Genomic DNA, 72,089 nt, shown 5'->3' with positions numbered 1-72,089 from the left:
AGCCAATTTTCAAATCAAACTTCTGAATTGGTCTAGAAAATTTGAGTTGCGACTCAAATTTTCTTTCAAATCCAATTCGTCTAGTTTTCCTCTAAAGATTTGAGTTTTGACTCAAATTTTCTTTCCTTCAAACTCAAGAATTGGTCTAGAAGATCCTAGTTTTGACTTGAATCTTCTTTCCTTTAAAACCTAATCGATTTAATTTTCCTTTAGGATTCGAGTCCTGATTCAAATTTTCTTTCTTTTAAAACCTAATTCGTTTAATTTTCCTTTGGGATTCGAGTTCTGACTTGAATTTTCTTTTCTTTAAATCCTAATTGGTCTAATTTTCCTTTAAAGATTAGAGTTCTGACTCAAATTTTCTTTCCTTCAAATTTCAGAATTGGTCTAGAAATTTTGAGTTCCGACTCAAGTCTTCTTCCAAATCCAATTCATCTAATTTTCTTTCCTTCAAATTTAAAAATTGGTCTAGAAATCCGAGTTCCAACTCGAACTTTCTTTCAAATCCAATTCGTCTAGTTTTCCTTTGAAAATTCGAGTTTTTACTTTAACCTTCTTTCAAACTCAAGAATTGGTCTAGAAGATTCGAGTTCCGACTCAAATTTTCTTTCAAATCCAATTTGTCTAGTTTTCCTTTGGCAATTTAAGTTCTAACTCAAATTTCCATCCTTCCAAAATCCAGCTTCACGTTGGTCCTTTTACCAAATTCAGCCTACGAGTCGAATCCTTTGCAAAACCAGTCTTTCTCAAATCCAATATGTGGATCAAGCACATTTTATTGAAAACTATTTTATCTTGTGTTAAAACTTAGTCCTAGTACTGGGCCATTTTAAAAAATTGTCGATCTTAGATCGAACCCATTTTTAAAACCCAGTCATCATACTGATTTCTTTTCTCAAAATTGTTGTTCTTAGTTGAACCAATATTGTTCTTAATTGAATCGATGTTGTTCTTAGTTGAACCGATGTTGTTCCAAGCGAACCTATGTTGTTCTTAATTGAACCGATGTTGTTCTTAGTTGAGTCAATGTTGTTCCAAGCAAACCTATATTGTTCTTAATTGAACTGATGTTGTTCTTAATTGAACCAATGTTGTTTCATGCAAACCTATGTTGTTCTAAGTTGAACCGATGTTGTTCCAAGCGAACCTATGTTGTTCTTAAGTGAACCCATATTGTTCTTAGTTGAACCTATATTGTTCTTAGTTGAACCTATGTTGTTCTTAAGTGAACTGATGTTGTTCTTAATTGAACCAATGTTGTTTTTAGTTGAACCGATGTTGTTCCAAGCGAATTGATGTTGTTCTTAAGTTGAACCGATATAGTTCTTAAGTGAACCAATGTTGTTCCTATGAAACCAATGTGAATCCTCTTTTAAACCATCCTTTATGATCCGATGTTTCGTTAAGATCCTAGCTCAAACAATCAATCGACCTTCTGGTCATCAATTTTTATCAAGCAAACCTTTCGGTTACCAATTCTACCAAAGTCAATCAATATTTTCTAACCTTTGGGCTACATCCGCCAATCATGGTCATCCAAGATTCGACCTTTGTGTCAAACTCGTCTGCCAATTGGCTCAAAATCAATTATCAATCATTTCTCTTGCGAGAGACCTCTTCTTATAGGGAGAGTTTGAGGGAGCTTGTTCTTCTCACATGCAATTTTTGTTGGTTTGTTTAACCCCTTTTAGGGAGAGTTTGAAGGGACTTGTATTTCGCGAACAGTTTGCAAGACAATTTTTTGTTATCACACAAGAAACCCCTTTTCCAGGAAGAGTTTCGATGAAAGCTCGTTCTTCTTGTGACCCCCCAATATTTTTTGTTAGGCCATCTCGTCATCGAGAACCCTTTTCCAGGGAGAGTGTGATGGACTCGCTCCTCTATGATATTTTTCTCAACCTTTATTATCGGCCACCTTTTCATAAGAGAAGCCTAGAGATAGGGAGTTTTGACGAAAATTTTATTTCTCTTCAAAAGTTTATTTTGCAAACACCTCCTCTTCAGGGAAGAGAGGAGTATTTTTTTTATTACCTGTTCAGGTAAGGGTCAAGACTGAGTCTCTCCTTTGGGGAAAGGAGAAGAGAAATTAGCCATAGATGTGTCAATTAGACCTCAAGCGATTTCTTTCACCAAGGATTCCAAGAACATTTTTCTAATTTATCATAAAAAATAGTTGTTGATCTCAAAATCTTTATTGCATAAATTTGACCTCATATTACCTTCAGTATTTCTTTCAAAAGGACAAGACTTTTGTGAAGAAAGAAGAAAATTCAAGCTTTGTTTGTTGGTCAACCAAAAGAATGAAGAAAAATCCTCGATATGACCGGTAAAAGAAAATTCAATGATGTTAAAAAGCCATAAATAAACTATATTGATCATAGCTATGACACATTTCTAAAGATTATTCTTCTGGTAATAAGGTAGTGGAAATATCCTAAGCAAAAAAGAATTCACTCAATTTCAATATCTCTCCAATCAATACATCTGCAAAAGAGATCTCTCAATCATCGTCAAGATGAAGACTGATGGATGAGTTAGATCTTCGGGGACAAAGGAGACTCAGATTATCTCCAAGTTGAAGGAGTATGTGACGTGTCCTTTCAAGGAAAGTTTAAATCATTGTCAAGTTGAAGGCTGATGCGATGAACCTTACACCAATCCCTAAAAGATATTTGACCATTGTTGTCATAAAGAGATTTTCAATCCAATGAGACAATTCTATCAATATAATTTTTGAGACTAAAGAAGACTCGAATCATCTCTGAGTTGAAGGTGTATGTGATGTGCCCTTCCAGAGAAAATCAGAACATCGCCAAGATGAAGGCTGATGTGATGAAATTCTCGTCAAATCCCAAGAGAACTAACTTTTCATGTCTCAAAAGAGTTTAAAAAAAGATCATCAAGAGATTTCAATTAAAGAGACAACATCATTAATATAATTCCTGGGACCAAAGAAGACTCGAATCATCTCCGAATTGAAGGAGTATGTGACGTCCTTGTAGGAAAAATCAGAACATCGTTGAGTTGAAGGATGATATAATGAAATTCTCGCCAAACCCCAAGAAAGTTCAACCTCTATGTCTCAAAAGAGTGCAAAAAGATCATCATGAGTAAACTCCAGATATCAAACTGCCAAATCTGTCAAGAATTATCTTTATTTATGTGAAATTCTTTTATTAAAATACTTTCATTAATTGCTCTTATGAAACTAAGAATGTCATTCCTTTCTTTTCATATCAAGGAAATTGATAGCTTACTTGAAGAAACTCAACAACAATAAATTTGATTTTGATTCAGGATTCTATGGGGTTAGCCCGAGGTAATACTCTAGGTAGAAGAGGGAATATCTTTCAAACAAATGTGCTTACATTTTAATTATCTTGAATCAACTACAAATTTTATCTTATTGGCAATATTTTCAAGTTATCTCGACATGAAGTGAGAACTCGATGTCTATTTTGATATATCCTGGCGTTGTTTTTATCTCTCTATAGGACTTGATAACAAAAATTTTCAAGATCCTTCCTTTCTTATTTTAATTTGAATGTCTGGGCTCTTAGATTTGCACACTTTTCTGTGTTCCCCACTGTCCCACCATAGACAGTTTCCGTTCAGGGTAAGGGTTAAACCTGAATTGTTTTTGCAAAAGGTCATCCATTTTTAAAGCCATTCAGTCTCAGCAATGAGATGCCTAAGATCAATCCCTTTTCAAGCTTTAGGGACCCCATTTTCTTTCTTTTGTAAACCCCTCTCGAATTTATTGTGCAAAATTTGAAGGTTTCATTATGGTTTTTTCATTTGAAGATTCCATTTTTTTGTCCCCTTCAGGTTAAGGGTCAAACCTGAACCTCGTTCTTCCATGGGGTATTTTTTGCCTCCTTCAGGTTAAGGGTCAAACCTGAACCTCGTTCTCCTACGAGGTATTTTTTGTCCCATCTGGGTTAAGGGCTAAGCCTGAGCCTCATTTCGATGAGGTGAATTTTCTTCTTTATTCTCCATTTCATACCTACCATAATCTCCAAAGTCAATTCTTTCACACCCAATCAGATTCTTCTAACTGGGGCATTTTTATAGTCCAAATTTGGTGTATTTTTCTTTGCCACTAAGATCGGCTTTCAACCGGCTTAGTAGCAAAGAAGGGCATATGTAAACACCTTAATTTTTTTACCTTCACTCACAAACCCTTTCCTCTTGCCACTGGAACCCACTCTCTAAATCCTTTAGGGAATCCGTTGGTCGATATCTGAGCCAGGGCCATTCAAAGTCTGAATTTTGCCCCAAATTCAAATATTTCAGAAGATAATCTCCATTATGACTCAATTTCAATCATTAATCTTTACCTCCCAACAAAAATGTTCAACTTTTTGTTTCAATCAGGGGTCCGGGACTTCAAATCCCTCATCCAGGGTTTGCCTTTTGCATCTCATTTTATATCATCTCGTATCATCGTATGTCATTGCATGTCATTTCATTGCATTGCATCTCATTTTTGAGATCTAGCATTCTAGTTCTTCAAAATCTTCAATCCAGATTCGAGTTTTAAAAACTTTTCTTTCGAAAGCAATTTCAAAAACTTGGGGTTTTTTTTAGATCGATATTTGTCATTTATCAACCCCCAAGATCTTATATTTTAAAATATCTTCCGCATAAAGTGACCTGGATTCATTTTTTAACTCAATTTTAACTGATCTCAATTCTCAGATGAGACCCATCTAGGTGGTGTTGCTTCCAGATTACATCTTTCATCTGAATTTCTCAAAATTTTGGAGTCCTAGTTTGATCGAAACTCTGCCTTTTCACCTTTTTAAGCCTTTTCTAAAATCTCATTTCTGTTTTAAACTAGAAGTAATCCTACCCCTTATCCATTCCTTTCATTTTGGCCATAATCTAAGAGTCCCATTCGGATTAAGACTATTTTTCAGAGTTCTCGTCGGATCATCACTCTGCCTTTTACTTCTATTTTTTATCTATTTTTGAGAAAACCTTTCAAAATATTTTATTTTGGCTAAAATTTTAGGGTTTCAATCAGACTAGGACTCTGTCCCAGAGTTTCAATCAGACTAGGACTCTATCCCGATTTCATCCGTTATTCCTGTTTTTCATTTGTTTTTGAAAACCTTCTCATCTGACTTTCAAAAGTGCTAAAATCTTAGAGTTTCAGTTGAACTAGAACTCTATCACAGAGTTTTAGTCAGACTAGGACTCTGTCTTCCATCTCTATTTTTACTTGTTTTCAGCAAAAAATATCAAAATTTTCTATTTTGGTCAAAATTCTAGAGTTTTAGTTGAACTGGGACTCTATTTTAGAGTTTCAGTCAGATCATGACTCTATCTTTCGTTGTTTTTTTCACCTATTTTCAAGAAGATCTTCCAAAATCTCTCTGTTTGTCTTTCAAAAATAAAAAAATAAAGAGTTTCAAAATTTAAGGACTCTATCCTAGAGTACTAATCGGGTTAGGACTCTATTCTGAATCTTATTTCCACTTTCAATTCTACTTGTTTTGAAAATCTTTTTATTTGTCTTTAAAAAATTAGTCCATTTGCAGAAGTCTCAGTTGATTCAGGACTCTATTTCAGAGTTTTGTTTGAATTAAGACTCTAACCCTGACTAGATTTTCTGACTTATTTTTACTAGTTTTGAGAAAATCTTTCAAAAACTTCTTCGTTTGGCTTTCAAAAACCTAAATGTCAGAGTCTTAGTTGGTTTATGACTCTAGTATAGAGTTTCAGTTCGTTTAGGACTCTATTTTTAAAACCTCAAATTGTCATCTGATGATTTAAACTTTGTTTTAAGACCCTTTTCAGTGTTTATTTCAATTTTCAAAACCCTGATATGGGGCCCACACAGTTGGCGCCACATCTGAAAGAGTTTCAATTTTTTAGAAATCTGGTTTATTTAGAACTCCAATGTTATTTTCAAACTTTCTTTTAAAAAATTTTTCTTCTTAAAACCCTTTATTTTTAAAAACTTGATTTTCAAATCAATTTCAACTTTCTTCAAGCGGAGCTCAACCTGCAGGGATGCAAAACCCTAATTTTCAATTTCATTTCATTTTATATCTTTCATATTTTAAAAATACAAAAATATATTAGTTAGTTTAGGTATCCTTTTTGAAGTTTTTAAGAAAAAATGTTTTAACCCCTTTGTTTTTAAAGTTTTAAAATCATTTTTGAAAAATCAAGTGGGGCCCACTAAGGGTGGTGCCACATTTGAAAGAGTTAGGGTTAGCCTAGGGTTAGTTAGTGTTCCAACTAGGTTAGGAAATAGTCAAAATTGGTTTTTAAAAGTCTATTTTGACCTTAACATTTTTAACCTCTATTTAAAAGTTTTGAAAACCAAATGTAGGCCCACCTAGGTGGTGCCACATTTGAAACTTTTTTAGTTGAATTAGGTCAATTAGGCTAATTAACTAGAGTTAGATTAGGTTAGGAGTTCTCATAAAAATCGCCCCCCATGTAGTTTATCCAAACTCATTTTAGGAAAGTTTTAAACTAACCTAGATTCTTTCTAAATTAGTGTTTTGAAAAATTAAAAAAAGGGCCCAAAAGGAGGGGTTCGACCCATGCTCTTTCTCCCCTATTATTTCCTTGCTTATTTTCTCTCCTCCAGCAGCCTTCCTTCCTCCATTGGTGCAGCAACCTCCAAGGTAAGATTTATTTATCTTATTTCATGCTTTTTATTACTTTCATTACTTGTTTTTTTTATATTTTCACCCTTGCCACCCCTTGCATATGGATTTCAAGCTTAGTTTTTGTTCAAAAATCATGGAATTGATTTAAGAAAGCGATCTAATTCTGTGTGAGGGTGTTTTTTATTATTTTAAACCGTTAAATTTTTTTGAACTATCATGTTTTATGTTTAAGCCAAATAAAAGATGAGATTCGCCCATTCAATGGGTCAAATCCATCTTTTCAAAGGCTAAATCAAATTCTAACCCTATATTCCCTAATTTTATTTATTTATTTATTATATTCATGTTTGTTCTATTCATTAAAATATCAAATCCAAATTCATGATGTTATTTGTAAGTTTTTTTATTATTTTCTATGCTTAGATTAGGATTTTTAATGCTTTATCGATAATCCATGGATTTTAATCCCGGGCATGAGAGAACGACGTTATTTCATGCTCGATTTCTTGTCAAAAAAATATGATTTTTTATGGTTAAATCGTGAATATGTCAGTGATTTCTTATAAAAAATCAGATTATTTTGGATTCTGGAACCTTGTCAAAAAATAGAAAACTGAACTCTGCTTTTTTACTCATGAAAAAGCTATGTGGAGTCAGAAACGACTTGTCGAGGCGATATCTTCCTTGTCGAAGATCCGATCGATGATCCATAAGTTGCAGTATTTTCATAGTTATGTCTAGTATTTCCAGTAAGTTGTTTAAATTTTTATATATCTATTAGCTATTTTTCCTCTAACAGAAATCAGAATCAGTCTTACAGAACCCGTTATACCTTGTTTAAACCCTAGATCTACTTGGGCAGATCGTATCTCCCTAATCGGAGATCCAATCGATGTTCATAAAAAGGAGTGTTTTCATCTGTGTATATACTATCATCTGCTAAAATTTTATAATTTTTTAACACAGTCTGATATATTTCTCTGCACCCGAAACCAGATGTATTAATTTCAACTCATTATTTATTCACCAGAATCAAGCGTATATTCACTGGAATTCAAGCGTATATTGTCGGAATCAGGCGTATTTTCTGTCAAAAAAATTAAAAATTTTTAGAGTTAAATCGTGAATATGTTAGTGAGTTTCTATAAAAAAATTGGATTATTTTGGGTTTTGGAACCTTATCGAAAAAATTGAAAACCGAACCCTACTTTTTGACATATGAAAACACTATGTGGATTCGAGAACAACTTGCCGACGTGATATCTCCCTCGTCAAAGATTCGATTGATGATCCATAAGTTGCAGTATCTTTATAATTCTGTCTAGTATTTTCTATAAAATTTTAAGATTTTTATATATCTATTTGCTATTTTTACTTTGATATAAATCAGAATCGGTTTCACAGAGCCCGTTATACCTTGTTTAAACCCTATATCAACTTGGGCAGATCGTATCTCCCTAACCAGAGATCTAATCGATGATCCGTAAATAAGAGTGTTTTCATATATGTATATACGGTCATCTGCTAAGATTTTATAGTTTTTTAACATAGTCTGATATATTTCTCTGCACCTGAAAATGAATGTGTTTATTTTAACTCTATTTATTCACCAGAATCAAGCGTATATTGCCGGAATGATATCTCCCTAATTAAAGATGATTTTTTCAATCTGTAAAAAAGAAAAGTTCTATTTATTTATCTAATATCTCTTTGTAAAAGGTTATGAATTTCTATGGTGATTTGATACCCGATTCGAGTCTGACACTGTGACAGGTATGTGCCCGCGGGCAAAATTGCGTATTTTAGGGTTTTATTTAATTTTTATTTTAAAATTATATAAAAAATATATTTTTTTGAATGTAATTTAATTTTACAGTTATCAAAACTATCTAGGTAAATTTTTACAAATTTTTGAATTCATTTGATATATTATTTGATCAAATCACAAAAACAGGATGTTCGTAGAGTCCCGATTCGAGTAAAACACTGGCGAAAATCATTGTTTTTGTGATATTTCGGTTTTTTTACAAAATGTGTTATATCTTTAATATTTCATTATGTTTATAATCATGCTAAGGAGCTTCACACCCGATTTGGGGTTTATTTGAATACATTTGAGTCCTAAATCCAAAGCTTTACCAAAATCTTTTCTGAAAACCCTGATTTCAAGGCTATAGTCTTGTTTTCAGGGTATTTTTGCCATTTTTCTCTAAATTCCGAATTTAAAAATTATTTATCTTTATTATTTATTCAATTTTATATCATATTTTATTATGTTTATCTCAGGAAAACATGGAAAAGGCTTATATCCGAATAAATCCAGTAATTTCTAGATATTATTAGATAAATCCAGAAAAGTCGACATATTTTCACTAATAAGTTTTCTAGTTTTGCAGAGACATTCAAAAGTGTATTTTATTTTATTTTATTTTCCCTTTTTATATAAATTATAATTGTAAACATTTGGAATAAGAATTTAATTTCCTGCTTAGAATAAGGATGCATTGCATATAGTTTATTTCTTTATATAAATGTTAATCTGTGATGGATGATGATTCATGCATATTCGAATTCACCATGGCCAACACGAATGACATGTGCACTAGCTTCTAAGGAGTTGATAAAGTCGGTGGGTTTCGTATTCATGGCCATAGTCAGAATACGAACGAAACTCATATTTATCATCTTTTTCTAAGCCACAAACAACCTACACTCTTAGGCTATCTTCAAAAGCCATTGCATATTTCAATCTTTTCTAAAATACCTTTCTCCTTTTAGAATCAAATGGATTAGATTCAATCCATATCCGTGGCCATAGTCAGGGGTATGAGGCGAATTTATTTTATTAAAATTCTATAAGGCACATAAACTTTCTTTTTCAAATAATTTTCTCAAAAGTTCTTCAGAAAATGTTTTTTTTTCTAAAATAACATTCATGTATTACTTAGGTTTATATTGCATCATGAAAATATTTCATAGGGCCACACACCTTTTCTTCTGATTTACTTCACAAATTCATCTCAAAAAAATCAATTTTCTCAAAGTTGCTAGATTTTCCTCAAAAATCGATTTTCACAACACGTCAAGATTTATTCAAAAATCGATTTTCTTTTCTTCAGAAATGTTCTCTCAACATGGTTTATGATTTTCAAGGTGTCCCCTTTTCTAAATATTTCAAAGTATTTCAAGCATACATCATGTTTTCAAGTAAAAGTCTTTCTAAGTCATAGCACATGCCTGATTCTTTGTGCATTTAGGAATAGAACATCAATTTAGACATGTCAAGCAAAGCAAAGCACCAGATTGATCCTTGGTTCAATTACCCCTAGTTATGGTTCCAAGAACGGTTGAACCTCGTACCGACAAACGAGTCTCATTCTTTGGAATTAAACTGCATTTTAAAATGGAGGCAAGTTATTTTCAAAAACTTTTTCAAAGGTCAGTTTGACTTGCAAAAGTAAAATTTTGCAATGATAACAGAATGCCTTGTGCATAATGGGATGCAGGTGTCTGACTCTGTTACTGAGATGGTGGTGTCTCCATGGAGGGAAAGAATTGGGTGGGAGTTGAGAGAAGACGATGGCCATGAGAGAGAGAGAATGGGGTCAGCTAGGAGTAAAAAAAAAAGACATGAAATGGGGGTTTAAGAGGAGAGGGAAAGAGAAACGGATTTGCATTGATGAGAAAAGGTTTTCGGTTATGGGGAGTGAGAATGAAAGACAAGAGGGATGATGAAGATGGGTTTCAACTAGGGTGAGAAATAGGAAAGGAAAATGGGGTGCCAACTAAATGGGAAAGAAAAGAAGGGAATAAGGGAGGTTGGGTGCCCTAATGGGCCCCACCTAGTCCCTTAGGTGCATTTCGTATTCGGTTCACATTGGATCCATTTCGGATCCAATGCCCAAAACCCTAAAAACCGATTCTAAGACATCTAAAAAAAGAAAAAGTAAACAAATTAAAGTTATATTTATCAAAAATATTATCTAAAGCTAAATCTATAATCAAATAAAAAAATTTATTTACTATATAAAGCCCATAACTTCAAGTTTGGTTTGATCCATTTGGGTCTTAACTTGTATGGGCTTCGGGTCCATTCTGAAATCCATATTCTTTTCTAAAATTCATTTTTCTTATCTTATTAACACCAAAATGGCTATACTAATTATAAATAGTTCATGGTTTTGGTACTCTATAAAATACTAATTTATTTGATTAAAATATTTTTTGTAAATTATTAAAGACCGAAATACTCTTTTGATAGAATTTCTTCTAAAACTACCAAAATACATCTAGTTAGGTTGAAAATACTTTGATAACACCTTAATGAGTCATAGTTCACTAAAATAAATAGTTCTATTGATAGATTAAATATTTTAAATAGTACTTTTGATTAAAATGACCAAAATGCTCTTTATTAACAATTAACATTTTTAATCGACTAAATTCGTCTAGTAAAAATAATATGATTGCTTGTTAAATATCTGAAATAGTTTTAAAGATATCAATTTTACCCTTGTTAGCCAGAAATAAGTAATTGAGGATGTAAAACACAAATAAATAAAATTTAAAAGATAGAAACACATTTCTAACTCAAAGATAAAGCTGAATTCTTTATTTATTACTAATCCATAAAAATTACTAGTTTTACACTTTAAAAAAAACTCATTAGAAATTTGCATCACCTAGAATTTCTTAGAAAAATATCAACCTCAAATGGGTTAGGAAAATCATCTTGCTTGGGATATTGCTTGCTATGTGGTTTCTCTTTCCAATTTATCCTCTCTATTAGGACTTTGATTGTAAAGTCACTGTTTTACTGTCTGGATTTTCAAAACCCTCTAACTTGTCCTATATTTTTGATCTACAGATACCCACTAGTACCAGAAGTCATAAGCGTAGGTGTATCGGTGGTGCACCAAAGAGGTCGTGAACCTGCTTATAGTATCAGGAACCTTAGTTCGGGTATATCGCGTAAGGTCCGGTACGAAGAAAGTCCATCCTATTAAATCCTATTTGAAGTAACCTCATAGATTCTTGGAGCTTTCAAGGAGATCCAGAAAACCTGTTATTTTTTTTAATCTTGATTTGTGTGTTGCTTGATTGATTTTCACTCTTGTTTGTTCATAAATCCTAAGCCAAGGTTATGCAAAAGGATTATATAAATTCAGCCATGAACACGAACACAAAAATAAGCCAAGGTACCTGTAATCTTGACCAACCTGAGTCTACGACCATAATTCTACCTAAGAACGCTTGAAAATAGTCCAGTGGCACTCAATAGTTGTGATACTTGTTGGGAGGAGGTTCATTACTGAGGGGTCCTTTAAGCTCAAATCCTCTGGTCGTCTCATGAATGCAAAAGTATATCAGTTGGAAGGAATAGAAAGGACTCCTAAAGAAACATGTCTTGAGGAAGCAGATCAAGAAGAAGAAGAGGAAGACAAAGTTTAGTATGTGAAAACAGATAAGGGCAAGGGAGTATCTCGTGAACTCCTAAGCAAATATGCTATCATTGCTATCACTTTGGAAGATATAGGGACTCGAGATAGAAATAGTGATAGAGTGAGAGATTCAAGTTCAAACTGATTTCTCATTTCTTTTCTATTGGAAATAAGGCCCTTATATATAGGCCAGTGAGGGCTCATAATGCTTTACACCAATAACAAAACAAGAAATAAATAAAAACCTAAAACTAGATAAAACCTAATTCTAGTTAAACCCAAGTAAGATAGGCTATTCTTGGTTAAGCTTACTTTGAAAAAGCTAGAAATAAGGGTCTTCATCTTCATTTTTAGACATTGACTTCAATTTCCCTTTCACAAAGAGGCTATTAAAATCCTTGCACTATTACCTTGGAACCTTATTTGAAGGTGGGGGTGCCACTTGAGTGGGTGGGGCCCACTAAGTCTTCAAGATCTAGAAATAGGAGGGGCATCCCATGGGTGGGACCCACAAGGTCTTCAATGCCATATTTAAGAGCTGGGGGTAAGCCCTGCAAGTTCAAGCAATTGGAGAATTCGATATGGATTTGTGCTTTCAAAATTTGGATCTAAGTCTTCAAGGTCCTCCACAATTGGGCCAGCATCATGGTGCAGCTGCTGAATCAACCTCGCACATGCATTGGTACTGCCCTTTCTTTCAAGCTCTGATCTTGGCCTCATGGTGGCAGCTATGCATTTAAGTTAGCTAAGAGTCATTAACTAGAGACCTCCTTCTCCATCCGCTTCTACCATCCTAGGGCAGTAGATGGTATTTCGTGTGGCAATGTTGGAAGTTCACATCTTGGTGGGTAGTTTGGCATGAGAGAAATGCTAGAACTTTTGAGGGTCGAGGAGTCGGCTTGTTTCTTCAATGCTATCCATGTTGAATATGATGTATTTCATATGGCAGGTGACGGATCTACATTGGATTCACCCCCTTTTTGCCGGTTGCCTTGCTCTTCTTGAAAGTCATCAAACCCATAACAAAAACTTTTATTGTTTGTGTCGTGATATTATGCGACCCGTCTTAAGGATGGGCTGTTTTCTAGTAGTAATATATAGGGATGACAGTGGACCGGGGCAGGGACAAGGTCTTCACCCTCACCCCGTCTCAAAATTCTGCCCTTCATCCATCCCTGCAAGGGTTTCGATTTTAACCTTCATCCCTGTTTCATGTCCTCGGTCTAAACAGGTTGAGAGCCCATTTCTCATCGGTCTAAAAAAAGGAGAAAGGTTCGGGTGGGGTGGGGTGGGGTGGGGTGAGAAAGCCTAAGTTTATCCCTGCCTTCAACCTAGCACGGGTTTTGATTTTAACCTCCATCCCCATTTCCATACCTGTTTTATGTCCTCCGTCCAAACGGGGCTAAGCGAGGAGAGCCCTGTTTTATGTCCTCCAACTGTAATTGAACAACCGATACGAACCAACACTAAGATCCGAACCAAGACGACCCGATAAACCTAAGAGCAGCCTCCCGAAGCTAGCCGGTTATCATAAGCAGCTAAAAAAGTTAAAACGATAAAAGAGAAAAAAAGGAAAAAAAAAAGAGTCGTCGTTTTCCAGGCCTCCTAGAAACCCATCCCATCGTTTTCCCAAAGATCAAGATCTGATTCAACGGGTAGTCTCTCTCTCTCTCTCTCTCTCTCTCTCTCTCTCTCTCTCTCTTTTACCTTTCACTCGTTACAGGAATTGAATTTCTAATTTCTAGAAAGTCCAGAGGTTTCTCGTTTTCTCAGATTGTGGAATCCCTTCAATTGCTCTGTTTTCTTGTTTCTTTCTTGTTTTAAAGAACCCAGATTGAGCCAAGTTTCGTTGGATCGGGGAGAGAGAGAGAGAGAAAAGGAGCCATGGATTTCATGAAGGTCTTCGATCAGGCGGTCAGGGAAATGTGAGCTATTCGTTTCGTTTCTCTCAGAAAAACAAAAATGCAAACTTTTCCCATTTTTGGGTGTTTTCTGAGTCTTTGTTTTCGCCTTTTCTGGATTTTCAGAACTCGGGAGGTGAACAAGAAAGTTCTCAAGGTCCCTGAAATCGAGCAGAAGGTAAATTCCTGGCCTAACTTTTTATCCCATTTTTCTTCATGCCTTTGATTCATAATCTCTCGATTTCTGCGATCCTCTGTGTGAATTTTTGTTTTTCTGAACGTATTTTCAGGTTATGAAACCCTAGATTCATCGATTTTTAGTTTTGGATTTCCCGATTTCGCTCAATTAATAGTGAATCCTAGCTAATTTCTCCAATTCTTTCTGTAACTGTTCGGGTTTCTTTATCTACTTACTGCTGCCTTGGATTTCGGAATTCCTTTCTGGATTGCAGCATTTCCGATTCAATCAACCTGTTGGACATTTTCCATTATGATGTTTTTCTTTTCCATCTAAAATTGCCTACAGTTTCTATCACTAGGGAGACCATACTTTTCCGTGTTTGTGTTACAGTCGATTACTACTTGGTTTCTTTCTTCTGGACCTTTGCTAACAAAAGAACTTTGCGCAAGGTTCTTGATGCAACAAGTAATGAACCTTGGGGTCCCCATGGGTCGGACATGGCAGAGATCGCGCGGGCCACAAAGAGCTTGTAATTTCTCACTTTCTAGAACTGAAATTTGAATCATATCGATCTCCTTCTCCATGTTTATGATTTACTTTGTAAAAATCTGTGACCTGATTGCTGGTCATGCAGTACTGAGAGTCAGATTGTCATGAATGTTCTATGGATGAGATTAACGGATACGGGTCGATACTGGCGTCACGTTTACAAGGTTGTAAGATCTGGTTATGCTTAAACTTTTCATTCTAGTTTTCTGTTAGTCCTCTCTATTGCATTTGAAAATTGTAGTTTCTGCTTTATTGCATTTTATTCATAATCGCATATTTTGCTTGTCAGGCGTTGGCTGTTATTGAATACTTGGTTGCGCATGGTGCTGAGCGTGTAGTGGATGATATTATAGAAAATACCTTTCGGATCTCAGTATGTTTCACTTGACATGATGCACCTACTCATATTTTACCCTTCCACTTTTAGTAAACTTCTAAATAGCAAACACCTCCCCCACTTTAAAAAGCTCTCCCCCCTTCCCTCCTTCTCATATGGTTCCTTTTTGGTGAAGTCTATTGCAGAATTTGAGTATGTGGAACCTAATGGAAAAGATATGGGGATAAATGTGAGAAAGAAGGCCCAGACTGTTTTGACTCTCCTCAATGATAAGGATAAAATTCGAGAAGTTAGAGACAAAGCTGCTGCGAATAGAGATAAGTAGGTGCAAGAATTATGTGATGGTTTATTTTTCTCCTTTGCTGGTATTTATTTGAGTTCAGTGGATAAGCCATACAGGTTTCATGACTTCCAGGTATTTTGGTTTGTCCTCGACTGGAATAACTTATAAGTCAAGTTCGACAGTACATGGTAGTGGTGGGTTTTATCGGGGTGAACGAGATGAAACATTCAGTAATAGTTATAAAGACAGAGAACACGATGACACTGATAGGAAGACAAGTGATAAAGATGCTTTTTACGAAGAATCCAGTAAGAAGTGTGGAAGAGACAATGCCACTGAAACTGAAGGAAGCAGTTCTAAGAAGGGGACACAATATGGAAGGTAAATGGGCATAAAAGTTCTATTGTGAGATTTAACTTTTTCGCACAATCTCTTGTTGCATAAATACCAGCTTTGGCTGTGTTACAGATTATCATGTTTGCAGTAATATTAGGTGCACCTAAATAGAGACTGATACTCATTAACTGAAAAAGAATGCATTTAACGAAAAAAAGGAGAGCACAAGGATTGGATATGTGGCATCTAACTATACCAAACATTTAGTGTGCACCATTATATTTTCACTCTGTCTGCATTTTTCCCAGCCCTTGAGCTTGTTGCTCTTCATAATACATATCTATGTACATTATGCACTAAATTCATTGGGGACACATTATATGTCGCATAAGTGAAAGTGAAAGTGAAAGTGAAAGCATCATATGCTAATCCATTCATATTAATAATCGACTATAACTTGCATTATATTTATTGTAATACTTGCACGCACATCTTTTGCTTAAGTGTTGCACATATTATCCATGTAAGTAATGTATGAAGTTGGTGTCTATATGTTTCTTGGGAATTTTATGTTTATGGCATGTTTATATATTTGAGTATGATACTTTGCATGAAATTGGATGATCATATTGTAATATTTCAGATTTCAAGTGTTGGGTGCATTAAACTGCTGCAAAATGTCTGTTTTGTTTCTTTTTTGAAAAATACATGTTGTATATTCTAATATTTCACTTTTCCAATTGTTTAGGTTTCTTAAAGTTTTACTCACGTCTAACATAAGCATCAATTGTACCCAAAGATTCTCATCCTTTCGTCTTTTGCATAAAGGCACTAGAACTTTTAGGGTTTGAGTTTCTATAGGAAGAGCATTGCCAAAATTGTATCTTGTAGCTGTTTATTGCCTCTTCTTTTTGCGGCTTAGGTTTCTTTCTCTAATTTCTTTCGTATCATTTGGCTAAGTTTTGTCATCATTTTTGCAAGTCCATTGTCTTCATTAGTCATGCGCTAAAAAAATGTAAGAGAGGAAGAGGAGCAATTTAGGGTTTTGGAGGAACTATTACCAACCCCTTGGAGGGTGGCTTATGTGAAGAAGGAGCTTACTATGCTAGCTTAGCTCACCTAGGCTCAATGGTGGTTGATTAGGCCTTTTATTGGGATCGAGTCAATTACTTGTAATGGGATTGGGTAACATGTACATGGGAGACATTAGCCTAAGTAGAGAAGGGCATAATTGTCATTGTGTGTGATTCATGTAGCCTATAAATAGGGCCATGGCCTGTCATTTGTATAATCCATTGTTGAATCTAGGAAGATTCTTGAGTCTTTTTTGTCTCTCTCTAGTTCTTAGAGATATGATTGACTCTGGTTAAGCAACTAGCTAGAGATTAGCTCATACACCCTAGTGTGTGAGATTTTCACCTTTTACCATCACTTTCTCACCTCTTTTCGATATGGTATCATTTGGTACGTGATATCAGGTCTAGATATAGTCAAGTATATCAAGCTACCCACAAGTTGCCCGTATACTACAAGATGTTCATGCTTCTCACAATTTGTAGAACTCAACTTTAACATTTGGCTCCATTGGAGTAGATACCTTTTTGGAGTCATATGCTAAACTAGCCTTTTTCACAAGATCTATTGCATATTTATGCTGTGACAAATAGAGTCCTCTCCTTGAATATGTAACTTTCAACCCCAATAAGTACTTCAAATTTCCTAGATCCTTCATTTCAAATATGTTGGCTAACCTTTTCTTTATGTCAACAGTCTTTTGCACATAATCTTTTGTGATGATCATATCATCAACATACAAAAGCAAAATGTACTTCCAAAATTTGAGGAATCAAATAAAGCAGGGCCATGAGAACTTTGCTTAAATCTAAGAAATTTTATTGCACTACTAAATTTCTCAAACCATGCACAAGGTACTTGTTTGAGCCCATATACGATTCTCTTCAATTTGCGTACTCGACCTTGAGAGTCTGAATACTCATGAGGTAATTCCATGTTGCAAGTCTCCATTTAAGAAAACATTTTTTACGTTCAACTGCCAAAGATTCATTGCCGAATTTTAGCGGTTGCTAACAAAGTTTTTATAGTTGTCATGTGAGCAACTAAGGCAAAATTTTCTGCGAAGACAATTCAAAATTGTTGACTATAACCTTTAGCGACCAATCTAGCCTTCTACCTTTCAATCGACCCATCTGCTTTTGTCTTTATCTTGTACACCCACTTGCACTCAACCATATTTTTGCTTGGTGAGAAATGCACAAGATCCCAAGCATGCATTCTTTCAAGAGCTCCAAGCTCTTAAGCTATTTCTCGCAGTCACTGCTCTTTAGAAGTTGCTTTTGCATAAGAACTAGGCTCAACATGGGAGTAGATTAGAGCTAAGAAGGCACAATGTTGGGGAGTAAAAGACTCATAGGATACAAAACTAGTAGTAGGAAACTGACTCTAGTACTGCGACGTACTTGAAGAGGAAACAAAGATATCGAAGGAGACTCCACACTCATGTGCTCTAGATCCCCTGGAAGGGGATCAAAATTGGCCTCCATGTTTCCTACTACTTCAACCTGATCCAAAAACGGTATCTCCATCACATTTTCTTGCTTCCTAGAATAAGTTTGACCAAATCTGCCATCTCCTCATTGAGTTGCCTCCCCCTAAGCCCCTATATCTCTCTCAACTTCCTTTTCTGCAGGGAGTGATATCTAAAAGGTTCTTAGTGGGGTTCAGCCTTCACTGCAGAAACTAAGAAAAGAGAGAGAGAGAAGAGGGAGATTCACAATGGCTGAGGGCGGCGCACGTTAACCCAACCTCCCAGCCCTAAACTTTATAAATAGGTAAAAATACAATAGCTGGAAAGATTACAGAAATGCCATTAATCAAATGGCATTAAGCATGTGTTAAAAGTTAAAACATAACGTGCGTATGGATTTGGATCCAGATCCAGATCCATACGCATACCATATTTTAACACCCTCCCTCAAGTTGTACGTGGTCTTGGAGCATGTACAACTTGCTCTTCAAATACCAAAATTGATGTCCCGTTAACCCCTTGGTAAACAAGTCTGCCACTTGATCTTCTGTTCGAACATGACGTAGTTCTATCTCCTTCATCTCGACTTTCTGCCGTATAAAATGTTGATCAATCTTAATGTGCTTCGTTCTGCTATGCTGAATAGGATTACATGCAATGTTTATTGCGCTTTGATTGTCACATAGAAGAAATGATCGAATAATTGTCTCTCCAAGATCACTCAATAAGTGTCTAATCCATGTAGCGTCTGCCGTGCCTGCAGCCATCGACCTGTATTCAGCCTTTGTACTTGACCGTGCCATTGCCTTTTGTTTTCTGCTGCTCCAGGACACTAAATTGTGTCCAATATATACACAATATCTAGAGACAGATCGTCTCTTATCTGGATCCCCTGTCCAATTTGCGTCTGTATAAGTGATGAGTTCATGCCCTCTATGCAAGTTATCGTTCTTGCGATAAACAAGTCCATCTCTTATAGTTCCTTTTAAATATCGTAAAATGTGCTTCACAGCTTCCATATGACCTTCTGTTGGAGCATGCATAAACTGGGATACCTGATTGACAACATAAACTATATCAGGTCTGGTAAAAGTCAAGTACTGCATCATCCCCACAAGGCTTCTATACGTTGTTGGGTTGACACAAAGATGGCCATCTTCAGAGCTCAGTCTTTGATGTAATACACTCGGAGTGCTGACTGGTTTGCAATTCGTCATCCCGACTCTTTCTAGAAGATCAAAAGTGTATTTTTGTTGCACGAGTGTCAATGTGTCTTGTTGCCTGTCAACTTCCACACCAAGGAAGTACCTCAACTCCCCTAAATCTTTCATCTTGAAAGTTTTCATTAAAAACTGCGTCACATCTTGCACATGATTATCTGAGCTCCCAATGTCATCAACATATATAAGAAGAAGTATAACGATGCCTGCCTTTTGGTAAATAAAGAGCGAGTGGTCCAGAGAGCATCTTCTAAAACCATAGCTTTGAATTTGCATAGAGAAACTTTCAAACCAAGAACGGGATGCCTGTTTCAACCCATACAGAGATTTCCTTAGTTTGCACACCTAGGCAGTAAGATCCTTTTCGGCATAACCAGGAGGTTGCTCCATATACACTTCTTCCTTTAAAGTTCCATGCAAGAATGCATTTTTAACATCCATCTGGCTAAGCCTCCATCCTCGGTCGACTGCTAGGGATATGATGACACAATTTGTACCCATTTTGACTACTGGACTAAAGGTTTCATCGTAATCTTCACCATATTGTTGTGTGAATCCTCGAGCAACAAGTCGCGCTTTATATCTGTCAATGCTTCTTTCAGGCTTATACTTTGTTTTATAAACCCATTTTGAGCTAACTACATTCTTTCCTTCTGGCCGATGTACTATTTCCCAAGTTTGGCACTCATGAAGTGCTTCCATTTCTTCATTCATAGCTTCAGTCCAATGACGAGATTGAAGAGCTTGATTAAAGCAAGTGGGTTCATCCTGTTTTGTGAGCTGAGACACAAACAACTGAAAATCAAGAGAAAAGGTCTCATAACTCACCCATCGTTGAATAGGATGCCTAATGCGTAACGGCCTTTGAGCCGGATCATTAGCGATGCTTTTCACATTTCTCTGCTTTATATTTTTGTCCCGTCTAGTGTATATCTGTCCAGAGAAGCGTTCTACTGGGGTTGGTTTTACTGGAGATGGTTCAACACGCATCTGTGAGTCATCCAACCCCCTGCTCAAGCCAAAGGAAGTACAATTCGCCTGACATGTTTCTTCTGTATTAGCAAAAAGATCTGCACTCATCCATGGATCATATACCTCTACTTCTCGATATGGCAACACTTCAGAGTCATTTATCTGAAAATTTTGTTCATCAAAAACAACATTCCTAAAGGCCCTAATACGTTTTGTAGTAGGATCATAGCATCGATAGCCTTTTTATTCATCCGCATACCCAACGAATCTGCACTTAACGACCTTGTCCTGAAACTTATTTCGCAGAGTTGAATCAATGTGTACATAACATACACAACAAAAAACACACAACTCATCATAAGAGGGATGTTGCCCAAATAAAATATAATATGGAGAGTGCTGATCCAGAAGTGCCATAGGAAAACGATTTATGACATGAACAGATGTATGAAAAACTTCTGTCCAGAGACTAACGGGCACATTGCTATCATGTAACATGCTCATCGCACTCTCGACAATATGCCTGTGTTTCCTTTCCGCAACCCCATTTTGTTGAGGGGTATGAGGGCAAGAAACCTGTCGACTTATTCCTTTATCCCGAAGAAAGGCAATAAACTCGTTTGATGAATACTCGCCCCCACCATCACATTGTAAATGCACAATATCACAGAAAAACTTTGTTTTGACCATCGAATAGAATTCCCGAAATACTTGAAAAACTTCATGCTTATGTTTCAAGAAATATATCCAAGTATAACGGGAATAAGAATCAATAAAGATAACATAGTAACGACTACCGGAAAGAGAAGGAATAGGTGCGGGTCCCCAAACATCGGAACAAATAATCTCAAATGGCTTTGAAGCCCTTTTATTAATAATACGAAACAGAATAATATGGCTTTTGCAGAGTTCGCATGAAGAACATTTATTATTATCTAAAAATGAACATAAACTAGACTCTGGAAGAAGACCATCAGATACAAGACTTTCAACGAAGCCTCGACTATAATGGCCCAAACGACTGTGCCAAATATCTGACTTATTACAATGAGATGAATTAAAAACTTCCAACGAAGGGAAAAACAAAGACTCTGAAGGCGAAGATACTGAAGAATGCTTGGACGACTTCAACTGGAGGACTGGGGCTGAAGGTGAAGACATTGAGGGAATCTCCTTGAAGACGTACATGTTTCCTTGTCGCTCCCCCTTAGCGAACGTCTCCTTCGTTCGTAGATCCTTAACATAAACAGAAGAGGGAGTAAATTTGACGGAAGAATTCATATCGTCAACAAGTTTAGCTACAGAAACAATGTTCTTTTTAATATTAGGAGCAAGGAGAACATTTGACAAGTGAAGTGAGGACTCTGACATAGGGATATGTGCACTGCCAGTATGACTAATGGAGTGACAAGTTCCATCTCCTGTAACTATACTACCTTTTTCAGAATAAGGCAATAAGTGAGATAATTTACCGACATTACCCGTAACATGAGTGACAGCGCCAGAATCAACATACCACTCGCCTTGTTCATTTTGCTTGATCGTCATCTGTGACAATGCTGATAACAAAAGTTGTTGCATATATGTAGATGGCGCTTTCGTGTCCACAGTAGTAGCTAACTTATTTTCAATTTTGTTTATTTTTCCTCTATTTTGTAGATTAAACCAACAATCAACTTTCACATGTCCTCTTTTGTTACATAAGAAACAAGTGGGCACTCTCCTCTGATTCCCTGTATTAAAAACACCAGAAATATTAGGTGTAGGTAAGATACCACGACCTCCTTGCCCAAAACGTCCGCGGCCTCTGCCTCCTTGATGCCCTCCATTTCCTCGTCCAAAACCGACAGAAGTGTCCATGGCCAAAACTGAATGAGAACGAACTGATTCATTTCCTTGTGCTCTTTGTTTCATAATCATCTCATGCTGGAGAAGTTTCGCTTGAAGATTGTCAAAAGTAGGCAAGTGAGGAAGGCATGACAAAGATGTGGTAAACATGTCAAAATCAGGGCCCAATCCATTGAGGAGTTGTTGAACTTTATCTTTATCTAAAATAGCACTTCCAATAACCGCCAATTGGTCAGTAATACTCTTCAAGCGGCCTATGTATTCCATGACTGGCATGGAGCCTTTCTTCAAACTTTGAAACTCATTTTTTAAGTACATAACTCGAGCTTCTGATATCTGAGAGTATGTCTGAGACAACTTACTCCATAGATCCGCCGCAGTGCAATCATCTGAAAGAGTAACCAACACTTCTTGAGATAGTGTTGATGTAATATAAACAACCAAAGACTGATCCCGCTTCCTCCAGGCTGTATACTCTGGATTCTTAAAGGAAATAGTAATTGTGTCACCCTTCTCATTGGTGGTTTCCTGCAAAATAAACCGTGGTGGTATAGGAACCAAACCATCCAGATGTTCATCGAGATCCTTACTCCGTATAAAAGGAAGTATTTGTCTCTTCCAGGTCAAAAAATTAGAGTGAGTAAGTTTTTCTGTAACAAGCTGACTCAAGAAATTTGCAGAGGGACTGGAGGACAAGGTAGATGACGAAGAGTAATCCATATCAATGGGACAACAAATAAACGAACAAGACGAATGAAGAGAAAGAGAAGAAAATTGAAGATCACTTAATCAATCAATAGAACTTTAATAAGGGATGCACCCGTGATATTAATAGACGCAAACCCTTTTTTTTTAGGGTCGAGATTGTAGACTGTTATAACCTGCCTATAGGCGTCGCACATAAAACATTAAACAATAATAGAAAAGGAAACTTCTGTAATCAAAGAGGTTTATAAATAAAAAAATACTCAATAACTGCAGTAGATTTGATTGCAATCAAAAGGAGACTGCAATCAAAGAGGGAAAACATGAATCAAAGGGATTGCAATCAAAGATAGGAAACTGCAGTCAAAGAGAGGAAAACTGCAGTTGTTGATGTCGAAGAGGGGCGTTAAATGTGAAAAATTGCAGACGTTAATGATGCTGCAGACGTTGATGCTGAAGGAGAGAGCCAGATGGTGATGATTGCAGTACTGTGAAGAAGGGGAATAAACAAGAATCAGAAGAAAAAAAACGAGTGCAGAAGTTACCAGGAAGGAGGAAGAAAGGACGAAGAGGTGTATCAAAAACTGTTCCTTCAGAAATCTTCAGATCTCGCTGAACACACGTCTGGTAGGGTTCCACAACTGAGCTCTGATACCATAAAAGGTTCTGTGTGGGGTTCAACCTTCACTACAAAAACTAAGAAAAGAGAGAGAGAAGAGGGAGATTCATAATGGCTGGGGGCGGCGCACGTTAACCCAACCTCCCAGCCCTAAACTTTATAAATAGGTAAAAATACAATAGCTGGAAAGATTACAGAAATGCCATTAATGAAATGGCATTGAGCATGTGTTTAAAGTTAAAACATAACGCGCGTATGGATCTTGATCCAGATCCATACGCATACCATATTTTAACAATATCAAGAAAGAAAAATCAACTAAGCTCTTTTCTTTAGTCTCATCCTGTATAAAATAAGGCACATCCTCATGAAAAACATATCTATATATCTACACTCACTTCTCTACTAGGTCATAGTGCTTACACTCTTTCTGACCATAGGGAAAATCCAAGAAACTTCTTACTGTGTGAGGAGAAAGTTTATTTGTATATCTACTAGGTAACAATACAACTTAATGCACCCAAACACTTTCATCATGCTATAATTAGAAACTGTTTCATATAGCTTTTGAAATGGTGATATACCTTTTAAGAGTTGTCGATCTGATAAATTGCCATGCAAACTACATCCACCCTGTATTCTCTAGGTACACTTCCACCAAAGAGCAAGGCCCTAGTAGTTTCCAAGATGTGCCTGTTCTTTCTTTTAGTCACACCATTTAACTCAAGAGTGTAAGGACATGTCTTTTGATGCTGAATTTCTTTATCATGCAAAAGGCTCTTAAACATGTCATTAATATATTCTTCTCCAGAGTTAGTACAATGAACTTTGATTTTAGCAAAAAACTGATTTTCAACCGTTGAACATAATTTCTTGAATATCTCAAAAAGTTTACTTCTATTTTTCATGAAATAAATCCATGTATCTATGAATGTGATAAAGTACGATAGACCCCCTTTATACAAAATAGAAGATGGACCCGATATATTAGAATGCACAAGTTCAAATGGACTATGAGATTCCCTCTTTCTAACTAGAAAAGGTAAGACATTACCCTTAGTCAACCTACAAGTCTCACATTCCTGTACATGACTTGAAATTACAAGCTTTGACCATCCTAAACTACAAGAGAAACCAAATATTGCAACCTAGGGCTGGATATATGCCCTAGTGTTGCGCACCTACCTAGCACACATAATACATATGGCGTACAAGCCTTGGACAACACATGCATCATACGGACCGGGCAAGACGTGCACTCACTTACGAGTGACACACAACACTACAATGAGCCACAATGTGCAGACTCGGCAGAGCAAGGTGCGCCCAGCATTGCAGCCTACTTAGGACCGCCTGGGCCTAGTCAGCTAGAGTGAGTTGGAGCCTCATGCCGGCTGGAGTCCAGTGTTGGCTAGGAATGTACATCAGGTTTGACTAAGTCCACTTGGCACCATATCAGCCAAGTGTTGATTTTTCTGTTTCTGCTGAGCCTATAAATATGAGCTTAAGTTGTGTAATTCTCATCTTTTGTAATATGGAATTTCAAATTCAATGAAGGAGCTCCAATTGGAGTTTTTTGGCCTCTCCTTGAGAGGATTTGGGCTTCTAGGGAGACTTGATCTCTTTAGAAGATATCTCCACCATCCATCTCTCTCATCATCCTCATCTCTTTCATCTTCCATTTCTTCTTCTTCCATCATCCTCATCTCTTTAGAAAATCATGCACATATATATTTATCACAAAAGACACATTAACGTATAACAATCATAGATTGTCATCATTATTAATACTATGAAGAAATAAATCAATAACAAATCTTTACCCAACAAAAGATATAAATAGGCATGGATAAATTAGAAGCAATATTTAAACCAACAACAACTAATGCATATATGAATGAACCATACAATAACTTAGAACCAATGAAGAAGTCACATATGGACCAATAACAATAAACAATCTTTCAAGAACACATGCTTGGAAATAAGCGAAAGAAAAAAAAAGGGATCTCAATGAGGATCCACACAAATACAATAGGAGTGCTCATGCACCAAATTTGCCAAAAAGTAGTAAAAAATGAGATTAATCTCAAGAGCAATCAAATGCACACAATAGCCACTATGGGCATAGACATAAAAGATTTCACTAATGAAATGCTTAGAAAAACATGTAATGAAATATGTGGAATTACAAAAATAAAGTGCAAAAGCACATACAAATCCAAGAGTAAACAATTCAAAGGCACGAAGGAATAATATAAGCATAAAAGTGCAAAAGCACGAGTCCACTATAAGACAACACAAAGAGCCGACGCAGGGCAACACAAACAAGTAAAAAATATATTCTTTAACGAATATATGCTTGAAAAAGCATAAACTTATACAAATTATGTAAGATAATCAATCATGGAATAACTCATGCAACTAATACAAAATGCATGAAAATATTTCAACAACCATTTCTCAAAAAAGAGCAAATGAATTTAGGAAAAATTATAAAGAGATTTTAAATATCTTATATATCATAATGAATGAATTTTGCAAATTAAAACTCTAGTTTGACCACCACAAGCAATCACCTACTAGGCCTCCAAACCTCAAACATCAAGTGTATTAGCAATTAGAATAAGAGCATAAACATCATGCCACTAAAGGGCCAAAGACACACGAAGGTGTGTATAAACATCTCTTGTCTACATATATTGACACTTAAAAACAAGTCTATCAGCGACTAGAAAAAACATAATGCCAACGAATGGCTAAAATTACACACGAAGGTATGAATAAACATTTCTTGTCTACATATAATGACACTAAAAATTCAACCGTATCAGCGACTATTTCAAGAGTATAATGTCAACAATAGGCTAAAATCACACACGAAGGTGTGAATAAATATCTCTTGTCTACATATAATGACACTAAAAAATCAAGTGTATCAACGACTAGATCAAGAGTATAATGCCAATAATGGGCTAAAATCACACACGAAGTTGTGAATAAACATCTCTTGTTTACATATAATGACACTTAGATAAGAGGCAAAATAGGAGGAAAGGCAAAAGAGCTTGTACTATCAATAAGAATAAAGATTTTAACAATCTTTCGAAACTCTATGGTTTCATAAATAGATAGCCATCACAAATAAACCGAGTTACAATCATCCATAACAACAATGGACACACAACAAATGAGTGATACAACACACTAAGATCCAAAGACCAAACAACTGTCAGATGATGCCAAACCATAAGTTGATAATCTAAACTGACATAAAACAATGTGCACACAACTCACCCCCAATAACATCTTTGAATAAAAAATAACACGACCAAGAGAAATTATGCATAATATAAAATTCTGTGATGGACACAACAAATGCCATAACAAGGCAATAATCCAATAAAGAATCAATTTGAAAAGTATTTACTCACAAAATTCATTTTCCAAATAGGTGAGTTCATAAAATGAATCAATTTGAAAAGACAAAGTTTTAAATCAAAAATCCAATAAAGAAGATGAAATCTTAGAATGAATGTAGTGCAATCATATGCCCAACAAGATGTCCCATGACAATTTTTACAATATTTAATAAACAAACAATAGTCATGCTTAATATAAGCAATTCTTCAAAAATGAATTCATAAATCCACCAATCAAGGAATAAGTAACCTCAGTCATATCACATACAAAGGATCCAATGACTCTCAAAGAGAAGATAAGAACAATATATATGATCTAGAAAGAAGCCATCTAGATTTAAATCATAAGTTTACTATGAGACAATAATGACATGTAACATTAATAGAGATTCTCGATGAACTATTTATAAACCCAAAAGCATACATAATTACCACTAATCATGATTAGTCAAAGCAATAAGATAATCTAATAACTTATAGCCACATAGGCTATACAAAAACTATGAATTTTATTATTACATACTAAATATCACTTATAATGCATCAAATATAAACCTTCTAAGGGGCAAAATACAATTCATAAGGAGAAAAAACAAGTTAATATTATGACATACAAAATGCATTCAAGTATATGTGAACAAAGCATCCAATGCAAGAGTCATTTGTAATACGAATGACAAAGAAATGAATACAAGTCATAAAAATATCGAAGATCATTCTCAAGCATAATCAATCGAGTATTGTTTTCAAAGAATTAATTTAGCACAATGAGAGCAATATCTTAAAGTCAATCATTGAAAAAACATGGGATATCAACATGTCGATATGAGAGCATACAAGATATTCATGGTATTACTAAGAGTACCAATGATCATTACGATAAAACAAAATACATACAACAAAAATAAGTATTTTGCAAACAACATGAAAACATATAAGCATAGTATTTAAGATTTTAAAGAAAACCACGTACTCTTGTAAAAAATAATTTTCATGACGACTTTTTTCAAAACATATACATATTCATAATCAAAACATATATTTTATGTAAATATGCCTACACAAAAGCATCATATATCAAAAGACGAACGAGATACCTTTCTTTCAAAGCACAAACATGAACAAGATACCTTTCTTTCGAAGCACAAACACGAACAAGATACCAAGACCAAGAAACCTGATTTTGATACCATGTAATGAAATGGCACGGAACCCAAGACATTCCAAATCGTAATCCAAATGCCAAATCAAAATACATTTGAATACTAATAAGATACAAACTAATACAAGTTTTGTCAATAAATGATTTCATTCATAATGAACAATAAAATACATAAAAAATAAATACTTAAAAACCTCACTACAAAATGCATTCAAGAACACTAAAAAATATCTAAAACTACCCATCACTTTCTTACATTACAAAGGCATACACCCACCCATATTTATAGAGAAAGTAGAGGAGAGAAGAAGAAAAGAAGTAGCATGTGAAAGAACTCTCGATATTTGGGAATCGGCTCCTACTTTTCTCTCATAGCAGCTGCAGTAATACTACATTACTCTTAATAGGGTTACAATAACCTTACAAGGACAAAAATGCCCCTCATTAGTAACACATGTTATATTAAAATACAAATGAAACAAAACACGTGATTGGATATGGATCATTTATCGGATCCATATCCAATCCATACTCCACATTCTAATACCCTCCCTCAAGTTGTGCATGGAGTTGAACCATGTCCAACTTGTTCTTCAGATACCAGAAGCGGCGACTTGTGAGACCTTTTGTAAATATATCGGCAACTTGGTCTTCTGAAGGCACATAAACTGGTTCAATCTCTTTGTCGGCTATCTTTTGTCTGATGAAGTGTTGATCAATCTCAATATGCTTAGTCCGACTGTGATGAATAGGATTGAATGCAATTTGTATAGCACTTCTATTATCACACATAAGTGTTGAGTTTGAGATATGCTCTCCCATCTCTGTAAGTAGATGCCTAATCCAAGTCACTTCTGTTGTGGCAGCTGCTATAGATCTATACTCTGCCTCTGTGCTAGATCTTGCCACAGCCTTCTGTTTTCTGCTACTCCATGAGACAAGATTTCTGCCAATGAAGACACAGTATCATGAAACAGACCTTCTCTCATCTGGATCCCCTGCCCAGTCTGCATCTGTATAGGCCAGTATGTCATGTTTTGGTGTCTTCCATGAAGATTGAATATATGTGAGTCCATCACCCACCGTTCCTTTTAGATAGCGAAGGATGCGTTTGACAGCATCCATGTGACCAGTCTTTGGTTCATGCATAAATTGAGATACTTGATTAACAGAATATACAATGTCTGGTCTAGTAAAGGTAAGGTATTGTAGCATACCCACTAAACTGCGATACTTGACTGCATCAGGATATAACTCACCATCACAAATACTGAGCCTTTGGTTGACAACACTGGGTGTGGATAGAGGTTTACAATCTGTCATTCCTGCTTTAGCCAGAAGATCAAGAGTATATTTATGTTGAGTTAATGACATTCTTTCATCTTGTCTGTCTACCTCTACACCAAGAAAATATCTCAGCTCCCCAAGGTCTTTCATTTTGAATTGCATACTCAACAAAACTTTAATTCGCTGAATGTGGTCTGGAGCATTACCAGTGATAATAATATCATCAACATATATGAGTAAGAAAACCATAGTGGTACCGTCCCTATATATAAACAGAGAATGATCAAGTTGGGAACGAAAGAAACCATGTTTCTGGATTTCTAAGGAAAAGCTTTCAAACCATGACCTAGAAGCTTGCTTCAATCCATACAAAGCTCTGGTTAATTTGCATACATATTCTTTTGGGTCTCCCTCTGCATAACCTTGAGGTTGCTCCATGTAGACCTCTTCCTTTAAGTCCCCATGAAGGAATGCATTTTTAACATCAAGCTGACTAAGGATCCAGCCATGTTCAATCGCCAAGCCAAGTATAATGCGAATAGTTCCCATCTTTACCACTGGACTGAATGTCTCATCATAATCCTGACCATACTCTTGAGTGAAACCTTTGGCTACAAGACGCACCTTGTACCGTTCAATGCTACCATCTGGTTTATATTTAATTTTATAAACCCATTTGGAACCAACAACATTTTTATCTGGAGGGCGGCCAACTATCTCCCATGTTTGACACTCATAAAGTGCCTCGATCTCCTCATTCATCGCTTCAATCCATTTGTTGGATTGGATAGCTTGATGAAAACCAAGAGGTTCATCGTGTTTTTCAATCTGGGATAGAAAAATCTGAAAGTCCATAGAAAAGTTGTCATAACTAACCCACTTTTCAATAGGATGCCATATCCTGCCTGATCTTCTTGGTGCTTCTCTGTTATTAGATAATGCAATGTGTTCTTCAGCAGGTACATTCGTTTGCTCTCTAGATCTCCTGGTATACACATTACCTTTGTATCTCAGACACTCTGCTTGTGATGTATCATCTGAAACTGTCTCACCATGTATGTTTTCAGGAGTCAAAATAGTATGCTCAGCAGCATGAGAAATAAGTGTAATGAAAAGAGGCGGAAGCACCAATAGAGCAAAAGTCACTCCTTAAGAGTGACTACAAGAGCCAAGAACACAAACACCAAATGTGCATACACAAAACTCACAAATATAGGAAATGACTTAAAGTCATAAGTTGGATTTATTGAAGAAAGGAAGAGAAGGGTGTAAAAACCCATACATTTACAAGGGGGAACCTCCTCTTTAAATAGAGGAGGGAAGCACTAAAGAGGACCCATAAAGGGGGCTCCCTTCTAGTCGTTGGGAGCCCCAACGGTCATAAATATGACTGTTGGGGCCCCAACGACTAGATGGGTGGGGCCCCTTTATGATTCCAAAAAGCAAAAAGAAGAAATAAAAAAGAAAAAAGAAAAAAGGGAAAAAGAGAAAAAAGTGAAAAATAAAAAGGTACATTTGGGAATTACCAAAATACCCCTATCGGGTTTTTGGTTTATACAAAACAGAAAAAGAAAATATAATTATGTATATATACATATATACGTATATATACTTATATATATATACTAATGTATATATATATATATATAAGTATATGTATATATATATTTATATATACATAATTTAACACGCCCCCTCAAACTTTACGGGGAGAAGACCGAAAGTTTGCCAAGAAGAAACATGAATCGTGGAGTTGGGAGCGCCTTGGTGAAGAAGTCAGCTAGTTGATACTCTGAAGTGACATATGACAATGTGATGGTTCCTTTGAGATATTCGTCTCGAACATAATGACAATCCATTTCGATATGCTTGGTCCGCTCATGAAAAGTGTGATTGCTGGCAATGTATATCGCACTCTTGTTATCACAACAGAGCTTGGTGGGAGTGGAAATGTTAACGCCTATGTCACTAAGAAGACTTCTGAGCCACACAATCTCCATAGTTGTCATTGCCATAGCTCGATATTCAGCTTTAGTAGATGATAAGGAGACCTTCTGCTGCTTCTTGCATCTCCACGAGATGAGAGATTCACCTAAAAAAATGCAAAGACCCGTAATTGAGATCCGATCATTGGGATTTCCTCCCCAGTCAGCATAAGTAAAAGCAGTTAATTTAAGAGATGAGGAAGAGGATAAGAAGAGTCCCTTGAAGATGGTATTTTTGATATATCGCACAATTCTCATTACGGCCGCCATATGAACCGTAGTAGGAGCGTGCTGAAATTGGCTCGCTGCATGAACCGCATGAACTATATCTGGACGTGTGATGGATAGATAGGTGAGGGATCCAATTAATTGGCGGTAGGGGGTTTGATCTTCAAGAGGAACACCATCTTCAAGTCTTAGTTTCGCATTGATAACTTCAGGGGTCTCCACTTTCTTTTCATCAGATATTCCTGACTTGGTACAAATTTCCGCAGCTAACTTCATTTGAGATAAGATGTACCCTCGTGCTGAATAGGCCACTTCAATTCCTAAAAAATATCTCAAATAACCAAGGTCAGACATATCAAAAGTATCTTTTAATATAGACTTAACATCATTTACTCCCTTTTTGTCATTCCCAGTGATGATCATATCATCAACATACAGTAGAAGCATAATAATGGAGTCACCTGTTCTTTTGACAAAAAGAGCAGTGTCAGTATAACAAGAAGAAAAACCTAAATTGATTAATACAGTACTAAACCTGTCATACCAAGCTCTAGGACCTTGCTTAAGTCCATATAAAGCCTTTTTTAATTTTAAAACTTTTCCATTTAAATTCATACCTGGAGGTGGTTCCATATAAACTTCTTCATTTAAATTACCATTCAAGAAAGCATTTTTAACATCAAGTTGAAAGATGAGCCATTTTTTGACAGAAGCTATAGCAATAAAGGCTCGAACACTAGTCATTCGAGCAACCGGGGCAAAAGTTTCATCATAGTCTACCCCATACTCTTGGGCATAACCTTTGGCTACCAACCTAGCCTTATATCTTTCCAATGAACCATCACTCTTAGTTTTTACTTTAAACACCCATCTACATCCATTGGGTTTCTTGCCATTGGGAGGATCAATGACTTCCCAAGTTTGTGCCTTTTTAAGGGCATTAAGTTCAAGCTCCATAGCTTCATTCCAATGATCATATTGTTTAACATCATTGTAATGTGATGGTTCATGAAATGAGTGAAGAGCAAGAAGACATGCTCGATAATTAGGGGAAAAAGAGTCATAAGAAACAAATCTATTTGGAATCTTAGGAATGCGATTTGATCTTCTTTGAGAGGTTTCTTCTATCGACTCATTTTGAGAAAATCTTTCAAGGGCACATGGAGGATTTCTTTCATTCCTTCTAGAGTAGACTTGTATTTGTCTTGAAGCATTCTCTTCTAAGTTTTGATCATTATTTGGATGTTCAACAAGATCTTCAAGAGGTTCATTAAGATCAATATGATCATCTATGATGTTTTCTTGAGGTAACAAGTCAAATAAAAAGGAATAGTCAATATTTTCATTTGGTTGATGCGAAAAACCATTTTCTTCTTCGAGGAATGTGACATCTTTTGAGATATAAAGTTTATTATTAAGGATGTCAAAACATCGATATCCTTTTTGTTTTTCGCCATATCCCCAAAAAATACATTCAATAGCTCTAGGAGAAAGTTTATCATTTTTGCGAGTTAAAACAAAGCATTTACATCCAAAAATTCTTAATCTTTTATAATCGGGAGACATATTGTAAAGTTTTTCAAATGGAGAAAGATTTTTCAAAGAGGATGAAGGGATTCTATTGATGAGATATGTTGAAGTTAGAACCGCTTCGGCCCAAAAGGATTTTGGGATATTTTTTGAAATCAATAATGTTCTTGTAGTTTCTATTATGTGCCTATGCTTTCTTTCCGCAAGACCATTTTGTTGCGGAGTGTTGGGACAAGAACGTTAATGACAAATTCCATTTTCTTTTAAGTAAGTTTGAAAATCATTAGACATATCTTCCCGAATCGGACCTAAGAATAGATAGATTTCCCAAAAATTGATTTTTAACCATAGCATGAAATTCTTTAAAGAACGAGAAGACTTCAGATTTGCGACTTAAGAAGTATATCCATGTAAATCTAGTGAAGTCATCAATAAATACCACATAATACGAAAAGCCTCCTTTAGATAAAATAAGGGAAGGTCCCCACACATCGGAATGAACAAGTTCAAATGGCCGAGTGGCAAAATAACTTCTTTGAGGAAACGGAATAGCTTTAGATTTCTCAAAAATGCAATCTTTACAAGTCATGTGATTGTCTTTACAAGTATTGTTCAAAAAAGGGAAAAGAGACATTTTTACAAAATTTGGATGACCAAGTCTCTCATGCCAAATTCCAATACTTTTATCTTTAACAAGATTGCAAGATGACTTAGATGGAAGCGTCAAAAAGTCCATAAAATAGAGATCACCCCTTCTATGGCCTTGCCCAATCAGCTTCCCTGACTGGAGATCCTGCACGATGCAATCTTTAGGTGAGAAAGAGACTTGACATCCATGGTCGGTGATTTGGGAAACGGAAAAAAGATTTAAATTAATTTTTGGAACAACTCTTACTTTAAGAACAAAGAAATTTTGAGAATTTTTGAAGTCAAGTGTTCCAATACTTTCAATTTTTAAAGACGTTCCATCGGCCGTTGAGACATAGGAGGACATAGGTTCGGAAAAAACATTAGAAAGGGAGTTTTTATGAGATGTCATATGGAAAGAAGCACCAGAGTCTAGTATCCACATACCTGGAGGTGATGAAGAGTAGGCGATGACGGCTCCGGATGTTGAAGGAGAAGACTTGAGAAGGTGTTGGAGAACTTCGGAGATATGATTAAGAGTTTCTTTGATATCTCCTTCTTTGGTACTTTCTTCCTTCTTTGGAGAATTTTCTCCAACCGTGGCAACCTTTCCTTTAAGCTTATGACAAACCGGTCTAATGTGTCCCGGTTCATTACAATAGTGGCATATGATTCCCTTTCTAGGCCCATTGATATTTTTGTTAAAGTGGGGAGGTCTATATGCTTTAACATTAGAACCGGGCCTATTAACGGCCAAAACTTCATCATTCCTAATGCTCAAGCCAAGTCGAGTTTCTTCTTGACATACCTCGGCAAGAGCATCTTCAATAGGTAGGGCTTTGCTTCTATGGAGAAGAGATGCCCTCACTTGTTCGAATTCCGGGCGAAGTCCATGAAGGAATTGAAAAAAGTGCTCATTTTCAATTTGTTCCCTTCTTAGTTCAATGTCTTGTGGAGCAACCCATTTGGGCTCAAGAAGGACAAGCTCATCCCAAAGAGGAGTTAGAGAGCTAAAATAGTCCCGGACACTCATATCCATTTGTTTGGTGGAACGAATTTTTTCTTGGCAAAAGAATTGCCGAGCAAGATCCTTTTGGGTATACATACCCTTAAGAAAAAACCAAGCCTCATTGGCTCTTCTAAACTTGGCAATATTGACACAATTTTTAAGATCTACGTTGTTCATAAACCATGCCAAGATTTTGGCATGGTTGCTTTCCCAATCCTCGATTTTGGATTGATGTTCATTAATGGCTTTGATGCGCTCATCGCCATCTAAAGCCTTTTCAACTTCATTTTCAATTTTGGTAAGAACAAAAGAGGGTTCAGGAGTAGTCTCCATAACAAAACCCCAAAGTTTCTTACCTCTTAGATGATTTTCCATAGCGGAGGCCCACATGAGATAGTTGGACCCATTTAGCTTGAAAGAGAGATCCACTTTAGAGTCACGTTCCATTGGCACCAAATATACTTCCTTTCTTCAAAACTTTGAGAGGCACGCTTTCCAAGATGTCAAAAGAGAAGCCCAATCACCAACCGAGCTTTGATACCATGTAATGAAAAGAGGCGGAAGCACCAATAGAGCAAAAGTCACTCCTTAAGAGTGACTACAAGAGCCAAGAACACACACACCAAATGTGCATACACAAAACTCACAAATATAGGAAATGACTTAAAGTCATAAGTTGGATTTATTGAAGAAAGGAAGAGAAGGGTGTAAAAACCCATACATTTACAAGGGGGAACCTCCTCTTTAAATAGAGGAGGGAAGCACTAAAGAGGACCCATAAAGGGGGCTCCCTTCTAGTCGTTGGGAGCCCCAACGGTCATAAATATGACTGTTGGGGCCCCAACGACTAGATGGGTGGGGCCCCTTTATGATTCCAAAAAGCAAAAAGAAGAAATAAAAAAGAAAAAAGAAAAAAGGGAAAAAGAGAAAAAAGTGAAAAATAAAAAGGTACATTTGGGAATTACCAAAATACCCCTATCGGGTTTTTGGTTTATACAAAACAGAAAAAGAAAATATAATTATGTATATATACATATATACATATATATATACTTATATATATATATACTAATGTATATATATATATAAGTATATGTATATATATATTTATATATACATAATTTAACAATAAGTTCAGCACTAAGCCATGGGTCATACCAATTAGCAACTGCACCAATATGTTCACGATTGACGTCTGCTTCTTTTTCTAGAAAACTATTTTCATCAAAAACAACATTTCTGGAAATTCTAATCTTCTTATTGGCAGGATCATAACACTTGTACCCCTTATGTTCATCTGCATAACCTACAAATTGACATATAGAGGCTTTGTCCTGAAATTTAGTCCTCATGGATTTGTCAATATGTACATAACATGTGCATCCAAAAACTCGTAGTTCATTATAATCGGGATGTGCACCAAAGAGAACATAATATGGAGATTGATTTTCAAGAATAAGCATAGGCAGACGATTTATCACATGAGTGGCAGTGTGAAAAGCTTCAGTCCAAAGTGCAATGGGTAAATTACTCCCATGCATCATACTCATTGCGCTTTCCACAATATGTCTGTGTTTACGTTCAGCAATCCCATTTTGTTGTGGAGTGTACGGGCAAGAAACTCTACGATGCATCCCATTATCTTGGAGAAAATCTAAAAATTCTTTGGAGGAATACTCACCACCTCCATCACATTGAAGAATTTGGATATTTTGAGAGAATTGATTTTTAACATAGGCATGAAAATGACGAAAAATGAAGAAAACTTCTGATTTGTGTTTCATAAAGAATATCCAGGTAAAATGAGAGAAACTGTCAATAAAAGATACATAATATTTACTCCCAGAAGAGGAGGGATTAGGGGCTGGGCCCCAAACATCTGAACATAATATTCACGCAGAAGAGTTGGAGCAGCATTCACGCAGAGGAGACTGGGGTTGGACAGCTTTTTCAGCAGGGAACACATAAAGGAGACTGGGGTGGAACAGCCTTTTTCTGTTGTTCACGCAGATTCATGCAAAAGAGTTGGCAGCCTTTTTCAGCAGAAAATGAGCAGCCTTTTTCAGATGTTTGGCAGCTTTTTCAGCAGGAAACACATAAAGGAGACTGGGGTGGAACAACCTTTTTCTGCTGTTCACGCAGATTCACGCAGAAGAGTTGGCAGCCTTTTTCAGCAGAAAATGAGCAGCCTTTTTCAGCAGGAAATAACAGATCACCTTCACGCAGAGGAGACTGGTGTAGAGCAGCCTTTTTCAGCAGGAAACACGCATAGGAGACACGCAGAACCTTCTTGCTCTGATACCATGAAAGAACTCTCGATATTTGGGAATCGGCTGCTACTTTTCTCTCATAGCAGCTGCAGTAATACTACATTACTCTTAATAGGGTTACAATAACCTTACAAGGACAAAAATGCCCCTCATTAGTAACACATGTTACATTAAAATACAAATGAAACAAAACACGTGATTGGATATGGATCATTTATCGGATCCATATCCAATCCATACTCCACATTCTAATAGCATGGAGGGGGAAGTCTTCTCTCATTAAAGAATGAGAGCTCCCAATGACTAGAGTTCTAGCTGTTGGGAGCAAGTCAAATTAGCTTTGACTTGACTCTCATATATATTATATATATTTACAATATATATAAAATATATATTAATATATATATATATATATATATTATTACAATATATACATAATATATATTAAACAATATATATACGTATACATATACGTGTATATATATATATTACATTAATCTTAACAATAAATAATATGATGTACAAGCTTGAGTGGGGGCAGCAACGACAAGAATGGAGCCTCTTCTCAGCAACAAGTTCTTTCCAATCTCCTCCTATGGCTCTGATTATGATATCATATCAGAGTTTCCATGCACAAGTGGAAGAAGATGAAAGAAGAGAACAAAGAGAGATGAAGAAACTTCATTGCTCAGCAAATGAGAGAAAAAATACATCCTAAAGGGGACATCCCCTTTTGGATACACTACAAGGCAAAAGTCGTTGACACTAACTTTCTACTGAAATACAATACTGCCCCTCATAAATAATATTATGTACAAGCAGTGTGGGTAGCACAAGAACTAAAATACACATGGTACAATAAAATATTATGAGGCTTACACATCTCAACAGCATGCATGCAATCTTCTAATGTATTTATCTTACACATAACAATATGTGAAATTCTGAAATAATATAATTTATGCATCTACCATATGTATAATAATTTGCTGGCCTCATAACTGCATGAACTAAGTAGTCATAATTTTTACATTCAGCTAGCTTTTCATTGTTAGCTTTCAGAAGATGAATCTAGGTAGCTTTCCAGAAGAGAATATGTCAAAGCTATGCCCTTAATCATAGCAAATTCATTCCGTGGGACAACTGCAATTATCGGATCATATTCATGTCTGCTTGCAGTATATTATTTCCCTTCATTGTGTGAAAAAAATTACTGAAAGTCTCTCTGCTGCTTTTTACAATTAATGCTTGTTTATGCAGTGCTGGTAGTGCAACAGTGAAACAGTATGCTTCTCACAATAGCCTTGGATCTGTGCCTGCTTCCCAATACCCAAAGACACCCCAAAATGATGTTGAGAATGACTTTGATGATTTTGATCCGCGGGGCTCTTCTACTGATGATTTTGATCCACGGGGCTCTAGTACTGCTCGTGAGCATAGTGTTGTGATTTGTGAACTGGGATGATGCTTATTGTTTGAGTTCATTATTCTCTGTGCTTACATATTCTTAAGTTCCTTCCTTTCTGCAATTTATCTTTTTCTTAGCATACATTGAAGCAAATTTGTCAACCTTACTTGAATGGCTATAACCCGGGCACTGTATAAGTTCCTCGCAGACAGAATGATAATATCCAATTTAGGCCTAAAATACATAGTATAAATGCTACCAGGTCTCTCTTTATATATATATATATACTACTACTACTACTACTACTACTACGAGGAATGGGCAGCCCATGGGGATATTGTTTAAAGCAGATATATGGACATGAAAAGAAAAGGAATTGAGAGAGTTAGATGAAGGTGTAACAGTCTATTGACTCCCGAACAGCAAAGACTGATTCATGGGCAGAACCTATGAGTCGTAAGCCCCTTTCATGTGCCCTAATTAATGTCAAACCTGAAACTATATATATATGTATATATATATATATATATATATATATATATATATAGAGAGAGAGAGAGAGAGAGAGAGAGAGAGAGAGAGAGAGAGAGTGCATCGCTTAGGTGTTGACACCCTGAGTGCACTGGTGTTAGACAATGTTTTCCAGTGATTGACTGTACAGATGTATCTGCCATGTTTCATTTACTAGACAGCCCTGGTTCATGTTTTTTTGATGAAAAAACATGACTTTATGACGTTTGTAAAAAACCTGCTTACATGTTAGAATGGGATGATTTAAAAATCAGTTCCTACTAATTTGACCTTGTAGAACACATTTGTGTAGTCAGAATTTTAAAAAAATATAAAAAGGTGAAAATTATAGTGCACAAGGTGCTCAAGAATAAATCCGTGCACACCTACACCTTATATATATAGGGTTAATATTTGATGCTATTGAAGACACAAAACTATTGGGTATAATTCACCTTCTTTTTATATTGGTGGGCTCCATGCTGGGTCTGCTTGATGTCCAAGCACGGCCAGGGCACAAGCACAAGAAGCCACTAAGGGTACACTAACGGCTAGTTAGGACTAGCTACAAAGAATAAAAAATAGTAACCAAAAATAATAAATACAAAAAAAAGAAAAAATATTTGTACAGAAAAGAATATATATATATATATATATATATATATATATATATATATATATATATATATATATATATATATATATATAAGGTAATACATTTGTGCTAAATCAAACATGCTAAATGGGTTTTTTGGATTTTTTTCTTTTTTTTTTTTTAAATTTTGATCATACAAATGTGATCCATGTACTTGAATTTATAAGAATCAGCTCTTGAAGCATTCGATTCTGACACATGGTGGGTTTTTATAAGGTTAGAAAAATCAACGATTCAAAATCTTTGTAAAATTTTTAGGCTCCAAATATCAATTTTTTCATCGAAAACACATGATCTATGTGTGGATTCCTAGTAAATTGACCATGCCCAACACATTTATGGGGTCAGAACCGCGGAAAAACCAATAGAAAAGCTAAAAAACCCATTTAGCATATTTCATTTTGCACGAATATATTACCCTATATATATAAATATATAATGATGATGAGAGAGAGACCGTCCAAGCCAAAAAAGGTCCAAATCACTTTCAAAAATCAATTTTAAATGTGTTCTTTTGCAAATTTGAGTGCACAAATGTGATCTACATGGTCAAAAACCTAAGAACTAGCACTTGAATCAAGTTTTTTTGACGTGTAAATAGGATTTTGTAATGTGCTACAAATCAATGGTTGAATTTTTGAACTAACAAAATCCTATTTATGCAATAAAGGAAAACTTCATGCAAGTGGTAGTTAGGTTTTTGAGCATGTACATAAGATTCATGCACTTAGATTTGCAAAATAACACATGTAGAATTGATTTTTGAAAGTGGGTCCCCTTCTCTCTCCCTCCATCTTTCTCTCTCCGTGTATATATATATATATATGGAAAATCCGTATCTTCAAACGGGTTTTCTTCAAACACGTTTTTTTTCGAAAAAAAGACCTTTAGCGACAGTTTTGAACAGCCGCTAAATGTCATTTTTCCACTCAAAGATTTAGCGACGATCAAGACAACCACTAAATCTTTGGAGCGCAAAAAAATGATGAATCATCATCGTTTGATCACGCTCGATCAACGACGACGATTCATCCAACATATCTTCGAACACTTTATGTGTTTGAAGATTTGGGTTACTTATATATATATATATGTATGTATTAGGATAGCATTTGCTACCCTCGTGGGTAAGGAACCCCCTAGTTAGAACTTATAGGGAGAGGTTTACTAAATCTAACCTCATCGATTTGTTCAACTTGGTCAACATAGCAGGAATCAACTCTTGAATTATAGTTTTTGGACATAAAAACATATTTTTTTGAGGTTTGAAAATTTGGTACATTAAAGGTTGTTGATTTTTCAACCTTGTAAAATTTGACATATATGTCAGAAAAACATGATCCAAAGGTTAGTTTCTACTAAACTTAATGTGTAGATCACATCTGGAGGGTCAAATGTGCAAAAAAATAGAAAAAATCAAAGTATTACACTTACTCACTAAGGGGTTCTGCACCCACGAGGGCAACGAACATTATCCCTATATATATGTACAAATATACATCTTTGCACTCCCTTCAAAACTTATGGCATGATAACGAAAGTTTGTTTATGAAGTGAAATCTAGGAGCTGAGAGAGGCTTGGTAAAGAAGTCTGTCAATTGATATTTTGATGTGACATAGGGCAGCTCAATGTTGTTTGAAGAAACTCCTCTCTTACATAGTGACAATCCATCTTACTCTGCTTTGTCCTCTCGTGAAACATATTGGTGCTGGCAATTTAGATGGTACTCTTGTCAATATACATCTTTGAAGCTCTTGTCATGCGAACTCTCATGTCAACCAACAATCTTCTTAGCCAGACAACCTCCATCATGGTGGTGGTCATGACTTGGTACGCTTCTTCTGTTGATGATAGTGAGACCTTTTGCTACTTTTTTCACCTCCACGAGATCAACGATTCACCTAGAAAAATACAAAAACTTGTGGTTGAGTGTATGTTACTGGGATCACCTCCCTAATGAACATTAGTATAAGTAATTAAATCTAACGTAGAAGACAAGAAAAAACCTCTAAAAATGGAACTTTTGATATATCTAATAATTCTTAGAACAACTTCATATGAATTGATGTAGGTGTGTGTTGAAATTGACTAGTTGTATGAACTGGTGTTGTAAGTATCGTACAATGTGATACAATGTGTATCTTTACTTTTTAGAAAAACAATAGATAAACACTCATATCACGATACGAGTGTGTATTGTATGCATATTGGACATCGTACGATACACTAGAGACGCAGTATAAAAGGGGACAAAAGTTACTTTTTGTGTTTTAAAATCCTTTCTAGAGCCGATTCCCCATTTGTTTGGGGAATCCACACATTCTAGGAGGCTTGAGAGTGTTTTAGGGCCTGATTCTTGTGCAAGAGAGACGACTTTTACGGTTTTCTTGCGTAGAAGTGCATTTTCGCCTATTTTTCAAGGAAAAGTTAGAAATTCTTATTCTTTGGTTCATATTTTTGTGCCATTAGATCTCAAAATTTGTCCGTAAGTATGTTATTGAGTATTGCTTTACATCTTTGTGGTGATTAAATTTAGTAATCCATGCCCTAAGAGGTTATGGAGGGTGAAGGTCTTAGAGGATGCCTCCCAAAGGATCTTGTATTAAAATACTGTACACTAGTTGATTTGGACACTAGTTGATTTGGGGACGTATTTGAAAGTAGTAAAGTGTAACTTTTATAGTTTTGTAATGCACAAAGAATTTTATAGACATAAATGCCATATTGTGGGGCATAGCAACTCTACCGTGCAATTATGTACCCACTGCATTCCTTCTGATATTTGTATTGAACTTCTTACTAGTCTTATAGAAGATGATAAAGAAAAGGTACAAGTACATGCATCATGTATCAAAGAGAAATTTCAATAAGTGGTCTCTGATTCAAAAGATGAATGACCCATCATTATCTCAAGCTACTGAACGATGCAATAAGCAAAGCAAATCATTGAGCTCAATCCTGATACTAAAGGTGACTTTTATATATAGACATAGGTTTCTAGACTTTAGCTCGTATGTCATAGAGGGCATGTGACTTTGAGATACAGGTTTTGTCATTTAGTGCTTCATGGAGGCTTGTATCGCATGAAAGAATATATTGAACAGTTGGTGGAGGAATGCCATAATGACCATTGGCTACAAATGAGGCATGAGTTGAGCTATGTGTTGATATAGAAGAAATTGAAAATATGAATATTAGATTAAGCGAGCGAGGCACATGCCACAATACGATGTCATTTCTAATGCAGAATGTGGGATTTTTGATTGTGAAAACGATTAATGTTGTTTTATATCTTTTGTCACAAAACTTTTGTGTAACGAAATATATATTTAGTTGATTGTGACACGAGACATCTATATTTAGTTGAATCAATGTTTAGTTAATCTTATTGCATAAATATATTTTGTTCTCGTATTCTATGTATTTTTTTAGATTTTTAGATATTTTTTAGTAAAAAATGTGTTTTTTTATGATATAATGCGTATCTTATTTTGATCTCAACCGATACGGGTTACAATACGCTTTTTACAACCTTGGTATGAATAACGTGAGTTATATCAGGCTTAGTGATGGATAGATAGGAGAGGGCTCCGATCAATTGTCGATAAGGTGTAGGATCCTCGAGGGGCTCTCCATCATCAATCTTCATTTTGATGTTAGTAGTTTCGGAGTGTCCACTCCACCATCTTATTATCAATAATTCCTGACCTAAAAACAATATCAGATGCAAACTTAGATTAAGATAACAAGTATCCTTTAGGTGAATAACTAACTTTTCCTAAAAAATATCTTAGAAAGTCTAATTCAGTCATTTCAAAATGATTCTTAAGAAGCATCTTAATGTGTTCAACTCCTTGTTTATCTTCTCTAGTGATGATCATGCTGTTCACATATAAAAGCAAGATAATAATACATGCATCAGATTCCTTAACAAACAAAGCCGTGTCAGTAAAACATAATTGAAAACTAATATTAAGTATAACCATACTAAAACTGTCACGCTAGGCTCTGAGGGCCTACTTTTTCCTTTATGAATACTCATGCCAAGATGAGCTTCCATGCGTGCTTCAATTAATTCCTCATTTAAAAAAGCATTCTTAACATTCATGTGATTTATGGGTTAGTTCCTAATGGAAGCGACAACAATAAGTGTCCTAACTATGGCCATTCTAGCAATATGGGCAAATGTTTCTTCATAATCTATACCATATTCATGGGAATATCTTTTAGCCACTAACGTGACTTTGTATTTTTCAAGGATCCCATCACTCTTAGTCTTGACTTTGTATACCCGTATACATCCTATAAGTTTCTTTTCTTGAGGTATATCTGGAATCTTTCATGTCTTGAATCTCTTTAAGACTTCTAATTCTATTCTTATAGCTTCTACTCATTTAGGATGTTCTTTTTCTTTTCCTTGGGAATAAGATATCGGTTCTAAGTAAGAATGAATACAGGCAAAGCAGGATCTATACTTAGATGAGAAGGATTCTTATGACAAATTTTTGGTGTCATAGAAATCCTAGATGTCTAGTTTGTACACTATTTTCACTTTCATTTTTTAATATTTTTCGTGCACGAGTTCTTTGATCTTTACGTCTAGAATGCTGTAGAAAAGTCTTAGCATTACTAGATTGATCCTCGTTATGTATGGCATCCATCCTATCATCAATTTCCTCAACATTATCATTGATATCATCATGAATCCTGGTGTAAGTTTTGTGAAATAGATTTTTAAAGATATATTTTTGATAAAAAACATTTTGTAAAAGCCGAACACCAAATAATAAAAACCGGCTCACACTAGGGTGAGATCCGGGTCGAACTCAGAGAACGAGATAAAACTTTGTATTCCACAAAATGACAAGATTTATTGCTAATAAACATAAATAAGTAAAAGTAACTAGCTATTACAATAAATTACCCTCTTACAGAGGGCTCAAAAAGAATAATAAATAGCCTTATTACAAACCCAAATTGAAAAATAAATAAATGACCCTAATTTAAAAGAAAATAAAAAGGGTCTTCAGTTGCTTGAGCTTTAGTCCCTTTGATCTTTATTGCCTATGTTTCTCACACATCTTAATATGATCAATACTTTGGAGGCTCTCTGAGGGGCCTTTTAGGGACCTTTAGGGGGCCTTTTGGGGATCTCAGAAGGCTCTTCAGGGGCATTTTTGAGGCCTATCGCATAACAACTGCTTCCCTGCAAAATAAAACGATAAACGAGCAGAACAAAACAAAGAAAATATACCAAAATCTAATATTTCAAAAAAGAAAAGCAAGAAACTAATCTAACAAACTATAACAAACTTGTAACATATAACTAACATGTAACAAATAACTAATTAAATAACAAACAATGTAACAAACTAACTACTTGAAACAATAAAGAAACTAACTAATCTTGAAATAACTAAAAGAAACTAACTAATTTTAAACAAGAAAGAAACTAACTAATCAATAAAAACGTAAATGTAAACTAACTACAAATTGAATTGACTAATTAAAACATGCCACTTAACTAAACCTAATCTAATTAATTAATTGAGTACAGTAATTTTAACACGTAAACTACTACTACTAAAGAAAGAAAAGAAAATGCAACTAAGAAAGGAAACAAACAACTGACTTACGATCTTAATTGAATTACTTGTAACTAAAAATGAGGCAATCTAAAACAAGCCAGGAACTCTAAAGAGACGATTTTTGAACTGAACTACCAATTAATTGACACACAAACAAAAGTTCTACAATAAGTTAACAACCTAACTAATTTCTAATAAATCTAACAGCAACCCAATCAATCTATTTATGCTATAATAGAAACTATCAACTAACTAATTAAAACATAAACAACTACATGCCGCAGACGTGCATGCAGATCCAAGACATGATTCTCAAGATCCGGGTGAGCCGAGCAACCTGGATTATGATCACACATGCAGTTGGTCTAGACTGATCACAACCATGATAAAAAAAAGAAAAACTTTTATAGCATGGATCTACAGATCGTAGGTCGTGCCAATCTCACAGTTCGATTCTACCAGCGTGTGCCAACTTCTGGCAGATCAGAAACACACACACTGTGAATCACATAGGTCTGCGTGGATGATAGTTCACGTCAACCAGATTATAAAAAAAATATTTGAAAGCACGACTGACGTGACCGAGTCTGATCACGGTTTGTGTGTGAACTCTCTAATTCATGTTTGATCTTGCTGGCTTACAAACTCCAAACCGAATTGAACAAGGATGCCTAGCTACACGTTTTCTAAAAAAAAATAAATCTAACTAAGGTGAAACTGACCTAATTGAGATAAACAATATATTGCAATAAATTTAAACTTTTCCTACCCTATATGTAGAGAATAACGCAAGAATCAAATTATGTTAATTATGATGCAAATGCAGAAAATAGAAATATGATGTATGCAATGCTAGATATATGCATTCAATGAAATCAAAATCTAATCTATGCACATGAATGTAAAGAGAAGAGGGAGAAAAAGCAAACCTCACAGTTTACCTCCGATAGAGGGGTTAAGAAGAAGAAACGATCTCTCTCTAGGCTGCATGTACCTCCGTCGATGGGGATAAGAAGAACCGGCGCCAGAAGAGATTAGAAGCAAGAAGAGAATGGGGGAGAAAGAGGAAGAAAATAGGGAGAACCGATTGGGAACGAAAAGGGGGAATAAGAGAGGAGGAAGAGGGAGAGGAGGCACAATTTTTCTCAAGAGGGAGACACCCCTCTCTGCTGAAATTTTGGTTTTTATATTACAAATCTAGGTTAAAATTAAAATTTCTAAAAAGTCCAACTAAGTTTTAAAGATTCTAAAAACTAAACTCCTCTAAAAACTTATTTCATAAAAAAACACTTCTAAACAAAATAAACTATTAGTTGACAAATCCTAAACTAATTAAACTTCAAATTAAAAAGTCCTAAACTACTCAAAACACTGAAAAAACGTAGGGAAGGATTTAAATATGCGATTTTATCTTTATTTTGAATTTAAAAGCAGTTTCTCAAAAACATTGATATGAATGAGTTTTTAATGCCTTTTTTTGATGGATCATGCATATATAATGCATAATTTATGCATGATCAAATCCCACAATCACAATCATCAATATTATACTTTAAAAGAAAATTAAACAGGAGTACTCAGATTTTTTTGGAGTCAAAGAAATTTTCATTTTCTAGAAATGTCACATTTCTTGAAACATATAATTTTTTATTCTTAGGATCAAAATATCTATATTGCTTTTGATTTTCCGCATATCCTAAAAAAGCACAAGGAATTGCTCTAGGGGCTAGTTTGTCATTCTTGTTGGATAAAACAAAACACTTATATCGAAAACCCTTAATTTAGAATAATTGGGGGTAAGTTTGAAAAGTTTTTCCATGAGAGAAATATTTTGTAAAGATGAAAATGACATTCTATTTATAAGATACACAATGGTTAAAGCGGCTTCGACCAAAAAACTTTAGGTACAAGATTTGAAATAAGTAGAGTTCCAATGACTTCGACTATATGTCTATTTGTTTTTTGGATAAACCTTTTTGTTTAGGTGTGTGTGGACATTATCTTTGATGTGTAATGCCATGAGAGTCAAGTTAATCTTTAAATTCTTTTGATAAAAATTCTTTCCTTGAATCCAAGCTAAAAATATAAGTATTGTTAAATCTATTTTTTACCATGTGTTCATGACTTCAGATTTATGTTTAAGAAAGTAAATTCAAGTATGTCTAGTAAAATCATCCACAAATATAACATGATATGCATATCCATCTTTAGATATTATTGGTGTCGGACCCCAAACATCCTAATGAACTAATTCAAGCTGTCTAGAGGAAACAAAAGTTCTTTCGTTGAAAGCTAATTTTCTTCATTTTCCAATAATACAATAACTACAAGCAAAGTTTTCAATATTACAAGGTTTTCCTAAACTTGGAAAATAAGAGAGCTTGGATATACTAGGACAAATCCAAATCTAGTTTTTTAACACTACAACAAAAGTATCATTGAAAATTTCTAAAAAGTCCATGTAATAGAGGCCTCCTTCTCTCTGATCTTTCCAATAAGCTTCTCTGACCAGTGATCTTACACCCAACAACCACTTGATGAGAAGGAGACATTACACTCACGCTTCAAAATTTGAGAAACCAATAAGAGGTTTAAAGTCAATGTTAAAATGTATTTGAGAATGAAAAAAATTGTAAAATTTTCAAAGTTTCCTATTCCTTTGATTTCAAAAGATGTGCCATTGGTAGAAAATATATTAGATATGCTTGAATTAGTTTGATGGTCAAATAATATATTTTGATTTGGGGTCATATGGAAGGAAGTACTAGAGTCAAGAAACCAAGGAGACATATTAGGATTGGAATAAGATGAAATCGTTTCTCCGGTTGAAGATGTCCCTCTAAGGCGAGGTTGAAGTACTTCTACCAATTGAGACAGAGACATGATTCCAATTGATTTATCTTGAGGATTGTTCACGTCCTTAGTCTTTTGAGATGGTCCAACCGAAGCCATCTTCTTTCCCCCCGTCTTCTTCAACTTAGGATACAAGGGTTTGATGTGTCACGACTCATTGCAATAATGACAAATAATTTTCCCTTTGTTCTTGTACTCTTTGCCTTGTCTCTCAAAATGAGGTGGCTTGTACATCTTTGTATATGATCTCGACCTAGATACGACCAAGATCGGTTCTTCATAACTTTTAGTTGCTTGTTTTCTTAGCCTATTTTTCTTCATTCCAACTTCTTTAATAGTATCAACAATGGAGGGAATCTTTCCTCTATTAAGAACCAATTTGGTAGCTTTAAAATTTTGTATCAACCCATTGATCAATTGATAAAAGTGCTCCACACCTATTTGCTTTTGGCAAAGCTCAGTATCTAAATGGCAATGCCACTTTGGTTCCAACAATGCAAGTTCTTCTTACAACTTGGATAGAGCATTATAATATTTTGGAATGCTTATATCCCCTTGTCTCATAGTCCTTATCTTGTCTTACATATTCTTGAGATAGTTCCAAGCTTCATTAGCGTATTCAAATTTTGTCCAACTAGAACATTTTTAATGTCAATGCTTTTAATAAGCTACAACATTAACCTTTTCCCCATATGTGGTGGTTCATAATAAAAGACTACATTACATAATTAACCTCTTTGTCCACAATATATATATATATATATATATATATATAGAGAGAGAGAGAGAGAGAGAGAGAGAGAGAGAACTTGAATCACAAACACTTGGTGGAGTCACGAGCACACAAACCACGACTTTTGCACTTATGTGGTTTGAATCTTCAACTTCTAGAATCAAGGGCCAATGTCTCTAATTCCATGTAATAGAATGGCCACTCACAAATGATGGTCCACGAGCACCAAGATCATGAGCACAACATACAAAAAGTCCTTCAAATCAAGCCACTAAGGGCACAACCAACTATCAGAAGAGAGCACACACAACACTCATAAAAAATATTATTTTAATAATGATTCAATGTACAAAGAATGCATAGAAGAATATGTAGAGAGTCCCCAATATATACAAAAAAGGCGAGCTCCTACTAGCCATTGGACTAGGTCTCATCTCGGTCGCCAAACCTGTTATTATCGCAAAATTTTTCCCTCCGTGCGAGAGAGAAACGATTCTGCGAGTCAAACTTCACCAAAGTTTTGAAAATATTTTTTGAAAATAACTCGCCTCCATTTTTGAAATTTGCTGAAAAAATTCGTAGAATGAGACTCGCCTGTCGATATGAGATTCAACTGTTCCTGGCACCTTTACCAGAGATAATTGAACCAAGGATCAAAAGTGTGCTTAACTAGTCTCAAATATTTAAATCATGCTCTATTTCCTAAATGCACCAAGAATCAGGCATGTGCTATGAGATTTTTGAAAAATGCATATTTTGAAAGATATGATGTTTGCTTCTATTGCTTGGAAAATACTTGAAAAAATGATGATTCTGAGAAAATTGTGAGTTGCATTGAGAAAGCATTTTTGAAGAAAAGAAAGGTCAATTTCTGAAAAAATCATGAGAATTTGAAAAATTGATTTATGATAAAATCCCAATGACTTTGAGAAAATCAATTTCTTGGAGCTTTGAACCTTGAAAGTGAGGATGTTAGAACATTAGAAAATCATGATTTGAATTGGAAAAATATTTGAAACATCATTGAAAACTCAGAGTTTTGAGAAAATCAATTTCTAAGAAAGACTTAGAAAATTTTGAGAAAATCGATTTCTCATTCAAATAAATCAATAAAAGAGGATTTGGCCCTTTGAAATGCTTTCATGATGCGAATTAGTCAATATGAATGAATGAATGTAACTTCAAAGAATATTTTCTGAGGAATTTGAGAAAATCATTTGAGAAATGCAGTGAATTTTAAAATAGCCTAAGAGTGTAGGATGAATGTGGCTTATATGAAGATGACAAATCTGGATCTCATTCGTATTCTAACTATGGCTATAAATATAAATTCTACCGAGTTTGTCAACTCCCTAAAATCTTGTGCATGTGCCATTCGTGTCAACTATAGTGGATTTCAAAAATGTGCATGAATTGTCATTCATCAGATATTGAAAATTTATGAAAGCAAACTATATGCAATGCATCCTATTCTATGCAAAAATGTAACTCTTATTCTAATATTATATTTGCTTTTACATCAATGAAATAAAAGAAAAATAAATAAAATCTTCCTTCTGAATATCCCTGCAAAACTAGAAGATGAATTAGCACAAATATATAGGTTTTTCTGGATTTATTCGACAATATCGAGAAATTGTCAGATTTATCCGAATATAAACCTTGATTCATACCTTCCTGATATAAACAAGAGAAATAAATGATACTAATGTATGAAAATACGAAAATAAAAGTTTGGAAATTCGAAATTGAGGTGAAAACAACCAAAATGCCCCTGATAGCAAGATTATGGCCTTGAAATAAGGGTTTTAAGAAAGATTTTTTGTAAAAATGAGAGTTTTGAAATTCAAATGAAGATAAAATTAAACATAAGATGATATGATATGATTATATGCATGCTAGAACCCTAAAATTGCAAAAATATCATTAAAACATCAGATTTCGCTTATATTTCACGTGAATTAAACCTTTCTTTTGATAGTTCGACTAACACACTTGGCAATTGTACTCAAAATCACACCAAATTTGGCATGGACAATTATATTGACCCTAAGAATGGAATAGAATAGAATAGAATAGAATAGAATAGTAAAATTTATTTTTTTGGTATTATTTTAATATGAAAATTAATAAAAAATCCTAAAAATGCATGATTTTGTTCCTTCGCGTACCCGAAGGAGTAATCAGAAGAACTTAAAGACTAACCAAACAACTGACTTACTGTAGTTGCTACTTTACTTGTTCTGTAGACTTTACTTCAGTTACTTTACTTGTTTCAACTGTTACTTGGTTACTTTATTGTTCAACACTTGTTATAGTTGGTTACTGCTTTTAGTACTTTCTCTATAGTTACTTCAGCTTGTTATTTTTCAGTCGACTAATACTTGCCACTTTCGCACTTACCTGACACTGGCACTTGTTAGTTTTGTTCCTGCGTTATAAATTCTGGCCGTGACTAGTTAGGACTAGCTACAAAGAAGAAAAAATAAAAAAATAATAAATACAAAAAGAAAAGAAAAATTATTTGTACAAAAAAGAATATATACATAATATACATAAGTGTGTATGTGTGAATGTACATCTTTACAAGGGCTTGGGTGTCAGTGACCCCAACTGGGGTTTATCTCGCAGGGGGAGGGGGGAAGGCCATTAAGTGACCTGGTTCTTGGCATCGGTTCCTCATCATAAAAAAAACTTATTTTCATACTTTTTAGTTTTTTAATCTACAAGGTAGTAGAAAATGAGTTTTGAATTATGTGATTGTGATATGTAAGCGTGTTTTTTAAGGGTTTCAAAAATCAATGTTTCACAATGCACTAAAATTTCACCACTCAAAATATCATATTTTTAGATAAAAAAAACAAACTATGTTGAATAGATCTATGTAGTCAGATTGATTCAATAAAGCTTGAACCTATAATTTCTAGCTCAATAGTTCCCTGCCTTCAATAGCACCAAATATTAACCTATATATATAATACACAGCAACTAAAAGCCATAAATTTCAAAATTTTTTAAGTTTTTTTGTGGACCAAACTCTACATATATGATCTATAATACAGTTCTTAGTAGAAAACACATTGCGGATCATGTGATTGTGATTGTGATGTGGAAATTGGTTTTTTAATATCTTCAAAAATCAATGCCTACAGTTCACCGTAATTTCATGACTATAAAGATTGTATCTTTGCCTCTAAAAAACATGATTTAAGGAATCAAACAAACTGCCATTAATACATCCATGAAATCTGAATGGAAAGATGCACCCTACACCCATGGTTTCTACTAGGTGGTGTAGGTGCCCTTGGAACACGCCCGCGGACAGACACACACACACACACACACACACATGTACCCTTTGGAAGCTGAAGCTCCTATAGGTTCAAACATTGAACTTAATTTTGCACAGACACATTATACGCAGCCATATATGCACACATATTTGGTTGTATATTCTACCATATTCCAGCCATGGCAAAGCCGGAAAATTGTTGGTTGGTGCCATCCTTAAGTGTGGCTTTCACACTGAATATCCTGCCTTGCGTTTGAGTAAACATGAGCGGCAGATGCATACCCATGAGAAAGATAGTTCAGTCTATTCTACACTTGGTTTTGCTGATCAACACACATTTTGACTGGTACAACTTTTCCAGAAAGCGCTGGGATGCTCTAATACATGACAGATGGTTTTTGGAGACAGTCATACCTCTTGTGTGATACACTCAAGTAAATGTGACAATTCACACATGTACACATATAGTTAAGTATTTGGTACTAATTGTAGACAGGGGCAGCCACCTGTGTAGAGAGAGAGAGAGAGAGAGAGAGAGAGAGAGAGAGAGAGAGAGAGAGAGAGAGAGAGAGACGGCTGCACAGAAAACTCAATAACATAAACTTGATTAGGGCTTCTCTCTATATTAAATAGAGAGAGACAAAAAAGAGAAATTACATCTAAATCCTTATAAGAGTAAAATTTCAAAAAGACTCTAATATAAGAGTACTTAACATAAAACCACCTATTCTCAACACTCCCCCTCAAGCTGGAGCATAGATATCAATCATGCTCAGCTTGTCACAACATTTGGAGAAATTTGGCCTAGCAAGAGGCTTTGTAAACATATCTGCAACTTGGTCTTCCGACTTTAGGTATTTTGTAGTGATATGCCCAGCTTGAATCATATCTCTTACATAGTGACAATCAACCTCAATGTGCTTTGTTCTCTCATGAAAGACAGGATTGTTTGCTATATATGTTGCCGCTTTGTTATCACACATCATGGTCATTGGAGAGGAAACCTTCACCTGAAGATCATGAAGAACAGTGCGAACCCATATCAATTCAGCAGCTGTTTGGGCCATAGCCCAATATTCTGATTCTGCACTTGACCTGGAAACCACATTTTGTTTCTTACTTCTCCATGAAATCAAGTTGTCTCCCAAAAACACACAGAATCCTGTGGTAGACTTTCTATCTACTACAGATCCAGCATAGTCAGCATCAGAATAGGCTACTATCTCCAGAGTTCCACCTTTCCTGAACAATAACCCCTTTCCAGGAGAAGATTTTAGATATCTGAGAATCATTATGGCTGCATTCCAGTGTACCTCAGTTGGTTTTTCCATAAACTGGCTAACTTTGCTTACTGCTAAAGCAATATCTGGTCTGGTAACAGTTACATATAATAACTTTCCTACTAGGGAGCGATAGCTTTTGCTATCAACTGGTTTTGACCCTTCTTCAAACAATTGAACTTTATGGTTTTTTTGATTTTTGGGATAACCGATAAATATGCATTTTGTAGCTTGAGCAGCTAATTTATCACGGTCAGGGCCAAGTTTGTGCACAAAACAAACACATCCAAATATTTTTGGTGATAAAGGAAAAAGTGGAGCATTAGGTTTGAGGATATGTAATGGAATTTGATCACCCACAGAAGACGAAGGCATGCGGTTGATCAGATAGCAAGCAGTGGTAATCGCATCACCCCAGTATAACGCAGGAACATTAGATTGAATCATAATGGTCCTGGCAACATCAAGGAGGTGCCGATGTTTTCGCTCAGCCACCCCATTTTGTTGAGATGAATAGGCACAGGAAGTTTGTGGTTGGATGCCATGATCTTGGTAAAATTGTAACAGACCTTTTGATTTAAACTCGAGAGCATTATCAGTGCGAACAATCTTGACAATAGATTCAAACTGAGTTTTTATTTCAAGAATTAGGGATTTGATAAGACTTGGAACTTCAGATCGTTCTTTTATTAAAAAAACCCATGATAACTTAGAGAAATCATCAACAATAACAAGATAATAACGACACTGAGTCCTAGTAGGAATCTTACTAGGACCCCATACATCTGCATGAAGAAGTTCAAACAATTTATTACTAGACTGACTCTGACTAGAAGGGAACGAACTTCGATGATGCTTGCCCAACTGACATGCTTCACACTGAAATGATGTGGTGGAAGGAATCTGAGGAAAGACCGACCGAAGTTTTGACAATGAAGGATGACCAAGACGACGATGCCACTGAACAGGACTGAGTGAATGTTCCACTGCAGCATTAACAGAACCCATTGGATGATGTAGGTAGTAAATTCCATTTTCTTCATAGCCTCCACCAATCTTCTTCCCCGTCAGCAAATCCTGAAAATGACAACCCATTTGATAAAAAATCACTCTACAGTTTTTTTCTTTTATAAGGCAACTAACAGAGAGTAAACTTTGAGGAAAGTTTGGGGCATGAAGAACATTATTCAACTGTAATGAGGAGGATATAAAAATATTTCCCTGACCAGCAACCGGGGAGGAGCTCCCATCGGCTAAGGAGACTCCAAGCTGAGCCTTAACATCCTTAAGATCTGAAAAACATGTGAATTTCCACACAAATGTCTGGAAGCACCAGAGTCAATAACCCACTTACTATCAGTCGGATGAAGATGATTTCCGGTTGAATATGCAACACCAGCTACAGGAGGTCGAAGAGCTATCAGCTCATCATATTCTGCACGACTAAGGGTGATACTACTTTCATTTTCAGCGATATTCTCTTGTACATTTGTTGCCTCGAGAGTAGTCACATTTGCTTTAGGAGTATATGACTTTGATGAAGAAGATGTTGGCCGACCATGCTTATCTCAGCAACGATCTTCTAAATGTCCAGATTTTCCACAGAATGTACATTGAAGCTTTCCTCTGCCTCCCATACCACGTCCACGTCCTCGTCCTCTGATATTCTGAATATTTCCACGCCCATAACTAGATGGGACAACAAGAGCAGATGACTGAGTTATAGGCTAAGACTGTGGCAGAGAGATCGCAAGTCTACTCAGACGATTATAAGCATCATCAAGAGTGGGAACATCAGATCCAGTCAACATTTGAACTTTTGCAACAGAAAAATCTGAAGAAAGCCCTGTAAGAAAACGAGCAGCCATGGTTTGTTCTTGATGATCCTTTTGCTTCGAGCAACAAAGAGGCCTGTGAGCATTAAGTCTTTCAAACGCAGCTTTGACAGAAGCATAATACTGGGCCAAGGTCTGATTTCCCTGTTGTAAATTATATATTTCTTGTTCGACTTGCAGGATACGACTCACATTCGTTTCTTGTGAGTATGTATCACGAAGATTGTCCCACATCAGTTTTGCTGAATTATAGTAGATCAATCCATCTGCAATATGGGGTTCAACACTATTCATGATCCATGACATAACTATGTCATTATCTTCATCCCAAGTAACATATTTTCCCAACTTTTCAGTGGGTTCGCCTTCCAACAAAATGTGTTTTCGACGATGTCCAGATACCGACATCATAAAAGTTCTGGACCACCTGGCATAGTTGGTTTCATTCAACCTAATAGAAGAGCCATACGCGAAGGGGTTGGCAAACGCCTTATACTCCCCAATCTGTTCCATTTTCGAATCATATTTCGAACTTTCAGCCATACTGTTCTCTAGAACAACAAGTATTTAAGTAGAGTTTTCCACCACTATAAGGAAGCAGCCCTGCTGTTTCCACAAAACAGTCCACAACCAGCAGGTAATCACTCCTGCTGCTTCCACGACAAATGTATAGCTGAAACTAATACAACACGAAACACAACTCATCCCAGCAGAGAGTTAAGACCATTGCTGCACCCAAACACACCACGACCAACAATACTATTCAGTTGCAAAGCATACGAATACGACAACTGCTGTTTCCAAAACATATAGAGCATAACTGACAATCAGTCTTCAAACAATTAAATAGATCAATCATATCTCGATGACACGCAGCAAAAAAAAATCAGAATCACGGTAGTCACGCAATCAGCACAGAAAAATATGACACTCTCGGCTGGCACGCAATATCACAAACACTTGTTGCGTGGCAGGAACAGCCAACAACTCTCGGCTGCGATACAGCAGCACAGAAGCCTGCTGCGTTACCCAAATAGCAGCACGTCAATCACAGCATGCACGCATCAGCAGGAACTCATCATGCTCCAGAAAATCACGCCAGGCGATAAAAAATCCAAAAAAACCCAGATAAAATCTGTTTACAGCTCCAGGAGATCACGACAGATCTGGGTAAGATCCATCCTTAGATCTGACGACAGATCTGGGTGACATCCCAGATCTGTTATCAGATCTTCCCACTAGTGCAACAGCAAACCTGATATAATTTTTTTTTTCCGTAGTCTGAAATTTTTCGTTGGTGACGATCAGTCCTCTTCGAAATCACGCTCCCGAGATCGCAAGCTCTGATACCATGTAGACAGGGGCAGCCACCTGTGTAGAGAGAGAGAGGGAGAGAGAGAGAGAGAGAGAGAGAGAGAGAGAGAGAGAGAGAGAGAGAGAGAGAGCTGCACAGAAAACTCAATAACATAAACTTGATTAGGGCTTCTCTCTATATTAAATAGAGAGAGACAAAAAAGAGAAATTACATCTAAATCCTTATAAGAGTAAAATTTCAAAAAGACTCTAATATAAGAGTACTTAACATAAAACCACCTATTCTCAACACTAATAGTACTTGTAATATCTAGTGGAAACTCATTTTTGCAAGTACTATCTACTTGATCGGAACCTACTGGTTTTTTGTCATGATTCCTTTTACTGGAAATCATTCTTTTGGTTTCGTTATTTTGGCAAAAACCTGGTTCTTTGTATTGCAAAATTTTGGTGTATTCTAGGTTGTTGATTTTAAGGGTTGTTAAAAAAACTGTCCAAAGATCAAATTCATAATCTAAAACATTTTTTACTAAATATAAACTATATAGATCAAATCTCTGAGGTCTGATTCATCAAGCACTCAATTGATTTTTAGAAAATCAATGGGTTTACTAGATAGTAGGTACTATTGTCTGTACCAGGTATAACCTATACAAACACACACATTCTTGTACATGCTTATCCCCCACAAATATGACACTACATGCACACAGATACATGTTGTGGAAGCACATAGATCAACAGTAAGAAGGAACCCATCACGCTTTCCTTTCCCACAAACACCCATATGTATACTAGGTACTTTACACTAGGTACCTGGCTGCCTGTGACATGTGATCCAATGGCCTGCAACACTTGATAAAAAATGCTGGTAACCATGGCACCGAGTCTGGCCAAATCAAAAAAATCTTGATTTTGGACCTGAGAATTCAAATCTGCTGATCTATAATACGGTTTTCACCCTGATTGGACCCATGATGAAATTCATAATCCTCAACTGTTTGTGCTCTCAAGTGCTGTGTAAACCCTGTCTCAACGAGCAAAGGACAATGATAAGCTTGCTCATAGATGATTCTGATTTCCTTGATGTCATTCCTGGCCTCTGCTTTCTTTGTTCAGGTAGTGTTAGAGAACCTTTCTGATTTGCTGTGCTAATATTTTAATAATGTTTTTGATGTCTGTCAGGAACAGCTACTGCAAAATCTAGCCATGAGGATTTATTCAACAAAAGCCTAATTGATGACCTCATTGATGTACATACAGCTACGCCAACTAACAACATTAGTACAAGCAGCAATGATATGCCTGAAGTTGATCTGTTTGCTGATGCAAGTTTTGTTTCTGCATCTCCTAATGTAGATGCTGGATCAGCTTCTCATTCCCAGGTCAGATAATCATTGTTTACAATTTGTCTGGAGAAATTTCTAGTTGTTATGAACATGGTTCATTGTTCGTGCTGTTTTTTCATTAAAATTATTTGAAGAGTTTTTTTTGGTTGGCAGCATATTTGGTTGCTTGAAGATGCACTTCCAAAATTTCCATATTTCATGTCTTTTTTTTTCACTTTCATAATTAATATTTTTTGCTTTCCCACAAATTGACACATTTCTTGTCATCTTGTTTGTAAAATTAAATGTACATTGAGAGAAAATTCACTTTTCCTATTGGGGATAGTGTTTGTTGGTAACCGAAGTTTTACTGCTATTTAGGGCTGGTAAACAAACCGAGCAGCTAGTGACTCAGCTCAGTTCGACTTGTCACAAACTTGTTCATGGTCGATTCGTATAGCTGGCCAGCTGAGCCATGAGCAGCTTGTTTAGCTTCAATGAGTTGAGCCCGAACATAGGATGTTTGGCTTTGCTCAACTCGGGACAGCTCGTATAGATAAAAAGATATCTTCTTTTTAATGTATGATCTATATTTTAAGTGTGATGTATAAAAAGAAGAATGCATAAAATTTATATACAAAGAAAAGGATGCATGGAAAATATATACATACTATATGAACTATTAAGTGTTATATATATATTAAGTGTAATATATAGATATATATCTATTTCGTGTATAGATAACATGGAATATGGCTCCTCTCATTCAGGGACAAGCCAAGCTAGAGCTCGGCTTGGCTAAACTTGAACACGAGCCTAATCATGAGCTCAATCCACTGGTAAACGAGCCGAGACTGAACATGCCATGTTCGGTGGGCTAGTTTACCAGGCCTATTGCTATTATGTTCAGATCAATCTAATTGCTTCATTTTACTCTATTGAAATAATCCTTTGTATTATCTTCCATTTTCTAACCGTGAATCTTTCTTTTTCAGTCTCTGCAGGTGGAGTGCGACCTTTTTGCTCCACCAGTAGCCTCTTGTGCATTTCATCCAACAGTAGATCTTTTTGCTTCATCTGAACCTGCTTTGCCTTCTCCCAAGTTTCCTTCTGAGCCTGGCAAAACACATATGAATGATCCATTTGCAGCGGTTCCACTAAATAACTTTGAAGACATGGATCTCTTTGGTGCATTCACCTCTAGCACAGATGCAAAAAGCAGCAACTTTGTTCCTTCTAACTCAGATACTTTGCCCACGGAATATAAAGGAAATTCTACTGTTGATAGCGTGAAACCTCAAACTAAGAATGCTGTGACTGAATCCAAGCCTCCACCCAAGAAGGACACCTTCCAGATCAAGTCTAGTATCTGGGCTGACTCATTAAGTCGTGGCCTAATTGATCTCAACATATCTGCTCGTAAGTGAAACAATATTTGTTTCAAATCTATGTTTTGTTTTTTTATTTGACAGGACTTCCTTATGTTTAATTGGTTGGCCTCCAGTACATCTGATATTGATCTGCCTCCTAAATTGTGAACTTAGATGAATCAAATTTCCCTTAAAGAGTATGATGATCTAGTGTTTGAAGATAACCTTATGTAATGAAATGAAGATCTCACAAACCCAAATATGGGTTCAAACAAAAATAGCCGCCAAGATAGCACACATAAAAATAATTGCTTTATTATGTAAAGAACGCACACAAAATACATAGCTTACAAGGGGGATATTTTGTTGGTATTGTCAAGGGCATTTTTGTCCTTGACAATATGACCTTATGTTTAATTGGTTGGCCTCCCGTACATCTGATATTGATCTGCCTCCTAAATTGTGAACTTAGATGAATCAAATTTCCCTTAAAGAGTATGATGATCTAGTGTTTGAAGATAACCTTATGTAATGAAATGAAGATCTCACAAACCCAAATATGGGTTCAAACAAAAATAGCCACTAAGGGCCAAGATAGCACACATAAAAATAATTGCTTTATTATGTAAAGAACGCACACAAAATACATAGCTTACAAGGGGGACATAGCCCCATATCTATACACAAAAAACTAGCTGTTGGGGAGCTCCCCAATGGTCATATTGTCAAGGACAAAAATGCCCTTGACAATACCAACAAAATACAAAATATAAAAAGAAGAAAAAACAGAAATAAGAAAATACAAAAAATAAAGACATAAGAGGACAGTTCTGCCCCTAATGGGTAGATCCTATTACAAGGTAGAATGACCAAAATACCCCTAAAGGGTATTAACTATTATAAACACCTAAAATACACACACACACACACACACACACACACACACACACACACACACACACATATATATATACTTATATATGTATATACATATACATATATATTATCTATGTACAACATTACAATCTTTTAACACCTTAGAGATCCTTTCTCAGTTGACACTGAAATAAATTCGGCAATCAGTGGTTGCTTTGATCAGATGCCTTTGGGACATCAAATATATGTTCAATCATCAGCAGTCAAAATTGATTGAGATGGTTAAAAGTTTTTCAATCTTAACCAGGAAATGGTTGGATCCTGCAAAGGCAGGTGGAAAAATGTCACAAATTTGTTCTTCCACTTTTAAAGTTGAATTCTACTTTTCAGAAACTGCCTCAACTTTTTTATTAATTCTTTGGCTGCCCTCTGACGTTATGCACATGGTAGAACCATGACATCTGTTTTGAGTTTCCACAATTTTCTGGAGTCAGTGTATCACTTCTGTTTTATCTATAACAAATATAAGTGTAAAAATTTGTTTTTTTTTCATCGGATAAAGTTAATGATGAAGCGGTTCTTGCTGTATTTGCTAATTTTGTCTATACTTATGATGTTACATTATCTTGCAACATACTGCTATCCATTCTTTCATGCCAGCAAGATAAGAGTGGCTAGAACTGGTGAACATTAATGATCTTCACTGGTTTGAGTTAATTCAAAGCTGTTATTAAAGCAGGCTCTTTGATAGGAGCACAAATAGCCATATGAATCTGGAATTTAGTGCTGTTGGATTGTGCACCAGCCAATCTTGAGCTAGGTTCTCCATTAACTGAAAGGAAAAAAAGAAAGAAAAAGAAAAAGGTTAAGAATTTCTTTTCTTGACTTTGTTCTGTGAATTGTTTGTTGATCATCATATTCTTGTCATCTGAAAAGATCTACATATTTTGCTGTTCATCTTTATTCACCGTCTAGGATTATTATCTTGTGATGGCTGCTTGTAATATTTGAATTTTTAAATATGTGCAGCCAAGAAGGCTTCACTTGTTGATATTGGGATTGTCGGGGGACTGAGTGATGAGTCAGAGCAAAGAAGAGATGAGAAGGATAGGGTGCTTCCAGCATCATTTCAGATGGGGAAAGCCATGGGCACAAGATCTGGTCTGGGCAGAGCTGGCTTTACATCAACACCACCTGGATTCGAAAGCTTCCCTGACCTAAGCCAGCAGTTTGGAAGCTTTAAATGAACGAGTTATTCAGTATATTTTTTTGTGTTTCTTTTTAGAAGATGGCCATATTGTTTTCAGTGAAATCCGTTCAACTGTTCCATTGCCATGGACCTTTGAAGCTGAAATGTCTTCAATATGTTTAAATTTTAGTGTTGTTTGTATTGAACATAAAAAGTTGCATCACTACCTACATTTCCTATAATGATATGGTTTCTTATGATTATGATGTTCAAGATGTTTGATCTAGTACTTGGTTTGTTTTATTAAGTCTCAATTTGGTGCTATGTTTTAGTTATTGATTATCCAAGAAAACTAATCAGAGTGAGGATTGTTTTCTTTGTAAAAGTATGTTGTGTGTGTATATATATATATATATATATATATATATATATATATATATAAGATGCGTTTCTTAGGCCCCTTCAAAAATTATAGTTTTAAATCTTTTTTCTCCCGTCTAACACCACATATGTGATCTATAGGTTTTGTTTAGTGGGAACCAGCTTTTGGATCACCGAAATCTGACCTGTATACAGGTTTTTTGAGTGATCCAAAATCAATGGCTACGAAGGTACCAGTTTTTCTCGGCTCATAAAATGATATTTTTTCATCGAAAAACATGATTCAAGAGTCTATTCCCACTAAATATGCTAAGCACATCTTATGGTTCAAATCTATCATAAAATACTTAAAACCTATGGGACAGAACGAGAAATGGGGCCTAATATGTTCAGTTTTCTCTCTCTCTCTCTCTCCCCCCCCCTCTCTCTCTCGCTATATATATATATATATATATATATACTAGTGTGTTTCTTTCTTGTAATAAGTAATACCTTTTAGGGGTATTTTTATAATTCTATACATGTAATAGGTCTTACCCATTAGGGGTAAAACTGATCTTTTTATTTTTTTATTTTTATATCTTTTATATGTTTATAAAGGGCATAATGGTCTTTTAGATCATATAGCTGTTGGGAATCCCCAACGGCTATATTTCTTGCCGTTGGGGCCTTCTTCTTGCCCCTACTTTGTGTATAAATGGAGACCTCTTGTCCCATTATTGATTATGCATTTTTCTAATGCATATTTGATAAATAAAGATTATATTTTTAAGATTGTGTTTTTTTTAAAGGCAAGCTGGGATTAGGTAGACCCTTACCAGTTGTACAACGATACCATTGGGATTTGAACTTGCAAACGTGCACTAGCTGCTCCTACCAGACAAGCAGAGCCTCCATTGGTTGAGATTGTGTTCTTGAGTTGGCCTTGTGAGTGCCCCTTTGTGGGTTGTTGTGATCTTGCTCATAGTAGGCATTCTATATTCGAAAAATGATTGTATTGTTTTCGTAAAAAAATCGCATGATTTTGTAAAATCTTATAATTTGTCAGAATATCTTGTATGTCCAAAATTTTGATTCTCAACTTTTTAAGAACATTTTTACCTTTTCATAAACCTTTCATGAACTAAATAAAATCAACATAAAAGAATTTGCGAACTTGGCTTGTTGAATCTTAGCAAAGGAGATGCATATCAAATGTGTACATATTCTTTTATGGTTTGTAAGCCATAGTGAACCTTTTAGAATTTAAAAGTTCTAGCTTGACAAGTTCACTTTATACATTTACGATAGTTTTGACATTCACACCGATGTCATGCAAACCTCCTATAACTAAAAACTCGTATAAAGTTAAGACGTATTTTAACGAATGTTTGTATGATATTTATAAATATTAGTTGTGAATGTCCTCTCCTTTGCATGTTTAATGATTGATTGAAGGTTTGCAACACACATTTGCGAACATTGTGAGGATACCATGCAAACCACTTTTAACTAAAAATATGTGTTGACATTCGCAAACAGGTGTTGACATTGGCATGAAGTTTGGATGTACATCCATAAATGAGTTTTGACATTCCAAATGTCCTTACCTTCTCATGCTTTCTGCTTTCGCAAATGTCCTTACTTTTTCACTATACATTTGGTGGATGTTCTCTTGACGTTCACATATATGACTTGCGAACATCTCTTGTACATGCGTAACTTCTGACCTCAGTTGTAGATATGTTGAACATTCACATATTCAACTTGTGATTCACAAAGACTCATGAGGTTTTTACGAATCTCCTTACCTCACGATAATGTTTATGAACCTTTGTACACGCATTAAATGTGATTCTTTTTCAAATTTGACCTTCATTTTTTCTTATGTAATATTTGATGAATGTATAACTGATAGTAGCCATTGTAATTTTTTTTTATTACTCTTTGGTAAACATGTAATGCTGTTGATTTTTTTTTAAAAGAATGTCATAAATCTTTATCAAACCACAATACAATAACTTTAGTGTGGATGATGTGCAGAGTTTTAACCTTCTTCTAAACTAGAGGGGTCAACTTCTGAATTTAGTTGTTTATCTTGAAATAATTTGGTTGTTTATCTATGAAACAATGGTATAATTTTTTAGTCATTTTTGCAATTTCAATAGCCTATTCCATTTCTTTTCTTGTAATTCAATTTCATGCGAGTCACTTTTGGTTGCTTGTTTACCTGTATCCTTGAATTTGGTTATGCAGAGACTATTCATTATTTATTATAACGATGACGAGTGAGGAAACTTTCATGGAGGCACAAACACTTATTGATGGATGAGAGTAAGAGGTTGGATACATAAATGCCACAAAAGGCCGTTTGAATTTGCTATCACTACCATAAATCTTGTGTAATATACTAAAGTTACTCTCTCTTGAATATTGTTTTTTTTTTCATATACAATACTTATTGATGCTTTATACTATGTACAAAAGAGGCTTGATACGTGAATAGACAGAAAACCTGCTCCATGGCCAAGAGCATAGGTTTTTAATATAATTTATAAAAAATGCAACATTAGTAATATGAGGTCGGGATTGTTGCAATCCAATAGGAAGCCCCAAACATATTAAATGAAAAATGATGTTTTAGTAAGAAAAAATATTATTGCAAAAAAGGGTGTCTAGAATCATGTCTCCAACCCATGAAGCATTTAAAGGAGATGTTAGTGAGCAGTCAGTGGTTAAGAAGTATAAGGAGCCATTAACATTAGCCACTAACTTGCAGGACTGACTTGAGGAAGCAAGAGACAACCAACTGCAGTGGAAATAATGAGAGGGAGACAATAGACACTATGAGGATGGAAGAAAAACCTCAGTAAGGAGATGATGGCAAGGCTGAGGTGAAGGAAAGTATGAAAAAAAAAGATTTGTCTCAAGCAAATAAGAGGCCAACACTGAGGTGAAGAGTGAGGTTGTTGGTAGTGAGAGGGCAGAAGAGGAACCTCAACAAAGGGAGGAGGCAAAGATTGAGGTGGAGAATTGAGGGTTTGGTTTGTGAGTGGGTAGAGGAGGATCCTCAACAAAGAGAGGAGGCAAAGGTGGAAGAGAGAGTGAAGAGGGAGGAAGTGCATGCTCCCAGACTGAGGTCGCAGCGGGCCATAAGGTCCAGTTCTCGTGGACATGTACTTTCTTAATTTATTGGTGTAGGTGATAGTGTTGTTTATATGTGTATTTCAGATTCTATATTTGTCTTAATTTTTTCATGTGATTTGTTAATGGTACTTTACCCATGTTTCTGTATACACCCCATTTTTGAACAAGATACTTTTCATAACCTACTCCAAAGTAAGGTTAAATTTAATCTAATTTTTGGCTTTTAAAATAACTTTTTTAAGATTTTTGACCAAAAGAAGAATTAAAGAGAAGATATTCAACTTTCCAACAAGTCAAAAATCTGGTCAATCTGATAAATAAAAAATTATGATTAATGCAAACTTTCAGTTGCTAACGACATATTGATTGTCTTCAACACCTTGAATTGTCATTAGTATCCTTGAATGGTCATCAATAGTCAACCTCTTTTTGTAAGTAACGTCATCTTTTAATGACACATTCATTTGTCGTTAAGAGTAGGTCATTCCATGGATTGTCATTAGCACTTTTCACTGGCGACAAATCAAGTTGTCGTTAGCAAGAATTTCCATCTGCAGGATTGTCGTCAACAATGCTCGCTTGTTTCAAAGTTGCATGCCCTTGGGATTAGCATAACTTAATTTGTCCAACTTTCCTTCTAAACTCGGAACTGAACATTTAATTTTGAAACCCCTTTACAAAATTAAAACTCTATCTTAGGAAACATAACTTAGACGAATCTCAACCTTTGTTCAAAAAACAATCCATCTCAATCTGGATCAGATTCATAAAATGGATCTCAGATATGCGAGAAACAGATCCAAATATGCTAGAAAAACCATAAATGGGGTTAAGACTTTGGAATCTAAGTCTTAGCTCCTTATTCTGCCAAAATCTCTGCATGACCTAGCCTAGCCAACCTAGCCCAATTGAACCTACCTAGACTAGCCTAGGGTCTAGATCCCTTATCTCACCCACTTTTAGAGCTGGCGCCTAGCTTAACTATTGTTTGTGCTCTCTCACGCTCGTCAACAACATAGACAGGGTACCTAAGCTTGAGGTGAGATTTGATTAATTAATTTTATTTGTTTATTACATTTTTATAAGTGTTGAAAGCTCTAACGTTTATATATCTTCTTGTTTTCATGTTTTTTCTAAGTTTTGTGCCACCCACCACCAAGCTCATTTTTTTCAGGATTCACGTATGAGGTACATACACTCACTAGCTGCCACCCCAAAACATAGATCTAGATCTTCTGGTTTAGATAATCCTTGCTCAACGGAGGAGGAAAGGCATGCAACCTTCAAGAACGAACCATATAATTTCTAAAATTTGGATCCAAATTTCTCACCCTTTTCTAAAATAATTTTTAGTGAAAACCCTTGTTTTTGTTTTTAAAAATTTGAGAATCCACAAAATGTCATGGTTAGATCGTTCATGTAGACTCTAAGATTCAAATTTCTGGAAAATCAGCGTTATGAGGTTAGTAGTTTCATTTTTTGGATTCTGGATTCACCTCAGATCCAAAATCTTGTTTTTTGTATTCTGTCCTATTTGACACAGTCCGGTTGACAGTCATATCTCCCTACCCGTAGGTAATTTTTCAATTTCTAGGGCTCGTTGGAAAATAGACATTTGTCTCTTTCATTCTCATCTTTAGCATGATTCCTGATTCTGACCCTAAGGTCTCCGAAAAGACACGTGAACAAGAAAAATAATTAGTTTCCTGATTGTTTTCTATAGAACAATCTCTTTTTTCAGAACTGTATCTAAACTCTCCAACATTGGAAATAGATATATCTATTTTTATATTCGTTGAAAATATGAGACAAGCCTAATTTTTTTTTTGGGTCAGAACAGAAAACCCTCCTAGGGTTCCCACTTCTAAGTTTCAAAACCAGAACAAAAAGTTGTCTTGTACGTTGGAATAGTTGAGTAGTATATCTTCTAGAGGATGTTTCTCTTTGATTGCTCACCAGATTATGATGACCTTGGTAGCGTTGGAAAGCCAACACCCGATCTATCTCTATCCTTTTTTTTACTATTTTCTCAGATTTTTGGTGTAGGTGGTTGAAAAATAGCATAGAACTATCAGAATATGCAAAACCATGCTTGTTCATCTACTATTTTAGAAACATTATTGGGTTGTATTTCAGTGTTGTTCTTCATTTTCCAACAAAACTGGTATCGTTAGAAAGGTTATTCTGTCTAGTTTCCCTGTTCTTTACTATATTTTTCTAAAATCCTTCATTTTCTGGGTAAAAAATTAGTGGCAAAACCAACCACAGATCTTAGATTTAGAAAATCCTATAAAACCTTAGTTTTTGGATTAGACCTATGTTTTGGGTCCTAGATTCCTGTGTTTGCTTCTTTCTATTGTGTGTTTGTGTGCTATGTTTGAATCTGGATAGGCTTTTAGATAAATGTCTCATTTTGGATCCAATATTTGATTCATTTTAGAGACTAGTTTCCTTTAAGAAAATAATTTTTAGTTAAAAACTTAATATTTCGCATGTTTGTTTTCCTGCTTTAACGGTAGAAACCTTAGGTAGACTTAGTGTTTTCTTATTTTCTTTAGCATTAGGAAAAGTAACTTGAAAATTCTTGTTGAAGGAATTGCATGTCACTTAGTTTTTCAAGAAAAATTATTAACCTCCAACAAGTTATGATTGTCATTTTGTGTGAAACCTTATTTGATTCGCCTCTACTCTTTCTATTTTTATCCCCATTTTCTTAGGATTTTGATTGTAGAGTTATTGTTTTTTGCTTGGTTTTTTCAACCCCCCCTAACCTGTCCTATATTTTGGATCTTCGGATCACTCAACTAGTACCAAAAGCCATTAGCTTGAGTAATCGGTGGTGGACAATAGAGACTGAAAACTCGCTCGTATGTACCAGGAGCTATAGCTCAGGTATATCATGAAAGGTCTTGTAAGGATAAAACCTTTACCCATTAGATCCTATTTGAAGTGACCTCTCATATTTGTGGAGCGTTTGAGGAGACTCAGAAAATTGATTTTCAAAATTTTTCATGTGTGTGCTCTGTGATTGATGTGGACTCTTGTTTGCTAATAGTTCTTAGACCATAGTTCAATAAAAGGATTCTACATATCCTCCTAGAAACCTAATAACTAAATTGGGCCAGAGTTCTGAAAACTCTGACCAACCTAAGTTTATGACCCATAACCCACCTAGGAATACAAAAAAATTACCCAAACTCACTCAGGAGTTGCGAGCTCTATTAAGTAGAAGTTCACTTCAAAGAATGGGGGAAACCATTCTACCTGGAGGGGTCTCTTTTGATTGCCCTATTATAGAGAATTTGGATCAAGTAAAAGAGGATGGCGTCTAATATATGAAAACATATAAAGGTAAAGGGATAATGATAGCAACCCAACCTAAAATAAAATTAGATTTTGATCTGGATATCCCTATTATATAAATGGGTTTATCGATCCATGTGGGTGTATGGGGAATAAGGGTTAGGATCAGGGATAATTTAGACCATTGCCAATAAGAAGGTCAGTAAAGGCATTAAAAATGAGAAGCAGGAACATTGCACTAAGAAATTCAAATAAAAGTACTTTATGAGGGCAAATTGGTCATCAACAAGGATTCACTATAAAACCTATAAATTTTGAGAATTATAAATAAATAAAAAAATCATCCTTATCCTTAAATTATAAATGAGTTTCTAGCTTTTAAATTTCATTTACTGGTATTTTACATGTTTAATTGCTCGATTCTGGCCATGAGGGCATAATTGGTATTTTTAGAATTATTTTTGACAAATAACTATTTAAAATATTTAATTTATAATGAAAACTAGATATTTTAGCGAGTTATGATTTGTCAAGGTGTTTTCACAGTATTTTGAACTTAACTATATGTATTTTGGAAGTTTGAGAAAGAAATTCTATCAAAAAGGGTATTTTGGTTATAAATAACTTGTGTAAAATATTTTAATCAAATATTATTTATTAATTTAGAAGTACTAAACAATGGACTATTTAGAGTTATAATAGTTATTTTGTTTTAGCAAAATGTAAGATTCAAATTTGGAAAAGAAATAGACTTTTAATATGTACCCGAAGCCTATATGGGTTTGGACCCAATTGGGTCGATCCAAAATTAGGTTTTTATGGGTTTTTAAATAACTAAAGAGAATTAAAATATTTTATTTTAATCTAAAAATAATATATATATATATATATATATATATAATATATAGGATTTTTAGTTTTAATTTTTGGTAATTATTTCAACACATAGCTTGATTTAAAGTTTTATATCAAAATGTATCCAAATTGGATCCGATTTGGACCCGGTTTGAATAAGCACATAATGTGAGGCTGGGTGGGGCCGACTATGGCACCCGACCCCTCCTTTTTCCTTCTTTCTCATGCCATTAGTCGACACCCCCTATTCCCTCTCTTATTTCCCTTTTGATTTTGAGACAAAACCATTTCTCTCCTCTTCTACTCTAGTTGGCTAGCATTGGGATTCATGCTTGTTGTGTTTGGGGATTGGTGCCACCCACGATCTCTATTAATGTCAAGCTAAGTCTATTATCCTTCATCTCGTTCTTCTCTACCTATTTTCTTTTTTATTTAGCTTTTCTTCTAGCCGAGTTCCCCTAAAGAGGATTTTCATTGAGATTTGAGTGATTTCCAACATTGGAAATTGTGTCCCAACAGATTGATGCTTGTTTCTTCATCAACATTGTCATCTATGATATTCCCTCAATCTTCTTCTTCTATTTCTTGTATTTTTGGATCATTTTTTTTTGGGAAATCGATTCTAGCTTGGGAACTATGTAACACTAATTTCACCTGGAAATGTGTGCAAACCGTGGAGTACACTAGCCATAGTTGACTATGGCTGATTTTAGATTCTTTTTGGGTCAATTTGGAGGAAATCACCTTACCTAATCTTTGTTTCGGGTTGTTTTTTTGTGTGAAGATAGATTCTGACACTACCTTGGATTGCATAAAGCACTGTAGCACTCACTGTCAATATTGGAGCGCCCCAGCTGAAGGCATATTGTTGTTTCTCCTCGGTGTTATATGTGCACACCAAGTGTTCAGTGAATTGCCAAAAGTACCAATTTGCTGTAGTTTTCATGAAACCCCATACTTTTTTTGGGTTTTAGAATGTTACATTTCTGGATTTATGAGGGTAGAAATCCTTAACTAAACTCATAGAATACATAATTAGGTTGTTTGGTATCAATCTAGCACGTTTATCGTTATGTTGCATGATTGAGGTAGCGTAATATCATATTTAGTGAATTAGGAATTGAGATGCCTAATTAGGTGATTATGCCATGATTTAATTATTTAATGTAATGAACATGTAATTAGAATGATTAAATTAATTTAGTTAATGATGTAATACATGTCTATAATTCTGAAAATTCAGTTATGCTTTGAGAATTATGACACATGCTAAGTGTTCAGTAAAATGCCTAAGAGCGCATATTTTTCAAAATTTAATATGGGTTGAAATAGGATTTGAAACCAGTTTTCAAATATGAAACATGTGTACTTAAAACTTAGTTTTGAAAATGTTTTGTACAAGATTGCATCATGGTTACAATTATGTATGAAATGCATCATAAAAATGCATATGAGAAAGCGCGAATATGCGTAATTAGCCATGTTAACAAGCACATCGTAAATGCAATTTTTGCACGTGCTTATGCATTGTTTATGTTTACAATTGAAAGTTTATAATAGCATGTGTCAATTCCGATTAGAATTGTATGAATGCTTAAATGTATGTACCTTGCGAATATATGAATTATCATATAGGTACTACAAATAAAATGATACTTAATGCCAAGTATCGTAGAATGGTCATTGAGCCAATGTGCATGCAAAAGAAAACAAATGCAATATTTATAAAAATAGGGTAAACTACTCGTGGTGAGTATGTGCGATGAAAAAACATCATGAAAATGTTGAATTATAGTTCAAAGATCATGCAAAGTATGATTTGAATACATAGGAATAGAAGTGTTCTTTTATCGTAGTTCGAGAGATTGCACTTGATATGATTTTAGATAGCAGAATATGGAGTGCTTTTGCAGGTACATGTGTATACATATATGATTGAAATGAATGTTGCGTGATTGATATGAATGCATGGTTAACTTGAATGTTTGCACAAATATTTGCATGTGAAGCATGCTATGTAACGCAATGAGTGTATCATACATATGAAATGAAATTTGATGAATCATGCATATGTGCATAAATGAATCATGACATGTATTATGCATCACAACATATTTGAATGAGTAATGTATTATGCATGAATTAAATATGACATGAATCATGCATAAGGGCATGAGAGGATTATCCTGTGAGATAATGACACCGGAATGCGACTTATGACTTTAATAAAAAGATAACCTTATGGGTTCAATTGAAGCACCAATGAAATTGGGCTCTCAGAGATGGCTGAGTCAATTATGATCTCAACGAGATAGTTGAGTCTGTCCCGATCTCATGTCTTCCTTGAAGAAGGAAAGACAATACAAACCTCATGGGGTATTATGATGTTAGAAGTCTATGTGTGCCTCATCTCCACCCCATGTAGGTTATGGGGATAGACCTATTCGGGGATTTACAGTGTAATGCCCCAAAATTTTAACCCTAAAATTTTAGATAAAACTTTCTTTTTCTTTTTAAAATAGCGAAAACAATATTTTTCTTTGGGTTAAACATTCTGGGCAGGTTACAGTACAATCAATTATCATAACTGAATTTAAATATAAACATTAAGATTTAATTCAGTTTCAATAATTTAAAATACATATTAGAGTATTTTGATAGCAGTAATTATTTTTTCAAAACTATCCCCAAAAAAGGAAAAGACTGGCTCACGATGCCGCCCATTCCGCATTCGCTCTGTAGTTGCTCATCATAATCTACTTGAAACCTCATAAAATAGATCAGGCTCTTGAAAGCCTGATAGAAAATAACATATTTGTATAAATGCACGATATCATAATACATTCAAACATAGCTTCAGATATATCAATCATGTCATACACATCTTAGCAGACTATAACATAAAAATCATGCTAACAATTAAAATAACAGAGTAGTTATATGTATATTCATTCATGTTAAGTTTTGCATTAATACAATAAATTATGCATATGCATGAATATTTATAAAATGAATGAATATATACAATATGCATGAACTTACCATTTCAGTGTTATGAATCATTCATGCATGAATAGCTTCTTATCTTCACTTACTGTTTTCT

General features: G+C 35.3%; 1 protein-coding gene across 5 annotated transcripts; it reads left to right on the top strand.

The window, feature by feature from the left end:
* Positions 1–13,660: 13,660 nt before the first annotated feature.
* On the top strand, positions 13,661–61,581 carry LOC149830073 (ENTH/VHS family protein). Of its 5 annotated transcripts, XM_090016297.1 has the most exons (12): positions 13,661–13,728; positions 13,900–13,998; positions 14,101–14,152; positions 14,605–14,684; positions 14,790–14,868; positions 14,994–15,077; positions 15,217–15,362; positions 15,457–15,705; positions 38,350–38,519; positions 57,744–57,943; positions 58,882–59,305; positions 61,162–61,581. In XM_090016297.1, the coding sequence occupies exons 2-12, from the start codon at positions 13,958–13,960 to the stop codon at positions 61,377–61,379; spliced, it is 1,743 nt and encodes a 580-aa protein (XP_089872423.1). In that variant the 5' UTR covers positions 13,661–13,728; positions 13,900–13,957; the 3' UTR covers positions 61,380–61,581. The 5 variants fall into 5 exon arrangements, with proteins under 5 accessions (XP_089872423.1, XP_089872426.1, XP_089872424.1 ...); XM_090016300.1 differs by having other exon boundaries at positions 13,714–13,998; positions 38,350–38,510; positions 57,750–57,943; XM_090016298.1 differs by having other exon boundaries at positions 13,714–13,998; positions 38,350–38,510.
* Positions 61,582–72,089: the final 10,508 nt, after the last annotated feature.

The sequence above is a fragment of the Nuphar pumila genome, chromosome 8 (assembly GCF_984573655.1).
Source record: "Nuphar pumila chromosome 8, dmNupPumi1.hap1.1, whole genome shotgun sequence".
In the NCBI taxonomy this organism is placed as follows: Eukaryota; Viridiplantae; Streptophyta; class Magnoliopsida; order Nymphaeales; family Nymphaeaceae; genus Nuphar; species Nuphar pumila.
The sequence above is the reverse complement of the archived record's forward strand: the minus strand, read 5'-3'. Positions and strand labels throughout refer to the sequence as shown.

Coding starts and splice junctions, on each gene's coding strand:
- LOC149830073 (XM_090016297.1), top strand. CDS start 13,958: ATGGATTTCATGAAGGTCTTCGATCAGGCGGTCAGGGAAAT. Junction 13,999..14,100: donor GATCAGGCGGTCAGGGAAAT/GTGAGCTATTCG, acceptor CTGGATTTTCAG/AACTCGGGAGGTGAACAAGA. Junction 15,078..15,216: donor AAAATACCTTTCGGATCTCA/GTATGTTTCACT, acceptor TTTTTGGTGAAG/TCTATTGCAGAATTTGAGTA.